Source organism: Archocentrus centrarchus, unplaced genomic scaffold, assembly GCF_007364275.1.
Source record: "Archocentrus centrarchus isolate MPI-CPG fArcCen1 unplaced genomic scaffold, fArcCen1 scaffold_24_ctg1, whole genome shotgun sequence".
NCBI lineage: Eukaryota > Metazoa > Chordata > Actinopteri > Cichliformes > Cichlidae > Archocentrus > Archocentrus centrarchus.
Window position 1 is genome coordinate 7,000,157 of NW_022060254.1, and position 55,957 is coordinate 7,056,113.

At 42.0% G+C, this 55,957-nt stretch overlaps 1 protein-coding gene across 2 annotated transcripts; it reads left to right on the forward strand.

The window, feature by feature from the left end:
- Positions 1 to 11,684: 11,684 nt before the first annotated feature.
- Positions 11,685 to 33,914, forward strand: LOC115775671 (butyrophilin-like protein 2). Of its 2 annotated transcripts, XM_030723143.1 has the most exons (10): positions 11,685 to 11,813; positions 15,979 to 16,329; positions 18,565 to 18,669; positions 19,780 to 20,118; positions 23,229 to 23,570; positions 25,663 to 26,004; positions 26,079 to 26,417; positions 32,258 to 32,596; positions 32,809 to 32,890; positions 33,214 to 33,914. In XM_030723143.1, the coding sequence occupies exons 1-10, from the start codon at positions 11,747 to 11,749 to the stop codon at positions 33,251 to 33,253; spliced, it is 2,346 nt and encodes a 781-aa protein (XP_030579003.1). In that variant the 5' UTR covers positions 11,685 to 11,746; the 3' UTR covers positions 33,254 to 33,914. The 2 variants fall into 2 exon arrangements, with proteins under 2 accessions (XP_030579003.1, XP_030579004.1); XM_030723144.1 differs by lacking the exon at positions 15,979 to 16,329 and having other exon boundaries at positions 11,752 to 11,813; positions 33,214 to 33,911.
- Positions 33,915 to 55,957: the final 22,043 nt, after the last annotated feature.

The window sequence follows — 55,957 nt, forward strand, 5'->3', positions numbered from 1 at the left end:
CGCTCTCACTGTGAATCACAGACTGTCAGAGTGCGCCCCCTGCTGGGGACATCTTTTATTTTCACAGCTGTCTCATATTTCATCAAAGTGTGTAACAGCTGTAATAACTTTATGGAGAGCCTGAACAGCTGCTCTGTGTTCTGCTGTGCTGTGTTTCTCTCTTGTTCTAGTCCTTCAATCAGCAAAGTGACCTTTGACCTAACTGCTGCTTCTCCTGACCCACTCTCCCAATCCCCACCTCAGTGACCATGCTGGGGTTTGACCAACTGGTCTGACTCAACAGTCAAAGCTGGTGTTTGGAGGGTATGTACAGTATGAGTCAGGTATTAATGTGTATCAACTATAAACAGCTGTGCACTCTTCAGGTGCAGTGGTTCATCAGTGAGCCAATCACAGTGTGTGAGGTCATCTGTAACCAACTAGCCACAGAAGAAGCTGAGCTTCTCTCTCTCCTCAGGTATGAGACGACTAAATCAAACTGAAAGTCAAAGTAATGTTTCTGTCACAGCTTTTCCTGCTGCTCTTGTCTCCAGTGCAATGCATGCTGGGCCATAATGCTTGGTTAGAGACCAACTTTTGATATTGCATCATGGGAAAGGTTCCACTGTCGGAGCTCAGCTCTCGACTATCAAATGGAGTACTCTGGAGAAAATATGAAGTCTGCAGAGACACTGTGGCATGAAATAAAGCCCCGCCTTTCTCTGCATCCCACAGACTGGCTGTTGATTCACTACCATAACTATAACCAGCATCCAGAGGTGGTCAAAGTACTGACATTCTGTACTTAAGTAGAAGTACAAGTACTTGTCTTAAAAACTACTCTGTAAATGTTGAAGTACTGTTTGAACATCTGTACTCAAGTAAAAGTAAAAGTACAGGCTCTGAAATGTACTCAAAGAAAGTAAAAGTAGCTCCTTGGAGGACGTTTCTTCCTCTTTCTTACATCTTTCTCCATCTGAGTGAAGTTATCCTCATTCTTTGCTCTGCCTGCAAATACAGCAGCTGTTCTTTTAGCTAGCAGACGCTTTAGTAGTAATTATGATCGTTGCACAGGCCTGTCTCCTCTTATAGGATTTCCATCAAACATGTCTGTGTTTTAGAGCAAACTCACATATTTATTTCACCAAAATCAGCAGATAGTGCTGTCGTGTGATACCATTTGTTGAGTCTACATTTGTTTTAAGAGATGCGTCCTAAGACTCACACAGCACCCAAACACAGACTTGTGTGAAAAGTATACTGTTTTAATTTTGCTATATTTCCCATATGAAGATCCAAGCTTGATATATGTAAATATTTCTTGTAACTTTTGCATGTGTGAGACTCACAATTAGAGCTTTACAAAACTATGCATTGCTTTACAGATGGCCCACCACATCCTACTAGAGGAGACTGTGTCTCTTCAATATATATTTAATTACCTTTTCATTCAAAACAACACTTACATACTATGTCCAAGCAAAACTGTGGTTAAAGCAGTAGGCGTGTATTTTCTTATCTAGCTGTCAGCACTAAATATTTACAGCAACAATCCAGCAAAGAATAACCACCAGCAGCCAGCTTAAGTAGGAGAAAAGATGAGCCAGAAACAGGTGTGTCCTCTTACTCCCAGGTGAGTCAGATAACGAGGGTGATGACCTGGATCTAGCTCCACCCCTCAGTTTGAGACCAGAGAACATAAACACAGGAGAGGAGAGAGAGAGTTAGGAGGGTGTAGGGACCATGACAGAAAGAGTCTAAAGCCAGAACAGAAAGATGCAGTGGAAACATCACAACTTAAAAAACTGTTTTTCTGCTCCACACTAAAACTGAGTCTGATCTTCATCTTGTTCTCAGTCTTGATGTGTTTGCTTTAATAAAAAAAAAAATCCTTTTGTTGATGACACAGTGAGCACAAAGCATACTTGCTGCCACGGCTCTTATGTTGAACCACAAGAAGTTTGTGTCTTGTACTGTTTATCTTTGATGAGACCCATACCGAACACATTGTAATGAATGTTCATATTTTGACAGTTCAATCTGGAATATTTCCACATGTTTTGCTGTAGATTGGATCCAATAAAACCTCTATCCCTGTTCTCACAGTGTGAGTTGTTTAAAGAGCTGAAAAGAACAGAGTGAGGACCTGAGTCTGTGGAAACTACTTTATGTGACCCAAATAGATGAAGAACATCTCTGTCAATGTAAAACCGCCAAACTGATTACAGATTTGATCTTTGTAACAACAGCCTGAGTGTTTGAGTCTACACTCATTTATAAGAGAAGATGCGGCCTAAGCCTCACGCAGCACCCACGCACAGTTATAACATCATACACCCACGACCGTGTTTTGAAAACACAGCATATAGTTAGAGGTGAAATTACAATGCATGTGTATTTTTTATTCACGTTTCCTAAGTATAACACTCTTAGGAGGACATATGTGGATAGCGCTTAACAGAAAAACTTATCACACGCACACACGAGTGTCATAAAACCTGTAAGACCTTTTGGTGGGACCCTGCACTAAACTCACAACCACCCCAAGTCTGTCCTAAAATGTGACAGCTCAGACGGTCGTAATCAAAGCAGTCGTTGAATCAGCTTTTAGAACATCGCTGCAGCCGTTTCCCTGCCTCACCCCAAAATCTTGTTGTCCATACACAGATTAACTAATGCCAAACAATATATGACACGATCATATTGTGTTATTGTATCTGTCTCTTTAACCTTTGTTCACAAAATAGCACACAGAGAGTGTGTTGCGTGCTACAGCGACACTTTTTCCACCCACACATGCAGGTTGTCTATATTTAATCAGACTAAACACACCTAGTTTGATTTCACTAGAGTGGACTTAAGTATTTTTCATAGTATCATATCACTGTTTGTTGTTGTTGTTGTTCAAAGTCTGCAACAAAATGTTTTTTTTAAATAAAAGTTTGTAATGCAGTACTGGTGAGACAGCTGCGGTTTTATACACAAAACTGCACACTATCATGTGTCAAAGTATTGATCAGACATTCAACGGTTCATTCAGTTATGATCCATGCCACAAAGATACACAAAGTACTTTGTTTATGTCCACAGTTTGTATGTCACTACTATTGAGAAGAAGAAGAAGAAGAAACAGCCTTTATTGTCCCACAGAGGGGAAATTTGGGTGTAACAGCAGCCGCAGTTATTATAAATATAAGTAAAAATATAATAATTCACACTAAGAAAAGAATATAAATATATATAAAATCAACAAACAATATTGACCTTAATACTACTAATAATAACACTATATACAATGTACATGATGTGCCTGTGTGTTGAACCTTAACAGGCCGGACTATTTACAGTATATTATATATTATCCTACATTGTGTAGGCTATTGTGGTTTTTGTTGGGAGCAGTGATGATTATAAAGTCTTACAGCTGCTGGGAGGAAGGATCTACGGTAATGCTCCTTTGTGCATTTAGGATGCAGCAGTCTGTCACTGAAGGAGCTCTCCAGCTCAGCAACAGTTTCATGCATGGGATGGGAGACCTTGTCCATCAGTGATGTTATTTTGGTCAGAGTCCTTCTGTCTCCCACCACCTGCACTGAGTCGAGAGGACATCCTAGGACAGAGCTGGCTTTCCTGATGAGCTTGTCTATCTTCTTCCTCTCAGCTGTAGATAAGCTGCTGCTCCAACATACTGCTGCATAGAAGATGGCTGATGCCACCACAGAGTCATAGAAGGTCTTCAGGAGTGTCCCCTGCACTCCAAAAGACCTCAGCCTTCTCAGCAGGTGGTTTGTGGTTTTAAAGCAGCTGTATAAGAGAGAGAAAAGCATCAACTATATTCTAACAGCTTTGAAAGAAAGCTCAGTTTTACTCAAACCAGTGCTGACTATGAAATGGGTGAATAACAGGATCAGCTGCCAGACTTTGTTTTATGAGTAAAATCATTGTACTGAATTATATTACTTAAAACTATGAGGTGACATTAACACCATCACACAAGGTTGTGATGTTTATGTATCCAAAAATCAAAAACATTCAGCGCTCTGAAAGCATTGTTGCTGCAGGTTCCTTTATACACACTTTACAAGTTTGTCCCAATAAAGTTTCACACATTAAGCAAAAATGGACTCTAAGCAAATGCAAAATCCCACAGACTGAAGGAGAAAACTCAGAAAACCTCATCCACACAGTTCAACAACAACTACCCCCACATCCACAAACCCTACCAGCACCTGCAGTAGTCCACCTGTTGTAACACCCCCCCCCCATTATGTAATTGCAGACACCAGACCAACAACAACACTTCTCCCCCATCAGGCCAGTACTACCCCCACAACACCCCATACCAGCAGTCCTGCGCTTGATTTAAACCTACAGCCTGATGTTTAATTTTCATTTTGTTATGGATAAACTAATGTTTTAACTCATACAGTATAACCACACAGTTTAATTTTGCTAATGAATGGATGTATAGCAGCCTTTCATCAGTACAGACTATACCCAAAGAAACATGTTTCTTCCCACTAAAAGTTTCATAGGAATGAAAGACCTTTGAATTTACCGCTGTTTTAATTGTTTTTATTCCTTTCACGGTAACCATCAAGAGCCATGATTGATTGAGTAAATTATCCATCTATTTTCAGATCCTGCAGCAGTTGTAAGTGCATTCAGAAATTAAGTTAAATAAAAAATATTGCAGTTGCACATGAGGTCACAGGCTTCATAGTTCTGCTGAAGTAGAAGAATAGCAGGATCGTGTAGTTGAAGAAAGAATTTTAAAACATTTATTTAACAAGATACATTAAACAGCAAGCCATATTTTGCTGTAATAAAACAGGTCTAGTACACTTAGTTTGTAACCACAGCTTTATTCACAGTGAACATCATGGATTTTATCTGTGTAACAGTTTTTTTAATTATCAGATACACCTGAACAAATCAGAGGTATTTAATGTCTCTGACATGAGGGTGAAATAATCATTACATTGGATGTTTTAGGTGGAAAAAAGTATCAGATATATAGTTTTTTTTTTTTTGAAGACAGTCGCTATGTTTTCAGAAACAGTAATCACAGAAAAGTCCTTTTCTTTTGGAACAAAAACGAGCTTTTATCCTGTACACAAACGGTGTATCCATCTTTATGAACGTTTATTCCATCACATTCTCTCTTTTTAATAACATGTCACAAAAAAAAATGTGAGACATCAAATGTTTTATAAAAACAAGCGATCATTATCAGTATCGGTCAATCAAATTTTTCTTTTTTGAAAAGCCTTCAGCTGACACATAAATGCTGCAGCTAGAGTAATGACAGGGATACTTTAGGATAATATTGAATTGTAATAGTCTGTCCTAGAAGTAAAAAAGGCATTAATTAGTTTTACAACACCACACAGAGACAGGATGTTTCTAATTTTTTGGGTATCATAATTACTTTTTGTTCTTTATGTTTTCTGTCACGTATTTTCCTCACCGTTCCAGCGTGGAGCCTCGCGAGCTTTACAGGAGCCTCTGCCTCTATTGTGTCTGTGCCCCCCCCCCCCCCCCTGCTGTTGCCGCTTCCAAAAAAAAAAAAAACGCTCACAATCAGGCGCTGGCCCCCGCACTGACGGCAAACGCGTTAAACCTCAAGCAGTGAAGGAAGCAGTGTAAATAAGCTGCGCAGTAGACATGCCATAAATATAACAACGTAAATAGAACTATACACTGATAAAAATATCCTGCCCTATCTAATAAAATTAAGGCAACTATTTGCATAATTTATTTATGTTGATCAAGCAAGACTGTTCTGTGTTTAAAGTACTTAATTATTTCTTTACATGAAATATAAAATCCTAGTAAAGTGAACTTAATTTTGTCAAGTAGATTAAGCAAAACTAAACTTTGTATAAATCACTCAACTTTTTCAATATAGTAAATTAAATTAGCAAGTAAAAGCAACCTCATTTCATTATGTAGATCAAACAAAAAACCTTTGTATAAATTACTTAATTTTGTGAAATGTATTTAATGATTTTAGTTAAGTAGAATTAACCTGATTTTTGCATGCAAAGCATAACTATTTGGTAAATGGACTAGTTCTTATATAGTGCTTTTCTACTCTGTCTGAGCACTTACACAACATTACATTTACCCATTCACACAAGCACTTCCATGAGTTATTGTCTAACATTCACACTCCAATGCTTGTGTTGGGGAGCAACTTGGGGTTCAGTATCTTGCCCAAGGATACAGTGGCATGCAGCCTGGAATCAAACCTCTGACCTTCCGATAGGTGACCACTTCATAGGCAAAGGAGTAGGTGACCTGCTCTACCTCCTGAGCTACAGCCACCCTGTTTGTATTCGCATATTTTTTTTTAGATATCTACAATTATTTCTGAAAGTGAAATTTATTGAATAACAGATTGCGCGCAAATACAGATTCTATTCACTATTCTAGTATTCCTAACATGAAATGAGAGTTGTTATTTTAAAGTAGCATTTCATATTGAACATGTATTCATTCTTATCTGAATTGCATGCCTGATAATGACAAAAACTTCATAAGCAAAGGAGTGATATTAGGGGAAAAAAATAATTTCTCATGTCAGAAAGTATCACTTTTTTGTGCCACTTGTTTTATTTTGAATGTGCAAATATCATGTGAACAACACACCAAAAAAACAGAAATTTTGTTTCCCCTAGAAGTGCCAGAACAACTGACAAAGATGATTTAGTATGAAAGCAAAAAGAGGAAAGTCTTCCAAGCTATCAGGATCTTTTTTCCATATCAGATTAGAAACACATACTACAGCAAATCAAAACAGCACGTTTAAAAAAAAAAGATGCTTTCCCCCCAAACTTTCTCCTATCAAAGGAGAACGAATCATTTGAATCTTCTAGAAACATTTGACAAGTAAAACAAGAGGCAGCAGGGTAAAGAACTGCTGACTCGTGTGTTCAGTTCTGCTCCCTGGCTTCAACATGAGCTCCATGAATCAAATAGCTCAAACTATTATACAAAATGCAAGCTAAATAAAAGCACTGAGATTAAAGTGGTTTCCACGGGCAGAACAGAGGAAACATATAATACAACCAATCAGGCTCAAAAACAACTGTGAGCAGAAACAAGGATTCTATTAAACACTGTACATGGAGCAATGATGGTTAAAAAATATGTGTGTGTGTGTGTGTGTGTGTGTGTGTGTGTGTGTGTATATATATATATATATATATATATATATATATATATATATATATATATATATATATATATATATATATATATTATATATAAAATGTTGCAACCATGTTGCAACCCTAGTTTATACTACAAGGACCTGATCAAGATTAGAACCTAAAGACGTTCTATTTGCAAAGCAGAAAGGTCATGTAATGTTAGCTAGCTAACAAATTGACTAATGCTATCCTAGTATATTAATATTAATGGGTAGAAAAAGACAAAAACATGTACGTCCATGACGTTCAATGAAGAATTTGTAGCCTTTGTCCAGCTTTGAACGTGTTGTCTGCATGTCATAGTATATCCTAAAACCATATTTGTGGCAAATGTATTAGACTGTGTAAACTCCACCCACCGGAAGTAAAGATCCCAGCATCGAGGCCGAACGGAAGTTGCGTGACGTCACGTGAAAAGGGTCTAAATGAACAACGCAGATGAAACGCAGTAAAGATAACAAGATTATTGTTTGTTGTGTAGATGAACTTAAAAAGATTGGCTTCTAGTACTTGAACAATTTATTGTCTGAAAAAACTTACAAGGTCTTGTATCTTGAACAAATGTTTTTGACCTCATTACTATGTATATTTGTGTAAAGATACTAACTTGATTTTTTAGATTCAGTTATGTTAGATTTACTTCACCACAGAATCATTTTCATCAGTGTAGCATCAAGCAGCATCACAGCATTAATCGTCACAACAAGGTGAAGGTGTTGAAATAACTGCACAGGAGACAGAACTAAGGCTGCATAGCAGAGGAACAACAAAGCCACAGGCTAGAGGGGTTACTGGAAAAGAATGTGTGTTTTGGTCTGATGTTTTGTGTCTACAGGATCCAGATGAGGCCGTTAACAGTGAAGAGCACAGAAGAAGGAACTGATAAGCTGCTACATGTGCAAGTCAACATCTTGCATATTTCAATATGCAAGATGAGCGAATGGAGGAAGCTCAGTTCTATCCTTTAGAAGTATTTTTATCTTCAGGTACAAAGAGATGTGGGTACAGCTGGAGCATCCAAACCATGAGTGTTTCTTTTCATTCACCTTATTTACTCTGTTTATACTCCACTCTGTATTTAATCATTAATTATTATTAATCTCTGGCTCTCTCCCCTCTCAGCAGATGACCCCCGCCCCCCGGTTCTGGTTCTGATGGAGGTTTCTTCCTGTTAAAGGGAGTTTTTCCTTCCCACTGTCACCAAGTGCTGCTCATAGGGGGTCGTTTTGACTGCTGGGTCTTTACCTACAGTATAAAGTGACTGTTGTGGTTTTGCACTATATAAATAAAATTGAACTGAATGTCCATGTTAGCTTATTGTTCTTTGTTACTCTTCTGACCTCAGTGTGGATCTTGCCAGCTTTTTATAGACAGCCTCAGGTTTCTCTTGATCTTTGCTGTAGTTTCTGTTTTGTCCCCTTCAGTCAGCTAACAGTGGTTGTGTTGTAACTCAGGGATGTGTTTCTGACCTTGGTGCTTCCTGAAGTCATTTTATACTTTCGCTTTTAAAAAATTTTGATTTCTTAAATGACTTCAGACTGACTCCAACTGTCTGCAGGTGTTGTCCAGCTGATGCTGTTTCTTCTGATATCCCAGCGTGGAGAATGTAAAGGATGCTAATGAAACAGTGTGCACAGTGTTGCCATCATACAGCCGACTGCACGCTAAAATGATTCATCATTAGAAACTACTTTGATCCGGGTGGCCGGCTTCCTCTGTGGGGGCCGGGGTGCGGGGGTCGGGGCCCTGGTGCCCGGGGTTGCCCGTTTCCTGGCTGGCCCCTCCCTGCGCTGGAGGGGTCTGTGCCCCCTTGGGCGCGCCGCCGTGTGGGGTGGGTTGGCTGTGTCGGGGTGTCTGGCTGGCATTCCGGGATTCTGGGTGCCCTCCCCCATGGGGTGGTGGGGCGCTCAGGTGAGGGAGCAGCAGTTGCCCCACACGGGGCCGGTTGGTTCTGACTCAGGACCACTGTGTGCGTGTGTGTGTATGTGTGAGTATGTATGTGGGGGTGTGTGTCTGTGTGTGTGTGCGTGTGTGTACGTGCGTGTGTATGTGTGCGTACGTGCGTGTGTGTGTGTGTGCGATATTTGTTGTCCTTTGTATGCATGTGGGGTGTGTGTTGTGTCCTGTTTGCAGTGGGGGCAGTGGGTGCCGGCCTGGAGTACGGTGGCGTCCTGGGGGTGCGGTCACTTCAGGCCCTGGACCTGCCTTCCCTGGGCTGCGGGGGGGTGTAGGGAACTGGGGTGCCTAGTGAGCCAGTAGCTAGCTGGCTCTCTTCCTCCGGGGGTAGTCCTCTGCCTCCCGGTCATATTTATCCTGGCCCCTCCCCTCCTCCCACTCAGTTTAACATCACATTATGCACACATAGGTTCTCGGGGGTGGGGGGCTCGTGCTGCAGTGAGTAGGGCCATCACCTCGGCTCTGCTCGCTGTGCTGCGTGATGTCCCACTCCTCCTTTTTTAATTGCATTATACAGCTCACAACACATCATAGTACATATAGGGCCTTGGGGGGCAGGTGTGTCACACAGTGGTTAGTGGGTGGCACTGCTGAGGTGGCCCCACTTGTCTGTTCACTGCTGCCTGCACCTCAATTTTATTTACATTTTAGACATTGAGGGCCTTGGGGGGACGGTGTGGATGGGCGCTGTTATTCAGTGCTCATATTACATCTGTCCCTCCAATTTTAAAAGCACTGTAGTTTTCACACAGCCATACACATTCTTCTCAGTACATACATTCACATCACCCCCCCAACATGCTGAGTGGGAGGAGGGGGCGGGCGGGCCTTCTCACACCCCGGTTCCATGCACCCCGCCTGGGATGGGGACTGGCTCATTGTTCGGGGCTGGGTTGGCTGCTTCCCTGGGTTGCCGCTGGCTTGGTGCTGGTACCCGCTCTCCCACATTAGGTGTCCATGTATGTTACATGTGCGTATGCATGAGTGTGTGACTGGTGCATGCGAATGTGCGTGCGTGTGTATGTGCGTGTGTGTACATGAGGGAATGACTGGTACGTGTGTGTGTGTGTGTACGTGCGTGCTTGTGAGAGTGTGTGTGTGTGGACAGCTGGGCCTGGGTTGGTGGCTTGCCAAGCCTTGGCACCGGTGGGACACGGAGGGTGGGAGTTACCCCTCCCTACCGCTCCACGCTGCTCCCCACTGGTCGTCACTGCCGCCCCTGGGGTGTGGGTGCCCGTGGGTCCCGGGATGTGTGGCCGGATGTCTCGGCATGGTTTTTGGCCTGCTCCCTTGGCGGCCGTGACCTGGGGGTGGCTTGGGCCTCTTTGGCGCGTGGGGGGGCTCTGCCGGGTGTCGGGCTGCTCTCGGGCGCTTGGGGCCTTGGGGGCCGCATGCCTGGCTCGTGCTGGGGGTGCCGGCCTGCTGGGGGGGGTGGGCTGCCCGTCGTCTCTGGCTCTCTGGACTCTAGCCCCTGGATTGTGGGGGTTCCGTCTGTAGCCTCCCTCCTTCCTCTTCTGGGGAGTGTACGCGGTTGCCATCGGGATGTGTGGCCCCAAGTCTTCTGAGCTCCTGTGCTGTGGATGGCCTGGGTCCCCTGGGTCCTTCCCTATCTACCTCTGGATCGCGGGGGGCATGGTTGCAGTTTCTCGCCCTCATTATCGAATACATTGCATGACAAAGGCGCATACACACACATTACTACAAACAATAAACTTGTGTGTGTGTGTGTTTGTGTGTGTGTGTATATGTAGGTGCATATGGGTGTGTGTATGGATGTGTGTGTGTGTGTGTGTGTGTGTGTGTGTGTGAGTATATCAACCCCTTTTATTTTTTTTTATTTTTTTATTTTTTTTCTATCTCCTTTCTTCCTTTTCTCTCCCCCCCCCCCTTTTCTCCCCCCCACCTCTTGTTCTTGCCCCTTCCTTGTTGCCTGTCAGACTTGGCATGAATAACTAAATAAAAGATAAATAAATAAAAATAAAATTGCAAACATTAACAAGAAGAGCCTATAGGAAACATATAGAGCTGTTCTTGTCAAAGCAAATATGTTTGGTACATCAGTGCATTCGGATCATCATTCCGATTGTGAAAGATGCCAGACATGACAGGCTAAAAAAAAAAAAAAAAAAAAAAAAAACTACTTTGATCACTTTTTCATGTAAGGATAGAAACACTTGATGGTTTTTCAGTGTGAGGATCATCATAAATCCGACCATTTAATCTGTTATTCAGGAGAATGATTCCCTTTAGTGTGTTTACAAACCAGCCAGTGAATGGGGAAAACAATCAGCAGATTGATCCCAAATATTAATCTCAGCTTATTATACTGCTGTAATATTACTGTACTGGAATAATGATGGGAAGATAAAAGCAGGGACAATTTCCTGCACTTCACTCCCGCTGCCAGTGGAGCATTTCCAGTCTGGTTACTGCTTCCCTCCCTTTAAACGTCACTTTGTGTTCAGCAGTCTTGAGGAGCTTTTATTTTGAAGACTCTGGTCGGAACATGAAACTGTAGGTTATTCCCGGCAGCTGGGAATTAGGGTGTGTGTGTGTGCGATGATGAGTTTCAGTGAGCGGCAGCTTTAACCGAAATGGAGCCGGCTCGGGTCTCTGGCAGGAGGATGAGGAGCTGGCTGCCTGTCCTGCTCCTCGCCCACGGTAAGAGCCTCTGTCTGTCCCACCTTTCCGCTCCGGTTCGGTCTGGAGAAGGAAGAGCAGCGGAGCTGGATCTCAGCTGTCAGAGCAGGCTCGGTGTGTTCCTCTGCTGTGAGTAGGACTTTCCTCAGGAGTGCGACACTCCAGAGCTGCAGGTGTTTTCGAGAGTTTCCTTTCCACAGAGTTTATATCCTCCGTTTATCCTCCGTGGACAGCTACACGCACCGTTAGTTCTCCGGGGACAGCTACACGCACCGTTAGTTCTCCGGGGACAGCTACACGCACCGTTAGTTCTCCGTGGAACCGCGGTGAAGTTAGTTTCAAGTTGGATATTGGATATTCAAGCTCCGCGGAGTTAGGGGCATCTAGCTCACAGTTGATCCGATTCAGGGACTCAGATTGCGGCCAGCCGCTCTCTGTCGCTCCCTGTTCTCTCGCGCGGAGGTTCACTTAGGGACCATCAATAAATTTCCGAACCAAACACTCTTGAGAAACAAAAATAAATATATTCCTTATCTTGTGACCACCTGTGACGAAACTAATATCAAATCATGCCAATAAATTACATCGGTGAGGTACACAAATTGTTATCCCATTTTAAGCCTTTTTATATTTTTTAGGATTTTTTTATAGCCAAAAATTTTTCCTCAATAGCTTCCAGGTCATGTGACCCAGTGACTCAAAATCTGTGTGACGTTATTCTGATATACTAGGCAGATGAGGCACAGCCTTAATGCTATTGAAACGAAGTACAGTTTTATTTTCTACATATAAATTCAAATTCTTTCTTTTGAACTACATTGAAGAGGGTAGAAAGTGTTTTTATTAGTTGCATAATGGACATTTCCAGCTGCCTCTCTTTGCCTTTTCATATTCTCAGCTCTTTAGACACAGGGCCAGGAACCATCTGTCACAGCTGTCACACTGGATCTGTTAAAATATAACAGAAAACCTATATGTTTAGCAGTATAGTAATACAGTAAATACTCCTCTCCTGTCAGTAGGGTGTGTACTTGCTTGTCATATGTTATTTACAACTTTATCAGTACCTAGAGTTACTCTTTATTTATGCTTCAGATTTACACATTGACAACTCTCACCCAGTCTGTCATTTGAGGTCCCAAAACTGGAGGCTTGTAGGCAGCAACTTGCACAGCAACTCTGGTCACTGAACACTGTAATCAAATTAGGAAAGCAACCAAATACAAACCGGATTCCAAAAAAGTTAAGACACTAAACAAATTGTGAATAAAAACTGAATGCAATGATGTGGAGGTGCCAAACATCTAATATTTTATTCAGAATAGAACACAAATCACAGATCAAAAGTTTAAACTGAGAGAATGTATCATTTTAAGGGAAAAATATGTTGTTTCAAAATTACATGGCGTCAACAAATCCCAAAAAAGTTGTGACAAGTCCATTTTTATCACTGTGTGGCATCCCCCCTTCTTCTTACAACACTCAGACGTCTGGGGACAGAGGAGACCAGTTTCTCAAGTTTAGAAATAGGAACGCTCTCCCATTCATGTCTAATACAGGCCTCTAACTGTTCAGTCGTCTTCGGCCTTCTTTGTCGCACCTTCCTCTTCATGATGCGCCAAATGTTCTCTATAGGTGAAAGATCTGGACTGCAGGCTGGCCATTTCAGTACTCGGATCCTTCTCCTACGTAGCCATGATGTTGTGATTGCTGTGAGCTGTGAGCTAGATCCCGCTAACCCTGCGGAGCTTGAATATCCAACTTGAAACTGACTTCGCCGCAGTTTCCGACCACAGCTACGCGCACCGTAGTTCTGCTTCCTCAAATCAGGAGTCTGGAAAGTCGTAAATTTGGCAACACTGTTCAAATGGTCAGTGACGTCAGAGCGATATTTTGTCTTGAGTTATGTTTTGGTTTCACGCTGATTGTCATGGTGACGGATGGGTGTTTGGGTAAACACCACGAAACGCATGTGATCGATAAATGTATTGATCTGCAGAAGTTTTTATACCGCAGTGACGGGTATGAAGCTGAGTTTTGTCTTTTTTCATGGCACCATGCGGCATTGTAACGCTTTGTGTTGTGGTGCAGCAGGTTGTAGTGTCGTTGTTCTCCGCTGATGCGGGTCAGAGAAGTGTGTGTCTGAGAGGGTGTCAGTGAGGGTCGCAGGTGTCAGAAGCTGTTTTGCCTGAAACAAAAGCAGCCAAGATAGCAGCTACATCTAAGGTGTGTAACCCAGCAGCAGCCCTACAACACTTTAATATGCTGTAATTGTAACTCAGCAGTATGAAAGTGCTGTGATCACAAACATATTACATTCTGAATGCATAATTTCAACATATAAGTGGTAACAATGTTTCAGTCCTTTACAAACACACAAACTGATGGAACTCATAATGTGTCAGCTGTAAACTGTGAGTCTGCATGCTGTGTGCCTTGCGGACCTCCAACAGATATCAGTCACGTCTTCCAGCTAAAGATATGAACCTGTTTACCCAGAATGCACTTTGTTACTTTTTCCCCAGTGAAACAGACCAAGCATCCAGTTTGGTTTCGTCAAATTGATGCACTTCATTCAAACTATGATGGATCATCACTCTGAGGCTCACAGCTGGCTGGAGAAGTAAAGCCAGATGTTGCATTTAGATTGTGAGTGAGTGCAACATTGATTTAGTTTTCCTTTCTAGAGGAACTTAAAGTTGTTTTCATGTGGCTGTCTCCTGGAGTTATGAAGTAGTGATGGGAATTCCGGCTCTTTTCAGAGAGCCGGCTCTTTAGGCTCGGCTCCCAAAGAAGAGCCGGCTCTTTCGGCTCCCAAATGGCTCCTTAGATTTTAATTTTTTAAAAAGTGTAAAATGAATTACTAATGTAAAAACATACATTAGGCCTATATCAAACATTTCTTTATATACTCAACATATAAGAGAGTGCTCTAAATACAAATTATAAAACAAAAGATTGGAAATCAGAAAAAAATCAAGGGCCTTTGAGGAGTTGATCCTGTTTCTCCTGCCTGATGACCTGCTCTGTTTTGTTCTTCTAATTACACTGAGGGATGAACAATTCGTATATGTTGTGCAGGTTGTTTGTGCAGCCTGCTCGATATTAAATTTTAAATTTGCAGTCTACACTCTCTGTCTATCACATTAATCCTTTAGCGCCAGGCGATTGCTGCTGAATCGCGGGTTTCCTGACCTTACTAGCCGCAAACAGCTGATTAAGCGTCTCACTGCAGAGTCAGCTGGTCAAAGGAACTTGGCCATTCGTGCTATCGAAAAAATCAAACGGTTCCTGAAAGCTCAGAAATTACACTTCACAGTCATGTAGTGATATTACAGTATTTGTTGCCGGAAGTCCGCAAACGCCAGCACTTTTGAAGTATGCCGTGTTTCCTTCGACATGTTTGGAGATATAAGGTTAAAATGTGTCCAGTCTTTACTACATTTTCTGTCACTCATTTTTCTCACCGTTCTGAGAGTAGCCTCTAGCAACTTCCTTTAGCTCCTGTCTCCGAGCGCATTTTCCAGGAGCCCCTCCCTCTCTGGTGTTTGATTACTCACTGTGCAGTGTGTCCGTGGACCCTCCCACTCAGTGTAGACAATCATATGCTACCATTCATCTTAACCAATCACGTGCGGCTTCCACAAAAAAAAAAAAAAAATCAAACGAACGAAAAGAAATGGCTCACTACCAGGAGCCGGCTCCCGTCGTTCACTTCAAAGAGCCGGATCGTTCGCGACCGACCCATCACTATTATGAAGCTAAAATAGCTAAAAATGCTAATGGGAATGAACACTGAACATTTCTACCCACCACCATGTATTTTGAAGGCCTGCAGCTCAGAAAATATTCATAGTATTGAATAAAATGTGCGTTTGTGTTTTTGTCATTCATAGTTTGGGTGTTTTGATCCCTGGTGGCTCCACACTGCATGGCAGAATATCACTGGACAAGATACAGAGTTGCTCCTGATGTGTGACTTGGATGGTGTGACTGAAAACATGTTGTATAAACTGCTTTGAGCGCTCTAATAGAGCAGCAAAGGGCTATATAAGAGCTGGTCCATTTATCATAGTTTTGCAAGATATGATTACAGTTTATTACCAGAACCATCTCTACATGTAATTCACTCACATACAGCCAGCCTGAATCACAGCAGCCATCTCTTTCATGTTTCTCTCCTCAGTTTCCCAGCATGCCTCAGGTGTGAAGACGGAAGTGTATGAAGGGGAGGAGTTTGCCCTGCTGCCCTGTCAGGTACCAGTTAATGTTTCCAGTAGTGCCACAGCAGTGGTCTGGGACCGTGATGAGTTCAAGATCCCAACAGTCCACATGCGTCTGCAGAGCAGAGATGATCTCAATGACCAAAACCAGCGTTACAAAGATCGAACATCAATGAGAGCCGACGCTCTGCAGACTGGAGAGCTCAGCCTGACTCTGAGGAACCCTACAGTCACTGACAGTGGAACCTACACCTGCATCCCCCGCAGGTTTGGACAAGATCAGAGCCGGACTGATGTAGAGCTGAAGGTGAAAGGTCAGTGCTGTAGGTACACGACAGAAGTCAGAGTTCTGAAAAGTGTCTGAAATCACTCACTATCCACTTTTTGGTCAGTTTGCCATATCGTGGTGCTCTCTGAGATTGGCTCACTGATGAACCGCTGCACCTGAAGAGTGGACAGCAGGCAGGCTGCTGGCATTTCACAGCTGATACACATTAATACCTGCCTCATACTGTGCATACCTTCCAAACACCACTACAGTCAAACCTGTAGGTCATGACCCCAGCATGGTTCTCAGTAGAACACGCAGACCCAAAAATAAAAGGCTGCAGGAAAACGAAGAATCAATGAGACACAAAGAATTCCGCACCCCAGAGCGCTCCTGGAAAATTTTAATCCAAACAGACCTTTAAAACATGACGTTTGAGCCAGCCTCATTCTTCACGCTGAATGAGGTAATGCGATGCACATATTTATATATTTATCTTGCCTTAAAATGTTCTAAAATGTCTGATTGCAGTTGAAAATCCTCATTAGACCTTCAGATGCGTCGGATGCAGGTAAATTGGGAAAAGGGGCAGGTTCTTTAAGAGCAGGAGGATGGAACGACAGTCCATGAAGAATGGTGTTCCTGTCCGTGCTTTTGTGGAATTAATCGGTTTCAGTCGATTGCCACTCCTATAAAATCTGATGTCTAAAAAATACATGGTATTAGCATCATACTCCATGGTGACTTTAAGAGTGTAATCATTAGTATTAATAAATTTGAAGAACTCAGTAAGCTGTGCTCGAGAACCCGACCATATGAAAAATATCATCAATTTACCTTTTCCAGTAGGATATAAAGGGCAGGAAGGGGTTAACTGCTTTATCAAAGATGACTGTTTTCCCAAAAAAAAAAAAAACAATATACAAGGAGGCAAAGCTGGGGGCCGTTTTTGCCACATGACCACCTTAAGAGTGGGCGGGTATATAAAGATGTGCATCACATTACCTCCTTCAGTCTGACGAAGGGCACGCTGGCCCAAACGTCACATTTTAAAGGCCTGTTTGGATTCAGTTTTTCCAGGAGGTGTGTGGACATCTTTGTTTCTCATGACCCCAGCATGGTCACTGAGGTGGGATTGGGGGAGTGGGTCAGGAGAAGCAGCAGTTAGGTCAAAGGTCACTTTGCTGATTGAAGAACTAAAACAAGAGAGGAACACGGCACAGCAGAACACAGAGCAGCTGTTCAGGCTCTCCATAAAGTAATTATAACTGTGACACAATTTGATGAACTATGAGACAACTGTGAAAATAAAAGATGTCCCCAGCAGGGGGCGCACTCTGACAGTCTGTGATTCACAGTGAGAGTGCAGCAGTGACAGATTTCACTTTCACAGTGTTGACATGTTGCTGATGTGAGAACAGCAGTTCTCAGGAGGCTCTGTGTCTTCAGTCTGCTTCTAATCTCTAATATCTGACACGTTACAGCCACACAGCTCTGACAGGAGGCTGCTGCAGAGCAGGGCTCCATTTCTGAGACAGACTGCAGAGTCGTTAGTTTGACCAAACTCACTATAATATGTGTTTATTTTCTGTGGTCCAGCAGCTGATGGAGAGCCATCACATTGAAGGAGAAATATCTTTCTTAGCCCTTAAATACATTTTGTTGTGTACTTTGAGTGTGTAGCAGTGCAGGAGATTTAAATGTGTTCTCTCCCGGTGCTGCGTAGATATTTTTATATTCTTTCTGGGTCATATTTTTCAGGCTGTTCACTTTTCTCTATTCCATGTTACATTTTCTTGTCTATTACGTCACAGTATTTGCAGTGGAAATGCTTAACAGGGTCGTGGATGTCGGGCTAACCAGTTTTGTGGATCCTCCATTTTTTTCCTCGCAGTGATTCATCGTCTTTATTCTCCAGCTCTGGTCACACTCTGGCTCAGACATGTAAGGCTGGATGGACGAGTCTTCCATTGTTGGCATCTTTAATATACTTGGGAAATAAGTTTCTCTGTCAGTAGCTAATCGTATCGCTGCTATCAGACTACAAAAATGGCTGAACAAGGAACTCAGACCAAAGCATTGCAGTTCTTCTTTATATAGAATATTTACATCTGAAAAGGAAGGATTAAATGTGCCCTTCAAATAAAAGAGACCTGAGTGGGGTCTGAAATGGTTTTATGGTGCAGACACAGAAGTGAATGAGTGACAGATTTCAGACCCGACCTCCTCCTGCTGTCAAGTCATCGTGTTTGGATGATGGTCATGTTTCTGTTCTCCACAGAACGTTCTCCAAGCTGGCCCTGGGTTATCCTGCTTCCCCTGGTGCTCCTGTCGGCCTTGGGGGTCTTCATGTTTTATAAATATAAATGGATGAAGCACTCAGCAGGTAAGAGGAGTGTCTTACTGTTAGCAGCACTAACACGCTTTAATAACCTACTGATTTACCAGCTGCTGATGAACACATTTCATTTTTTTACATTACAAAATAAAACTTGTGTTTAATGAAGAACAGCAGACAGAGAGAAAGAAGCCAGAGTTCTTCTATTTCCCACCTCCACAGAAATGAACTCAGTGGTTTCCAGTTGATGGAGCCAGAAAGTACTGTGCAAAAGTCATGAGCCACCCCTCATTTCAGTTCATTTCAATTTTAATTATATAGCGCAAAATCACAACAAACAGTCACCACAAGGCGCTTTGTATTGTGGGTAAAGAACCTACAATAATACAGAGAAAACCCAACAGTCAAAACGACCCCCTATGAGCAGCACTTGGTGACAGTGGGAAGGAAAAACTCCCTTTTAACAGGAAGAAACCTCCAGCAGAACCAGGCTCAGGGAGGGGGGGTCATCTGCTGCTAATAACAATTAATGATTAATGCAGAGTGAAGTATAAACAGAGCAAATAAGGTGAATGAAAAGAAACAGTGTTGATGGCAGGAGGAGAGAAGCTGCAGAGAGGAGTGTAAGACTGCATGTTTGTGTGTTAGAGCTCTGACTTCAGTTCAGGAGATGAGGAGGAAGAGGATGCCTTTTTATCCTGATGCCGGTTATGCTTCCTTTTTCCTTCATGTATTCGCCTCTTTGGTGGCCAGTCTCTATCCATATATATAAAATGTGATTAGGCTAAATGGCGATGTCCATCTCGGCCACTGTACTCAAGATGTAACATGGTGGCTTCCACAATCCGGTGCACACTCCTGTGCATTTTTCTAATCAGTGTATATTAATGAGTACAATATTTTATCTATCAAATAACATCAAAAAGATGACTGACTGTACCTTTAAGGAAGGGAAGCAGGAAGCAAAGGCTGAGGTATGTCAGATTATACAAGAAGTGGATTAAACTCTACACCTCTAAAGATGAAGATCTTTTACAGGACTCAGAACAGCAATTGTGATTCTCCTTTTCCTTTCCTCCTTGATGTGCTTCATCTGTTGACTGAGATGTGTCTGCTGTCTGTGTCTACACCAAATGTTCTGCTCTGTTCTCCTCTCAGACTGCCAGGAGTTGATGGTGGATGCCTCACAGGGAGATAAGGCTGTCCTGCTGCCCTTTAAAACAACAGAAGATTTTCCTCACGATGTCACGGTGGAGTGGAAACTCACTGAACCCAAACACATGAGGGTGCACGTGTATCAGAACAGCCAAAGCCAGCCAGAGCGGGACCAGGTTTACGAGGGCCGCACAAAAATGAATGAAGAGCCACTGAGAAATAAAGACCTCAGTCTGAAACTAAAGGACCCCCGCCTTACTGACAGTGGAGTCTACACCTGCACCATCACGAGCAAAAATGGAAATATCCTGCTTCGGAAAGTGGTGTCCCTCACTGTCAGAGGTTTGTGTAACATCTCTTTGTTCACAGTCTGAATCCTCCATGAATCAGTTTGACATCAAACAACTGCTGCTCACACACGTTCACTTGAATTACTACATTCAAGCATTTTGCCCTGAGTTCCTGAAGGCTCTGGATGTTGTACGGCTGTCTTGGTTGACCTGCATCTGCAACATTGCGTGGAGATCTAGGGCGGTGCCACTGGATTGGTACACCGGGGTGGTGGTCCCTATCTTTAAGAAGGAAGACCGGAGGGTGTGCTCTATCAGGGGATCACACTCCTCAGCCTCCTCGGTAAGGTGTATTCCAGAGTGCTGGAAATGAGGGTCTGTATCTTAGTCGAACCTCAGATTTACGAGGAACAATGCGGTTTTCATCTTGGTTGCAGAACCCTGGACCAGCTCTTCATCCTCTTTAGGATGTTTGAGTGTGTGTGAGAGTTTGTTCATCCAGTCTACAGGTGCTTTTTCAACTTGGAGAAGGCACTCGACCGCATCCTTCAGGGCATCCTTTGGGAGGGGCTGCGGGAGTGTGGGGTGTCTGACCCATAGTTGCGGGCCATACGGTCTCTGTACAACCACAGCAACAGCTTGGTTCATTTTGCAGGCAATAATTCGGACTCGTTTCCTGTGGATGTTGGACTTGGCCAGGGCTGCTCTTTGTCACTGATTCTGTTCATAATTTTTATGGGGGGCGAAGACACTGCAACACCTGATGAAGCGCCTGATGAAGTGGTGCCTTCAGAAAAGCTGTAATGCTACATAATTCATCATATTATCATTCAAGTTGTAGTAAGAGAGTGGGAAACGTTTATAGGAGTGTGGGAAGGGTTTTTAAAGCCTTAAAATATATATAAATAATAAAATAAATATAATGCCACTACTTCACAGATTTTCACCTATGGCGGGGGTCTCTGGAATGTAACCCCCATGACAGATGAGGGATCACTATATATTGTCCTCACATTTGATGCGCATTTTGTGCAGGAAGAAAATGTGAGTTTTGCTAGCACAAAGTCCTTGCTGATATAAAAAAAAATAAAAAATTCCTGTCCCCGTTCCTGTCGCTGGAAAAATGCACCATATCAGCCAATCAGAAAATTATGCGGTAACATGTTGCATTTGATTGCTGAGGAACAGGTGAAAAGGTGTTAAAAGAGACAGTATTGTATATTGTCTCTTATATGGGCCCCTCAGTCTGGTGGATGATAGGAGCTGTTCTTAGGGTGGCATAAATAATTTGTGTGGCATCTTAATGTGAGTCCTGTTTGCTCTGCAGATAGTTGTACAGAAAAATGTCCGAGGCCTTTACTGCAGTTTAATATAAATAGTTGTATATAACTTTAATTGCTGTATTTTTACATAAGTTCTGAAAATGTACAACTTTTGTATTTGAAGTTGTAAAGATAGTTTGTTAAGCATGTTTGTGGTTTTCACAGTAAAAAAAATCTTATTTCTAATCGAATGTTTTTATCTGATTTTAGGTTCAATGTGTTAATACATATGTCAAAATGAAAGAATCATTGTACAGACACATACACGAGGTTGTGCTGAACAAAATGATGCCAAACAAGGCAAGGTCAACAGTTTCTAAGGTGAAGCATAAAGGTAAAAACAAAAGTACTCAAAACTGGCCCAATATACCCCTGACCCCAGAGGGTTGAAAAAAACAAACAAAACATTAGGTAATTGGAAAATGCATTAGTTATAATAATTTATAGATGTTCCCCAATTAATAAATTAGAGAACAAACTTGAATCATAAATACATAAACTCCATATACTATATATGACAAAAACAATTGATATAAAACAAGGGAAAGGTAAGGGTGATTAACACTATGGTAGGGGTTGAGTGGCTGGTGGGCTGGTTTGGTTCGGGGGGAATCTTGCAGGGGTGTATAATGCCTTCGGACCTCTGCATCACTTCTTCCACCCCCCACTGTGTCTTTCCTCTCCCTGGTACTGGTGGGGTCTGGTCCACTGTGGCTCTCAGGGGTGGGGATTAGCCTGGTGGGCTTGTCCGTGTCTCTCCAGAGGGGGCGGCTTGACGTGGTGGGGGGGTGTCATGTGGCGGTGCGGGGGCTCTGTTTTTGCATCTGTGGGCAGGGCTTTGTGGCTCTCCCTTTCTCCTGTCCTTCCCTTTATCTGCCCCCACGCTGTGCTGGCCTGTGTGGTGCAGGTTCGTGGTCCACCCTGCGGGCCCAGTGCTGTGCCCCCGCACCTGGCTCTCTGGGGTGGGTGCCTTTTGCTCTGTTGGGGGGTGGTGGGGGTGGTCCCATGAGTTTCATCGTCCTGTGCCACTGGAGCTGTGCCTGGGTGTCCTGGTTGTGCTAGCTGGCTCATGCAGTGCTATGGGTTCCTCTTTCCAGGTGCCCATGCTGCCTGGGTTGTCCTCCTGGTCTGGCACAGAGGTCTTCACTACTTTTTGGGTTCTTATCACCATCCTATGTGGTGATGTTTGGACTGATGACTGTGTTGACAGTGGGGGAACACACACACAAACAAAGGGGGCTAATGATGTATCAAAAGAATACGAGGTGACAGGTATCTCAACCTGATTGCACACAGTATTTTCAGTTTCCTACCTGTTCCAGCTACATGACCAGGGTGCCTGTCAATTTTTTTTCTGAAGCCCGTAGCCCCTTAACTGGCAAGGGCCCGGTGACGGGCCGTTTGTAGTCCCTTTTATATGGCAGGCTAGACCCTCCCATTTTTATTGACACGTCATTCGGCCAATCATGTAACTGGCTGCACCAAATCACCTGACAAAGCTACGTGACGCCCTCTGAGTATTATTGGCTCTGGGAAACCCATTTCTTAACATGATTGGCCGAATGAGGTGTCAGTCAAAATGGGCGGGTCTAGCCTGCCATATAAATGCACTTCATTCGGCCCGCGGACCAGACGCAGCCGATTAATAGGCTATGAAATGGGTTGTTCAGAGCCAATAATAACCAGAGGGTGTTATGTAGTTTTTGTCAGGTGATTTGGTGCAGCCAGTTAAGGGGTTAATAATCATCTACTCTGCTGGTTCCACAGCAGAGTAGATGATGGAGGATCACACTCACTAACATCTGTCTGTACACCTCATTTTCTTTTTTTCTCCTCTCAGAGAGCCAGATGGAAATGGTGGAGGTGAAAAAATGGGAAGAGTCTGTCCTGTTGCCCTTTAAAACCAGAGCTGACCTTCCTCAGGATGTCACAGTGGAGTGGAAACGCTCAGACTTGAAGCCAACAAACGTCTTCAGGTATCAGAGTAACCGACACCTTGTAGATGAACAGGACCAGGTATACAGAGGTCGCACAGAGATGAATGAAGAGCCGCTGAAAACTGGAGACCTCAGTCTGAAACTGAAACAGCCCCGCATCACTGACAGTGGCATCTACACCTGTACTGTCTACAAGAATGAAGCAGAAATCCTGAAAAAGAAAGTGGTGGTGCTCAGTGTTAAAGGTCAGTAAACATTTTACATTGTGTCCCTATTAGTAAATGATTTAATAATTGATCAACATATTGATTTATTCTGCCTTACAGAAACCTGGTTACAGCAGGATGAATATGTTAGTTTAAATGAATCAACACCCCCGAGTCACAGTAACTGTCAAAATGCTTGAAGCACAGGTCGAGGAGGAGGAGTAGCTGCAATCTTCAATTCCAGCTTATTAATTAATTACAGACCCAGACAAAGTTTTAATTCTTTTGAAAGCCTGACTCTTAGTCTTGTCCATCCTAATTGGGAAACTCTAAAACCTGTTTTATTTGTTATTATCCATCATCCACCTGGTGGGGAATACGTTTTATCACAGTAGACATCTTTCTGAAAGTGCTGTAACTAAGTTTTTTTAAGCCTGTCTTGTCTAGTAAATTTGCAAGAATAATTATGATCTTAATGCACTGTTGTACCAAACATATTTGCTCTTCCAAGATAATCTCTTTAGATTCTCTACAAGATCCTCTTCTTTGTTTTATTTTTCATGTATACACGTATGTACACATACTGTATGTGTACATATACTGTACATACATATTCCTCCCACTGGGAGGAAGAAATCTAGTGAGGAACCTATCTATTGAACAGTATGACTGGGGCATACCACTGCCAGCATCCAAACAGGAACAGTGGAATCTCTGGAGAGACTCTATCAGTAGAACCGATAGGCAGAATCATTAGGCAAGCAGACTAACGATTCCAAGTAATTGAATTACTTGGAACCGGTTCTTGATTCCCATCCCTACCTACAAGGCACACCGAGATATGAGACCACACCCAACTGCCCCCACCAAGTAATGGAGCTGATCAGTGGGAACCAGAGAGAATCAAATTCATCTAATTGGTTTTCTGTCCAAAGTAATGTGATCTACTAATACATTTCTATATGTATATTGAGTAATACACAGTTTATTTTTTGATTTCCAATTCATGAGGCTAGTTTTCTTAGCTATACACAAGGCGGCGAGATTATGTGTGATGTATTTGCGTCTATAACTAATTCACTTATGTCACCTAAAATGTGCAGTCTGGGGGAAGTTGAGACACGACAGCTAAACCATGTGCACAGGTTTTCACATACCCTCTGCCAGAACCTCTGAACAGCCATGCAAGACCACAGAGCGTGCATATCATTCTGTGAATTGCTTGTACAGTGGGTGCATATGTTTGAGTATGTAAGGCCCATTTGGAACATCCTTTGTCCAGTACAGTGCGTTCTGTGGAGAATTTTATATTGTGTAAGTTGTAATTTGGTAACAGAGAAAACGGGTACACACACCGGCAAAGCTCCTGAATAATGTTTAATCTGAACAAACCTTAACAACAAGTGACGTTTCGGACCACAGATTGCCCTTCTTCAGACTTAACCAAACAAAGCAGGACTAATTGTATATATACACACAATACTATGTCATGTGATGGAGGCTGCCTTCCAATCAGAGAAGAGGAAGGCAAAAGGCAAACGTGTACACAATCAACCATCAACGTGAAAGAAATTATATAAATATGCAAATATAATTAAACAAATATACAATAAATATTAAACAAACCAATCCAGCTAATCGTGCATATAAAAATACACACACACATATATAAAAAATACTGATAATATGAAAAAGTCCTAGATGTCCTGCAATTCTGAAAAGGTTGTAAATATAAAGGGATTAAAATATATATAATCAAAAATGCACAGGAAAAAAACAGTGCTAAATAACACAGTCAAAAAAATTATAAATACTGAATAGGATATAGACATCTAAATATAGGAATGGCAAAATGGGGAACCAATAAATAAAGTTTATAAAAAGGTCTCAGATCAAATTCCTCATTAAGACCATAAGGAGCTAATGTGTTCAGAGTAAAGATCCAAAAAGCCTCTCTTCTTAATAGAGAGGAATTGATGTCACCGCCACAACAATGGGGTTTAACAACTTTAGTCCCACAATAGGTGAGAGTAGATACATTTTGTCCGGCTTGTGTGAAATGAACATATTTTCAAGCACAGCACATATTTTCGGCCTGTCTATAAACCCAATGTCTTTTGTTTCTTCTTAGTCTACCAGTTCCAAATGATAGAGGTGACACAGGGAGAGAAGCATGTGCTGCTGCCATTTATAACCACAGCTGACCTGCTGGAGGACGTCACAGTGGAGTGGAAACGCTCTGACGTTAAACACATGAAGATCCACGTGTATCCAAACAGCCAAAATATGCCAGATGAACAGGACCAGAATTATCAAGGTCGCACTGAGATGAATGAAGAGCCACTGAGAACTGGAGACCTCAGTCTGAAACTGACTGACCCTCGCATTACTGACAGTGGCGTCTACACCTGCACTGCTTATAACAAGGATGGAGACATCCTAAGACAGAAAGTAGTGATACTCAGTGTCAGAGGTCAGTAAACATGTCAGAGGGCAGTAAATGCATCACTTGTGCCAGTCTATACAGCTCATGTTATATGTTATCAGTTTATCAGGTGGAGATGGTGAAAGTAACACAAGGAAACACGTCTGTGCTGCTGCCCTTTAAAACCACTGCTGACTTTCCCAACGATGTCACGGTGGAGTGGAGATGTGCTGATTGCAAAGTCCTAGTTTACACGTATCAGAACATCCAAAACCAGCTAGAAGAACAGGGCCAGGATTACAGAGGTCGCACTGACATGAGTGAAGAGCCACTGAGAACCGGAGACCTCAGTCTGACCCTGAAAAAACCCAGACTTACTGACAGTGGTGTCTACACCTGCACCATCTACAATAAAGATGGAGACATCGTAAGACAGAAAGTAGTGCCACTCAGTGTCAGAGGTTAGTAAACAAATCTGAGGTCAGTAAATGCGTAACTTGTCTGTCTATTGTTAGGGATTATTTTTTACTCAGTGAATAAAAGACAAATGTTTAAAGGTAAACTCCAATAAATTAATTAATAAACAGGGGATCAACCAAATAATAAACAATTAAATAATACATTAGACAGAGAGCAACTGATCAGAAAGTTCTAGACTAACTTCTCTGTTTCAGTGCATCTTATCTTGAGGTCCGGCCACCGAACGTACAATTAAAACATCACCCATGTCACCATGTTCTGTTATTAATCTGGACAAGATTTCTTTGTATTGATCAAATTAGAACATCAGGAAGAAGATGTGCCTATGACTGAGAGGAATCTGGGTCATGAAAAACCAATTCAGTTCAATTCAATTCAATTTTATTTATATAGTGCCAAATCACAACAAACAGTCGCCTCAAGGCGCTTTGTATTGTGGGTAAAGACCCTACAATAATACAGAGAAAACCCAACAGTCAAAACGACCCCCTATGAGCAGCACTTGGTGACAGTGGGAAGGAAAAACTCCCTTTTAACAGGAAGAAACCTCCAGCAGAACCAGGCTCAGGGAGGGGCAGTCATCTGCTGAGGGGGGACAGACAGAGATTAATAACAACTAATGATTAAATGCAGAGTGGAGTATAAACAAAGTAAATAAGGTGAATGAAAAGAAACAGTCTATTATGGGAACCCCTCCAGCAGCCTAGGCCTATAGCAGCATAACTAAGGGAGGGTTCAGGGTCACCTGATCCAGCTCTAACTATAAGCTTGATCATAAAGGAAAGTTTTAAGCCTAATCTTAAAAATAGAGAGGGTGTCTGTCTCCTGAATCCAAGCTGGAAGCTGGTTCCACAGAAGAGGGGCCTGAAAGCTGAAGGCTCTGCCTCCCATTCTACTCTTAAGTATCCTAGGAACCACAAGTAAGCCAGCAGTCTGAGAGAGAAGTGCTCTGTTGGGGTGATATGGGACTATGAGGTCTTTGAGATAAGATGGGGCCTGATTATTCAAGATCTTCAGAGGTGGGAAGTAACGAAGTACAAATACTTCGTTACTGTACTTAAGTAGATTTTTCAGGTATCTGTACTTTACTTAAGTATTTATTTTTCTGACTACTTTTTACTTTTACTCCCTACATTTTTACACAAGTATCGGTACTTTCTACTTCTTACATTTTCAAACAGACTCGTTACTTTTTAACATGTCAGAGAGAAGTTTGCATTTCCGGTCAGTGCGCCTTCAAACATAAAACGATCTGAGCCTAAACGGAGGAATAATAACACATAAGAGACAATCGTACTGGCGTATCCTCCATCATCGGGGCTTATCTCGTACAAAGGGATTAAATACGCAAACCCATATAATTAATGTCTCATTTATAGCGCTATAATCGGGCCGGACCGAGTCCGTAAGTTGCGCTGCGGCACATAAACAGCTTAGCTAGCGCTACTGAAGAGGAGCGAGCACGAAGGGAGTAACGTGTGGCAGGTAAATGCAACGTTTCTAAATGCTCAACAAATATCAGCAAACACACAAAGTGTGTGCAGTTTGTCACACAGTGTGTCTGCTAGCTAAAAGAAGAGCTGCTGTATTTCAGGGAGAGCAAAGAGAGAGAAGTTCACTCAGAGATGGAGAAAGAGGACAGGAGAGGAAGAAGAGAGGTTAGAATTAAAGGTAAGGACTGGAAAACAAACTGAAGTATGCTGACTTTGTGTAATTCAAAGATTCTATGAAAATACTGCAGTTTAGGTTAGCTTGTTGTACTGTATTTACAGTAAAGCTCTGTGTTGGACTGGAGCACAGTGTTTGTGTTCATGGTCAGAGTTACAGGTTACATCAGTGCAGCAGAGATGAGTTTGAATCAAAGCTGCTGATGCTGAGATCACTGAATCCAACATTTCTACAGCCTGTATGCTGTCAGTGTAGGGGATGGAGATCAGCTCAGATAGCTGTGAAATACTGGGTTACATCTTTGTGAGTTCACTTCATCCACACAGAGCAGTAAACCTCAGAGCAGCAGCAGCAGGTCAGCTGATCACAGCCTGCACACCAACATCATTTACTGCAGCTCACAATAGAAAGCTGTGATTCTTCTCCCCATGCAGAGCCACTACAGCTGATCTTAGGGTTCCTCCACCTTCTGAATCCCACTGTAACCCCTGAGTATCCTCATGTTGGTGTTTAGGTGGAGGCACAGTCACCCTCTACTATGGAGGACACAGAGAATAGAGCTGTGTTTAAATTCCCTTTCACAGTTTGTGTCCTACATAACAGTTTCAAGCTGAGTGCATTCATTAGGATTAAAATTTAGATTGGAATAACATTTGTATTCTCATGTAATATTATTTTATATTATTACAATAATATATAATGAGGTTCGGTTAGTTTTACACAAAAATAGCTTGTAGAAACATCCTCCAAAGAACTACTTTTACTTTCTTACTTTGAGTACATTTCAGAGCCTGTACTTTTTTACTTTTACTTAAGTAGAGAAGTTGAACCAGTACTTCGACTTTTACTAAAGTATTTTTTAAAATAAGTACTTGTACTTCTACTTACAGTAAGTACAGAATGTCAGTACTTTTGCCACCTCTGAAGATCTTGTAGGTGAGGAGAAGGATTTTAAATTCTATTCTAGATTTAACAGGGAGCCAATGAAGAGAAGCCAATATGGGAGAAATCTGCTCTCTCTTTCTAGTCCCTGTCAGTACTCTAGCTGCAGCATTTTGGATCAGCTGAAGGCTTTTCAGGGAGCTTTTAGGACAGCCTGATAATAACGAATTACAATAGTCCAGCCTAGAAGTAATAAATGCATGAATGAGCTTTTCAGCATCACTCTGAGAAAGGATGTTTCTAATTTTAGAAATATTGCGCAAATGCAAAAAAGCGGTCCTACATATTTGTTTAATATGTGCATTGAAGGACATATCCTGGTAAAAAATGACTCCAAGATTTCTCACAGTGTTACTGGAGGCCAAAGTAACGCCATCCAGAGTAAGTATCTGGTTTGACACCATGTTTCTAAGATTTGTGGGGCCGAGTACAAGAACTTCCGTTTGATCTGAATTTAGAAGCAGGAAATTAGAGGTCATCCAGGCCTTAATGTCTTTAAGACATTCCTGCAGTTTAACTAATTGATGTGTGTCATCTGGCTTCATTGATAGGTAAAGCTGAGTATCATCTGCATAACAATGAAAATTGATGCAATGCTTTCTAATAATACTGCCTAAGGGAAGCATGTATAATGTAAATAGAATTGGTCCTAGCACAGAACCCTGTGGAACTCCATAATTAACCTTACTGTCTGAAGAAGACTCCCCATTTACATGAACAAATTGGAGTCTCTTAGTTAAATATGATTCAAACCACTGCAGTGCAGTACCTTTAATACCTATAGCAAGCTCTAATCTCTGTAATAAAATGTTATGGTCAGCAGTATCAAAAGCTGCACTGAGGTCCAACAGGACAAGAACAGAGATGAGTCCACTGTCAGAGGCTGTAAGAAGATCATTGGTAACCTTCACTAATGCTGTTTCTGTACTGTGATGAATTCTGAAACCTGACTGAAACTCTTCAAATAAACCGTTCCTCTGCAGATGATCAGTTAGCTGTTTTACAACTACTCTTTCAAGAATCTTTGAGAGAAAAGGAAGGTTGGAGATTGGCCTATAATTAGCTAAGACAGCTGGGTCAGTGATGGCTTTTTAAGCAGAGGTTTAATTATAGCCACCCTGAAGGCCTGTGGTACATAGCCAACTAATAAAGACTGATTGATCATTTTTAAGATTGAAGCATCAATAATTGGAAAGACTTCTTTGAACAGTCTAGTAGGAATGGGATCTAACAAACATGTTGCTGGTTTGGAGGAAGTAACTATTGAAGTTAACTCTGAAAGATCAACTGGAGCAAAAGAGTCTAAACCTCGCTGCAGTATCTTACCGGCTACAAATGTATATAATATTTTGATATCTTTATATAGTGTTTGACGTGTGTGTATATGTGTGTATATGTAAATGTGGGTATTGACACTGATATATATATTTATGTATATAGTGCTTATGTATATGTGTATAATTTTTGGCTATTTTATTTTATTCTATTGAATTTTAGTTTTAGTTTTTAGTTTAGTTATTTGTTCTTACTCATCCTTTTCATTTTTTCTCTGTATTGAGCTGCTGTAATGCACAAATTTCCCCGTCGTGGGATCATTAAAGTTTTATCTTATCTTATCTTATCTTATCTTATCTTATCTTATCTTAAACAAATACCAGCAGTGCTGAAAGCAGCCGAACATGAAGATAAATCTTTGAGATGGTTATGAATAATTTTTTCTCTAATGTCTAAAATTTTATTTGTAAAGAAATCCATGAAGTCACTACTAGTTAAAGTGAAAGGAATACTCGGCTCTACAGAGCTCTGACTCTTTGTCAGCCTGGCTACAGTGCTGAAAACAAACCTGGGGTTGTTCTTATTTTCTTCAATTAATGATGAATAGTAAGATGTCCTAGCAGACCCGTCGCTATGGGCGGGCCCTAGGGGGCCGTGCCCGCCCACTGATACGCTTGGGCCCGCCCTGGCCCGCTCACCCAAGCCAGATCACTAATCAAGCTAATAATAGTGGTGCCCCCCTGTTGGATTTCATAAGCCCCCCTTAAGACTGAGATCTGGCGACGGGACTGTGTCCTAGCTTTACGGAGGGCTTTTTTATAGAGCAACAAACTCTTTTTCCAGGCTAAATGAGCATCTTCTAATTTAGTGAGACGCCATTCCCTCTCCAGCTTTCGGGTTATCTGCTTTAAGCTGTGTGTTTGTGAATTATACCAGGGAGTCAGGCACTTCTGATTTGAAGCTTTCCTTTTCAGAGGAGCCACAGTATCCAAAGTCGTACGCAGTGAGGATGTAAAACTACTGAGGAGATAATCGACCTCACTGGGAGCAGAGTTTAGGTAGCTGCTCTGCACTGTGTTGGCACTGAAGAGCATAACAATGAAGGAATTAGATCCTTAAACTTAGTTACAGCACTTTCAGAACGACTTCTACTGTAATAAAACGTATTCCCCACTGCTGTGTAATCCATTAAAGTAAATGTAAATGTTACTAAGAAATGATCAGACAGGAGGGGGCTTTCAGGGAATACTGTTAAGTCTTCAGTTTCTATGCCATATGTTAGGACAAGATCCAGAGTATGATTAAAGTGGTGGGTGGGCTCCTTTACATTTTGAGAGAAGCCAATTGAATCTAACAATAGATTAAATGCAGTGTTGAGGCTGTCATTCTCAGCATCTACATGGATGTTAAAATCACCCACTATAATGATTTTATCTGAACTGAGCACTAAATCAGATAAAAAGTCTGAGAAACCAGACAGAAACTCTGAGTAAGGACCAGGTGGACGATAGATAATAACAAATAAAACAGGTTTTTGAGTTTCACAATTAGGATGGACAAGACTAAGAGTCAGGCTTTCAAAAGAATGAAAACTTTCTCTGGGTCTTTGATTAATTAATAAGCTGGAATTGAAGATTGCAGCTAATCCTCCTCCAGCCAGAACAAGACTGAATGACGAAGGTCAATTATAGCGCCCAGAGATTGTTTATGCTTAGATAACAGGAGTATAAAAATGTTTTGGTTAGACAGGAACACGGCTCAGAGAGAGAGAGAGCACACTCTCTCAGTTCCCACATGGCCATGTGTGTATTTTTCTGATTTCTTTAATATATTAAATGTTTTACTTTTTTAATTAAAGTGTTTCAGGTGTCTTCCTTCATTAAAAAAAAACCTGTTTACCTGACACTATACAGCTCATGTTGTATTTTTTTTTTAGTTTACCGGGAGGTGGAGTTGGTGGAAGTAACAAAGGGGAAAAAGTCTGTCCTGCTGCCCTTTAAAACCACTGCTGACCTGCCCGTGGATGTCACAGTTGAGTGGAGACGTGCTGATACCAAAGACATAGTCCACATGTATCAGAACGGCCAAAACCAGCTAGAAGAACAGGGCCAGGATTACAGAGGTCGCACTGAGATGAGTGAAGAGCCACTGAGAACTGGAGACCTCAGTCTGACCCTGAAAAAACCCCAACATAACCACAGTGGTTTCTACACCTGCACCGTCTTCAAGGGTGAAGACATTCTGAGACAGAAACGACTGACACTCACTGTCAGAGGTCAGTAAATGCATCACAGAGGTCATTCAGAGGCAGTGACTGTTTGACAAATGGGTTAGACTACTCAATGTACAGCATTAAATAAGTAAATCTGTAGGCAGTATTGCATACACACAGGATAAGAATGTTTCCACACACATATTAGCAAATGAGGCCCAACGTGATGTGTTTAAGTTCATCAGGATTCTGAATCACTCTGGTCTCCTCTGCAGAAAGGCACAGTGCAAGCTTCGCAGGGCATCTTCAAGTCTTCAGAAAGAAGAGAACCATCACTAATGGACTCCCCCCTCCTGAGTAAAGTCCTCTTCCTCTTTGTCCTCTTTGCTACAGTTGGTGTGAAATGTTCTGAGTTGGATGTTAATGGAATTCTTTGTAATTTCTTCTGACATCAGCGCACAATAATAAAATCTGAAACACTGATTTACCAAAAGTATTGATCATATATCAATCAGTCTCCTAAGGACACAGTCCCAGAGTATTTTGATTTGATTTGGTAATCAATAAATGCTCAAAGCTTTGCTGTCTTCTCTGTGTGAAGCTGGAACAGGTGATGTTACATGTGTGTTGTTATCAGAGCAGACTGACTGTCTCTGACTGTCTGTCCTCTGTCTCCTCAGGAACAATGAAGCTGATCGTCTGATGGAACAATCAGTTTGATGGTTTTTGGTTCCTTGTGAAGTACTGATGGATCTCTGTGATGTTCTAGAACCATTTGTTCCTGTCCACTGTAGAAATGCTGGTGCTGCTCAGTGTTTGGGAACATCATGGACCACAAGAATGTGGACAAACCCTCATGTCTTTATCCACACACAATCCTTTCTCCAGAGCTATTAAGCTGTGAATATCCTCAGTATGCCTTTATAAAACTCTTTGAAGTTGTATGCAGGGGGCCATTTGCTGGGAACCCCCCCCCCCCACACACACACACACACACACACTCCCCCTGCCCATCTATATGTCCTTGCCTCTGTTATTATTTTTATCCCTAGCAATGATAAAAAAGTGTCCCCTCTGTGAGGTGTTGACAGGGTCTACAACACAGAATAAAATCAGACACTGACTGTGGAGTGCTCACAGTCCCGTCACAGTAGAGATGACACTGCATGTGGGACGGTCCCGATCCCATCCCAGCTTTTCACTAAACCACCAAACACTACTGTTTCACTGTGAAATAATGCTAAGTAAAAGATAAATGAAACACACCCAGAGCATCAAACCTTTTCTTCCTTTTGTACAGTTGATTTTGTTTGATTGCATTTGCAAAGGAAAACATGACACTGATAATGTCGTGCATGTTAATTAAAATAATTTTATCATAAAACCTGAGGTTATACGTTTGTTTTAGACGTGTTTATTTGAAGTTGATAATCATCATATACACATATGCACATAAATGTGACATTGACAGCAATAATAAATACTCTGCTTTCATCATGAGCCATGTCACTGATGGTGAAGCAAAGAAGAAGTGCACACTGACTGACTGTGAAACTGAGACTGAGCAGAGAAGTGGATTAAAGGAAATGTGCTGATCTCAGTTCAGCATTCTGCTCAAACACACAGATCAGCTCCTCTGAATTACTTTTATTTACAAAGCAGTTTGAAAATAGTGAGTTGTGTGTATTATATAACTGTGTGATTGCAAATTGAAACGTGTGTATGCATTAAATATAAAATAAGTGTACAGATGGTTTGTGTGTGAGCCTTCAGTCTGACTGCTATATCCCACTGTTATATTTTCATGTTGCTTTCTCCTCATGATGGAAAAACAAACTGTGTGCAGAGCTGCAGCTCCTGATACACAATTCACTGTCAGCCTCACAGCAGAGCTGAGCTGCATTAATGCAACATGTGACTAAAATCCCCATCAGTTCATTTTTATGGTTATTAAAGCTTTTATTATCATCTTAATTCTTATTGTAGTTTTGATTTCTGCATTTTAGTTTCATATAGAGTGGATTTGTTTGATTTTATTGAGTTTTATTGTTTAGAAATGTTTAATTTGACCTTGTTTTATTCTAACATTGAGGTAGACTCACAATCACATACACATCAAATCTCAATAACCACATGAACTAAAGCCTCGTCAGCCCGACTCTGTTAAATAAACTGAACAAAAGCACTAAAACGTTTTCAATCACATTTTATTATTTGTGTTTCTGTTTTCAGAGCGAGCTGCTGATCTTTCAGTCATTGAGTTAAAATCCCATCATAACTGATGTGACAGCGACAGATCTCAGATCAGTGCAGCAGATTCAGGCAGACGTCACTGAAACTGCTTCATTCGGAGTACTCAGAGAAGTCGTGCTCAGTGGTGACATCAACAGCAACGTCATCATTCTGTTCCACCTGCCGGGTCATCTCCATGGAGACGGCAGGTCTGTTTCCTGTGGACAGAGTTAACACATCAGAGCGATGCACCATGGGTATCTTTGTGCTATCTGGATACACTTATGCTAACACCAGCCATCAGGATCTGCAGTCATTATGCCTTTTTCCGCTCTCCCTGACCCTTCCTCATCTACCCTGCTTTGCTGCTTCGCTGCTTTAGAGCCTCTCTTCACACATCTTCCAAACTGGAAATTAAAATTATAGATCTGGTCAGCTGGTCTCTCAAAGGTATTGATCATGAAGTTTTCACCATGAGGAGATTGGAGAACCCTCTCTCATGTTGTCCGACTGACATACCCGGCTGGCTACGTTATGGATTCCTGTGGAGAGTGGAAGATGACGTGCCTGGCTATATGTCGAATGAGGACGTGGCATATATATTTGGCTTATTGATACTAGGATTTCTCCTGATTGGACTTGGGGATACCTGGCTTATCATGACATTCGGGGAGTCTGGGCAGCCGTTCAGGCCTTGGAAAGGCTGCTTGTGACGTGAATGCAGATCAGTACAGACAAACTCAGACTCAGTTTATCTGGAGCTGAATCTGAAGGGATTAGATCTTGGAGACATATCTGTATCTGTTTCTGCACAGCAAAGGAACGAACCAAGAAATTTGGATGATTGGATTGCATTGACAGGTGCCAGAAAGACTAAAGGCTGTCAAACAAATTAATCAGTGCAGCCTGTACCAAAACAATTGTAGAATCTGAAATTTGGCTCCCTGACAGCCTTGCATTGCCAGTTATCTCAGTTTTCTCCTGGATGTTGTGTAAACAGATGCTCTACACCCCCGCTGTCCCTTCTTCTGACCCACTCACCTCCACTGGCTTCCTTCCACCCCCACCCCTCTCCACCCTAGTGTTCCCATGCTATATGCTATATGTGCTTACCAGTGACGGATGCTGGTCTTTCAAGGAGGGGATGCTCAATTTCGGCTTACATAATAAAATGTGTCGGTTTATTTATACATAAATTCTACCCTCCTTTCCTTTTCAAGAAAATGATCTGTGACCCTGTCGTACCAACAAGGCATCTTTTCCAGGGACTTGACTAGTGTCCTCTCAATGGCCAGCAGAGCTAGGCTGCTTAAATGTTAAAATGTTTACACCAAAAGATCGCTGATTCGCTCATTTCGCTGTCAATCAAAAAGGGATTCAGCCTCAGACAGATCATCCAATCATCACGCAGAAGCTGAGCGTCCGGGCCAGCCGAGGTCAGCCCACTGCCCCATAGACCCCCAGAGACGCTGAGCGTCCAATGGGCGGTACAAAGCCCAGCATTTATCCAATGACTCGTCTCATTTCGCTGCACTCTTTGCTTCGCTATTGAGATTAAAGCACAGAGATTAAAGCACTGTGAAGCTGCGGGAATGAGTGAGAGGAAAGCCGCGTCGTTACCAGTGATAAGAAGCTGATTCTGAACAAAAGTTGAGCGCGTTGTAGCGCACATTTAGTCAATGACATGTACACACAACAGTATATATTTGATCACTTATTTTTTGACATTTTAGGGGAAGCTGAGCTTCCCTTGCAGTCTTAGAGCAATCACCTCTGGTGCTTACTATGCAGAGGTTTTTCAGCCTCATACTGTGCACCCATTATGGGGCAAAATATGAGAAGATTTTTCTCCTCACCTATCCTGTTGTTTAGCTTTGTTTCCCTCTTCTTAAACATGATGGCAGCAAGGCTACAGAACACTGATCTCTTTTGTCTTTGGATGGGTGTTCTGAAACCCTTGTTAGATGTTTGACATGTAACAACAATAATTTGGTCCTAAATTGATTCTAAATTCTAAATTTATGTACAGCACTTTGGTCAACTGTTGTTGTGTTAAATGTGCTATATAAATAAATGTGACTTGACAAACATAAAATCAGTGACTGTGTTTCATGACAGCGCTGTCAATCAGCAGTCTGTTAACAGACACTCTGGGAGAGTGGAAACACCTGGAAACACAAGAGCAGCTGAAACTAATCAAGAACAATGAGAGAAGGGAAGTTCAACTAAATACAAGGCACAAAAAAAAGAAGATATGAAGGAACCTGTGCAGACGTCTGTGTTTGTATCTACCTGAGCTCATGGCTGAGGTCCTGTCCAAGCAGATGGACAGCAGCAGACCAGTCGTGATGAAGTATGGACAGAAGACCAGCAGGTGGAAGACAAGTCTGAACGAAGACACGCAGGAAGAAGGAGGAGGAGGAGGATGAGTTGAGGAAGAGTTGGTGGGACTAGGAGTAGGGGCAAGAGTGGAGGGGGAGGGAATGGTGTCCAAATGAGGAGGAGCCACAGAAGATCTGACAGAGGTTGTAGGAGGACCTGCAGGAGAGATGAGAAAGCTGGTTTATTAAGTCAGTTCATTCATTTGGTAGTTTGTCACTCAGGAAGGTTTAATCTGAAATGTCTGTCCAAACTTAGCACTGCATTTACTCAGCACCCAGAAACACAGGTCAGGATTTGAAATTGATTAGATAAATGTTGTAGAGACAGGAAAATCGATTAAATTATTATTCAACTGTTCCACCGTTCTTTGTGATGCTGTCGTATTATTAATTGCACACTTTCACACCTTTCCTCCACCTATGATATTTCCATTGAAGTCGAGGAAATGCCAACAACAATATTCTGTCAGTTTTCTGACCTCTGACCCTCAGGAAGCTCTGAGGAGATGAACCAGTCAGATCAGTAGCACACCAGTAGAGATCCTCGTCCACCTGCTGCACGTTGGAGATGATGTGCTCCTTATATCCAGATCCAAGGAGACGTCCATTCATGAAGAAATAAGCTGCCACTGTATCACCATTGATCTGTCTGCAACGCAGAGTGACATCACTTCCTGTCATCACAGGAAGTGCAGGGATCTCCAGGATCACACCCTTTTCTGTTTAAAAGAGACAAAAATGAGTGACAAAGAGAGAGAGGGGGTTACATCACCAGGGCAGCCAGAAGCCTACGGCTTCACTCAGGTCATCAGGAACCTGTGATTTGGTGGTCAGTCAGACATGACTGCTTAAAGCCTGGATTATAGATGGATGTGGCCACTGCAATGTCTCTCTCACACACACACACACACACACACACACACACACACACACACACACACACACACACACACACACACACACACACAGCTGCTAATCAATGCTCACGCACAGCAGCCATTTTATTAGTCAGATAATTTCATTAAAAATGCTTCAATAGCACAAACTCAGTAAAGGGTTCAGTTCAGGGACTCTCCTGAGGTGTAGTCAGTCGTATTAGTGTATCTGCCATCATGGGGCCTTAATGCATACCAAAGGATGAAAGAGGCAAAACCTTATAATATAAGTATCCTTTTTTACTCGGGGGTTAAAGTGGACCGAGGGCAGATATGTTCTAAGGTTAATATTGTTTGTTGATTTTATATATATTCTTTTCTTAATAGTGTGAATTATTATATCTTTATTTATATTTATAATAACTGCGGCTGCTGTTACACCCAAATTTCCCCTCTGTGGGACAATAAAGGCTGTTTCTTCTTCTTCTTCTGTACGTTGTGGTCCTGGTACTTCAGCTTCTAGCTAGCCCTAAAGAAGAGGAACAAGCATAAGGAGAGTAATGTGTGGAAGGTAATTTCAAATGCAACGTTTTTATCAGCTCAACAAATATCAGCGAGCACACAAACTGTTTGTGTGCAGTTTGTCACACAGTGTGTGTGCGAGCTGAAAGTCCAGCTGCTGTGTTTCCAGGGAGAGAAGTTCAGTCAGAGATGGAGAAAGATGAAAGGAAGAGGAAGCAGAAGGTTAGATTTAATGTACTGCTCAGGGACATCTGATAAGCTGGACGTTTACAGCCTGCATGTAATGTCCAAATTTTTAGGTCAGATGTTGGATCTGTAAATGATGTGAAGTTATGTTTTCATATTGAGAAACATCCTGCAAAACAAACTGGATTATACTAACTTTGTGTTATCCAAAGGTTGCATGAAAATACTGCAGTTTAGTGCCTGATAAATGGGTTAGTTTGCTGTACTGTGGTGAGTTTACAGTAAAGCCTGGTTAGGATGAGGGGAAAACAGAAGATAGTCATAAGTAGTAATAAGGTGGTGGCCCTTTCACACCTAGGTGTGATTTTTCACACCTAGGTGATAAAAAAGCCTTGCGCGTGCGTGTGAGGTGCGTGTGCGCGTGCGTGTGTCCGTGCGTGTTTGCGCTGACGTGTGATAATGACGTATACGGTATCCGTTCAAATCAGCTGATCTCATTGTCTCTCCTTACAAGGGGGCTTTTTCCCAGACGGACATCAAAGAGGTTCAAACTCACAAGACAGTGGCTAAATAAAAATACAAAGGTGAATAATCTAATATCCGAGCCCACCTGTGGTGCATAACGCACACAACACAGTGCCTAAATTAAAATACTATGGCTAAATAATAGCCGTATATCCTCCTCAACAGTAGGGTTGTTCATTTACATACAGTAGGTCTGAGGATCCCGGTCTACAGATCAAAGGGTTATGGGGTGTTACCAGACTCTGACTGAAGCCTATGTTTTTATTTACAGTGTTTCAATCCAGCAACAATTCACACGTGGTGGAGTGCACCAATCAACCGTGGTAGACAACGGCTTTCGTGAAATAACAATCGGAGGGGTAATTTCAAAACAGTGGGTCGTTCACCCATACAAAAGGTTTGTGCTTTTATAAAACAGGGAACAGGAGAGAAGGCCGTCTCAAACTCTCGCTTGGCAAGACGTGTCGCTTGATTTCTTTTTTCCCCGAGTTTTTTTCTTTTTAAACGGACTCCGGAGCATCGCTACACACGGACTTTTAAATGGATTCAGGTAAGCGTGTTATTTTACACAAAATTATGTGAAAACAAAATGTATTCTGTATAGTATCTCATTTCTTTTTTAAAAACACACAGTTTGGTTTTAGACAACAGTGGGCAGAATAGAGACTTCAGGAGAAGTGTACGTGATGTAAGAGGTGACTGATTTCACTGATATATATATATATATATATAATCACTTTTTTTTTCTTAAAAATAAAAAAAATCTTTCTATCTAATGTTCCTTTGTATACCAGATTATTTCATCCATCCATACAAGAATGCACGCGGTCAGATAATACGAAGACCATTGGGGGAGTTACGGATCGTTACAAACCGTAAGTCTTTTTTTTCTTTAACAAGTTATGTCTGAATTAAATCCAACACAACTTTCTCAAACCCGTGTTGTTTTTTCATAGCATTAGCTGAATCGTCAAGAAGGGAATCTGAAAATCGTGGGTGAGTAAAACCAATTTGGTTTTTTTGTTTTTTGTTTGGAGGGGTTTTTTTGGATTTATATTTGATTTTTATTATGTGATATTCATTCAGCTATTTATACCACCGCAGATCAGTTCATCACGCTGGAACAGGAGGACGTCACGGGCCCACGAGTGGATTCTATCGCTCGGCGCGCGGAAGTTTGCGTGAGGACATTACAGCGTCTACGAGAGACACAGCGATCGCAGGACCATCTTCACATCCTACACTACATCAATCGTGTGTAAAAAAGGATAGCCTCGCTCTTTTGAACGATTACTTACGTAGGCTGAACAAGAGCGAACTTTGCTGCGAAGACGAGTTGGTCGAGCAGGTTCCAGCAGGACAACAAACCATCTCATCTGAACCAGGACAACAAACCATCTCATCTGAACCAGTACAACAAACCATCTCATCTGAACCAGGACAACAAACCATCTCATCTGAACCAGTACAACAAACCATCTCATCTGAACCAGGACAACAAACCATCTCATCTGAATCAGGTGACAACAGTCCCTCTTTTTGCTGTGCTACAACTCCACAATGTATGGGAGTTAGGGGTCCCGATAATAATGTGCATGACATAACTGATGACGCAATGATTGAAGCTTACAACGCATGGGTAGCGTCAACCCCGGCTCCTGAAGGCACCAGTCATAATAATCTTTGTAACCCCGAAGTGATATCATCTGTTTTAAACTCTATCAAAACCAGGCATTGTACCAGAGAAACAAGCCTTACTGAATTAAAAGAAACAAGACAATTCGTTGTAGAAATTTTAAACACACAGTTAGCCGTTGTAGATATTTTAAAATCTATTTTAGAGACCGTAAGTATTAGAATACTGCAAGGTCAGGAAGCTTCATCCGCTCCTTGATCTCAGATTATCAATGGAGCCCCAGAAGAAAAAATTTAAATCCTCTGGCAGTTTGAATATCGATAATAACAAACTTCGTGCACAACTACACATTTTAAACATATTGAGTAATCACATGGTTAAAACATGTGATGATTTAAAAAGAAGTGTAATGAACACATCCTCTTTATCAGACAGTGTTGAACCAGTGGCAGAACCATGCAATACACACGCTGTAACTGTTAACACAGACAGCAATAATCATTCTTCACACACCCACACATTTTACATTCCAGATGCTAGAGCTGATGGTAATGTCTGCACAACCATCGGAGCTAATGCTGCTAGTGAGTCCAATGCTCTGGGTGTGTCAAACATCTCATCTCATAGCTATGATATGGATGACATACTATTAGCCCCAGACATGATTGATTTTTGCGATGACGATTGGTTGTTTCAATCGCCGTCTCTGATGAGCGATAGCCTGTCTAATGTTGGTTGTGCTGATAATGTTAGCAATGCTGATAGTGCAGTTGTCACACTCCCTAGAGGTGGGGGCGTGCACTGTGTTCCTGCAAGTCCGTCTGGTTTATCTGATGCTGTTGCTGCTAGTGAGTCCAATGCTCTGGATGTGTCACACATCTCATCTCATAGCTATGATATGGATGACATAGTAGTAGCCCCAGACACGATTGATTTTTGCGATGACGATTGGTTGTTTCAATCGCCGTCTCTGATGAGCGATAGCCTGTCTAATGTTGCTTGTGCTGCTAATGTTAGCAATGCTGATAGTGCAGTTGTCACACTCCCTAGAGGTGGGGGCGTACACTGTGTTCCTGCAAGTCCGTCTGGTTTATCTGCTGCTGTTGCTGCTAGTGAGTCCAATGCTCTGGGCGTGTCAAACATCTCATCTCATAGCTATGATATGGATGACATAGTAGTAGCCCCAGACACGATTGATTTTTGCGATGACGATTGGTTGTTTCAATCGCCGTCTCTGATGAGCGAAAGCCTGTCTAATGTTGGTTGTGCTGATAATGCATACATACAGGCTGGTGATGGTGATCATCTCGTGATACCGTCGTCCTCCAGTCATAGACCGTGTATAGATGTTACCAGTGTGCGGAGTGATGTTACCACAGCCTGTGTGGATTCCATCCATTCTGATGTGAGTGGTATTTTGCAAAGCGGTGGAATGGCTAGGGACATACCTGTTTTTAATGGGCGTGAATTCAGACAGCCCATAGATTTCAGAAACATAAGATTAGATAATCCCAGCCAAGCACCTGCAATATTGCGACAATGTCTAGGTAATGTTATCGATCGTGCGGTGGGCGAGGCTCCCCCATCTAGTGTTTTGAATGTTGTTTTAAGAGGGCCTAGCTTATCTAGCGACGTACAAGCTGTGTTAAGTTCAGATAACGATTATAATGCTGATGTTTTTCTCGATGAGATAGCCGCTGTTGTGCAAAGTAACGATGACACACTTGGCGATGATGAGCTTGAGTTCATTATCAGTGTTGCGCTGAACAGAGGCGGTGGCCGTGGTAAACGTTTAAAACTAAAGAACGTGTTTTACGATGAAATTCTGGCTAAAAAAGGACAGCATCTATACAGCCCAGACAATGACGACAACATGTGTTTCAGCAGGTGTCTCACACACAAAATCCATCCAGAAAAAACCGAGTCAGAAAAAGACGACATAGTTAGACAGACACACATAAATGCAGGTCTAGACATAACAAAACAGGTAATGTTGTCAGATGTCGGTAAATTTGAATCGCTCTTAAACATCAAAATTGTAGTCTTCCACCACTCTTCTGCAGGGCGTAAACGCGTGCAGCCTTTCCACACAGACACAAAAGCAAAACCCGACACAATTTACCTGTATCTCCATGATAACCATTACTATTTGATCGAAAACCTCACAGGATTTTTCGGCTGCTCGTATTTCTGTAAACTTTGTTACAAAACATACGAAACTCCGCTCAGACATAAATGTTCAGAGACATGCAATGTTTGTTATACAGTTACATGTAAACAACAACAACAACAACAACAATCCGGGCCGACCATCAGATGTAAAGACTGTAAACGCATTTGTAAGTCTTCCATCTGTCATCAATACCACAAAACACCTGATCCGATACATAATAAGATACCGTGTGCTTACATGAGATACTGTGACAAATGCTGTAGCGTGTATACACCTAGTAAGAAATCACACCACGTCTGTACGCCCCCGAAGTGTCCACACTGTCACGAAGCGAAAACTCAGGATGAAACACAGCACCTGTGTTTCATTCAACCTGTCGACAAACAAAAGCCTAATGATAAATACATATTTTATGATTTCGAGACCAGATTTGAAAACGGTAAACATGAAGCAAACTTCGTCTGTGCCATGGATATTCAGGGAAACAAGTTCTGCTACAACACGTCAAAGTGTGTGAGCGCATTCATCAGGCATTACAGATGTGAAAAATATCGTGGATACACGTTTATTGCACACAACGCATCTGGTTTTGACAGTTACTTAATTTTAGAACACTTTGTCAGACAAAGAATTGTTCCTTCCGTCACAATGAGAGGTAGCAGGGTAATAATAATGCATGATGATTGTTATGATCAACGCTGGATTGATTCATTCAGTTTCCTCCCCATGAGCCTTGCTAAAACACCAGCTGCACTAGGGTTCGAGGATTTGGAAAAGGGATATTTCCCTCACAAATTTAATATTAAGGCCAACGAGTTTTATATTGGCCCGTATCCTGATCCATCCTTTTATGGGTATGACAACATGACCGCATCTGCTAAAGCTAAATTCATGGAGTGGTACCAGCCCACGCACACAAGCCACTTCGACTTCCAGCATGAAATACGCAAATACTGTGTTAACGATGTGGAAGTCCTGCGAAAGGCCTGTCTGATTTACCGCGAGACTCTGCAGGAGTGTGCGGGGCTCGATCCGTTCAGACATGTGACCATAGCGTCGTATGCAATGGGTGTGTATAAAACAAACTTTCTCCAAAAAAACACACTCGCACTCACCCACGACACCGCTTACATTTACCAACATAAGACGTACTCTAACGTCTCTATTGAGTGGTTGGAGTATTTGGCCCGCAGGCACAATATTGTGATCAAGCATGCCCTTCGGGGAGGAGAGCAGCCTATCGGTCCGTATTATGTGGACGGTTTTCACACAGACACAAGCACATGCTTTGAATTTGCAGGTTGTGTGTTTCACGGATGCCCCAGATGTTATGCGGAGAGTGAGATTAATCCTGTGTGTAAAGTATCGTATGGCAAGCAGTACCACACTTTCTGTCAGAAGGTTGAATCGTTGAGACAACGGCATGGCTTAAACGTGGTGGTGATGTGGGAATGTGATTGGCTGAAGCTGAAACAGACAGATCCCTCTGTGATGGCGTTCATGCGCAGCTACAGAATGCCTGAGAGACTGAATCCTAGGGAAGCGTTGTTTGGAGGGCGTACTAATGCGATGAAGCTGTATCACAAAGTTGGTATTGGTGAAAAAATTCATTATTATGACTTTACAAGCCTCTACCCAACTGTGCAGTCTAAAAAACCGTATCCCCTGGGCCATCCTGTCATCATCTACAAAGATTTTGACACGGTGGATAAATATTTTGGGTTTGTGAAATGCTCTGTATTGCCCCCTAGAGGGCTCTACCATCCCGTCCTCCCATTCAGATGCCACAATAAACTCATGTTCCCGCTGTGTGCAGCGTGCGCTGTAGAGGAGAATCAGGAGACTGTGTGTGGGCACTCTGACGCTGAACGTCAGTTGGATGGTGTCTGGGTATCGTTTGAACTCGAAAAAGCTGTTGAAAAGGGTTATAAAATCATCTCCATCTGCGAGGTCTGGCATTTCCCTAACAGGTCTGCTTCACTTTTTAAAGACTACGTTAAAACTTTCCTGAAATGTAAGCAGGAAGCATCTGGATACCCTGAGAATGTCAAAACTCCTGAAGATCAGGAGGCTTACATTCAACAGTATTATGAGCACGAAGGCATCATGTTAGACCCTTCAAAGATACGTGTGAACAAGGCGGTCAGAAGCTGCAACAAGCTTCTCTTGAACTCACTGTGGGGTCGTTTCAGCATGAGAGCAAACATGCCGACGTGTGAGCTAATCACTGATCCATCTCGTTTCACACAGCTCATGTTCAGTGATCAATATGATGTGCGGCAATTCTGCTTCATCTCTGATGAGGTTGCCATGGTGCAGTGGACGCACGCTGACGCTAGAACAGCTCGAGTGAGAGATGTGAACGTGTTTGTTGGTGCCATGACAACGGCACACGCCAGGCTTATGCTGTACGACTTATTAGACAGTCTGCAACATAGGGTGCTCTACTGTGACACTGATTCTGTCATTTTCACATCAAGAGAGGGTGAATGGAATCCCCCACTGGGACCATTTCTCGGTGACCTCACAAGTGAACTCTCCACCGGTAAGCATGGTGATGACGAATACATTGTCGAGTTTGTTTCTGGGGGTCCAAAATGTTATGGCTATCGCACTAATCAAGACAAAACAGTGGTAAAGTGCAAAGGTGTAACACTGAACGCCGTAAACTCTAAAATCGTAAAGCATGATGCATTGAAAGGCTTAGTCAGTTCATTTGTGGCAAACCAGAACACAGACGGACACGTGACAGCTGTCTCTGACAACATCAAAAGAGACAAAAAGGGATTCCATCTGAAGAATGATGTCACTGTTAAAAAGGTGCGTGTGGTGTATAATAAGCGGAGAGTTCTTAGCGACTACACCACATTACCGTATGGATATTAAACCTGATTTATGCTTTGATACCCGCTTACAACATCCATTTAGCATGGTAATTAGCGGGCCGAGCTGTTGTGGTAAAACACATACGGTCAAGACCATTATTGAAAACGCATCAACAATCATATCCCATAATATTGATAATATTGTGTACATTTACTCATGCTGGCAACCCATATATGATCAACTTCTTCAGATCAGAAGTATTCATTTTGTGAATGGTCTCCCTGATTCATTGTGTGACGACACCCTGCTACCTCCAGACAAGAACAACTTACTTATTATAGATGATTTAATGAATGACGCTGCCAATAACTTGGAAGTACAAAACGTGTTCACCAAGTATGTCCATCACAGGAATTTGAGTTGTATCTATTTAGTTCAGAACTTGTTTATTCAGGGAAAATCAAGCAGAACTATTTCTCTGAACACAAATTATTTAATTTTGTTCAACAATCCTAGGGATAAATGTCAGATCTCAGTTTTAGGTAGACAAATGTTTCCCGGTAACATCAAATATTTTTTAGAAGCTTTTAACGACGCCACTGCCACGCCTTTTGGGTTCATGCTCATTGATTACAAAGGCAAGACCCCTGACCATTTAAGACTCAGAAGTGGTTTGCTACCTGATCGCACAGCTGTTTATATTCCTAAAAAGAGGTTGAAGAAGTGAAAAAATGTCGAGTCGCATACGTAGAAATTTATCTCTGTTGGAATTGTTGCACAAATCCCCTCCGGCTGTACAGCGTGTAATTATTAAGAATGCTAGCTTAGATTTTATCAACGCTCTGTGTGAAATAGCTCTTAATGTAATGAAAGGTAACATACCTCTCAGTGATCGTCAGTACAAACAACTAAAAAAGAAAAAGACTATAATCAGACTAATTGCTGACAAGAAAGTCAAAATAAATAGTAAGAAAAGAAGCATCAACCAATCTGGAGGATTTCTCCTCCCTTTATTAGGGGCTGCAATACCATTCATTACCAGTCTCATAGCTAATAGATGATATGGAGCACGCTCAGAAAATGTATCTGGTTCCCCAGCACCAGATGGAGTTTTTAAAGCAGCAGCAGCAACAGCAAAGTACTTCTTCCATCAGACAATCTGTGCAAAATGAGTTGGACAAAGCTATGTCTGAAGTGTTGCAAATACCTGATATGAATGAATATGAAAAAGCTAAAAAGTATTCTGTTGTTCTTCAAAGATATTTATCGCTTGTGAAACAAGGCCAGAATGAAAAGAATGTGTTGACACTGTCTTTCCCTGATGAATCACCTTTACACATGCATCAGCAGCAGGAACAGCATCAGCAGATGAGTGACGATGTGATTGCTAATGATGTTTTGACATACATACCCAAAAAGAGAAGGAGAAATGCAGAGATTATCCTATCTGCTCTGATGCGTACATCAGATGTATCATGGAACGAACGTGGGGAAATTATTCTTGATAATCAAACTGTCAGAGGATCACACCTTTACGACTTAATTAAAAGTGTCACAGCTGTACATAATGTTTCTGATGATTCAAGACCTCCCGGATGGATTGTATTTTTAAAAACACTTGCAGGGTTAAACGTACCGTCTTCTGTCTTTCCTAACACACACGTGCGCAGGAGTATTGGCTTGTTTAAACATGATCCGCAGATTGGTAGAAAACGGGCGCAGAGTGATCATACACCCATTAGTACGGTTAAAAAGATGAGAAGGTCTGTTGGTATCTGGGAAGGATTTTGATTTTTTTTCTCATTAATTTGATTTTTTTCTCTTTTATTTGATTTTTTCTCTTTTAATGTTTTTAATTAATATTCTACATGCCTGTATATATACATATTGTCTGATAAAACTGTTTTTAACATTCTACATGTCTGTATATTTTGCTTGATAAGGCTGTTTTTATATTTTTTTTTCTGAAAATAAATGAAATGAATCAATCTGTGGTTTTCATCGTCTTTATTGTCTCGTTTTCCATAGCATTAACGTTGTACACAATCAAAGCTATATCCTAAACACTTAGAAACAGGTTGTATTTTGTTAACAAAACGACATACCATAGCATCATTACAGACAAGGTTAGAAGTATACATATTAATCAACTGATTATAGGATACACCTTTTTGCATGTGATACAAGAAAAACACACAATGATGGCCACAAGTTGTGGTAAAGAAGCTCTGAACTTGTCTTCCAGAATATATAATATTATCACAGTTTTTCATTAGAAAGTCTATTATCTCATGTGGGAATTTGTCTGGCGAGTTACCAAAACTGTCAAAAAATAAACCTCGTCTGTCTTTTGTGATATAATAAGCCAGCCAGTGATGTCCGGGTAAGGATGATGGATCTGTGTTTACAATTCCCATGCAGGGAAATGTCGATATTGTCTTTTTAGGTAGCTGATCGCATGCAAATACTCCTAGAAAATAGGTCCCATTAATAATTATTCTTTTAACGACTGAGGTTAATTCCACAGTATTCATGTCTACTTTAGTAGTAGTCCAAAAGTACTTGTCTCATGTTTGATATCTCAATAATTGAGTCAAAAACAGCATAACAAATAAGGTTCATAGTACGCGGCAGAGGATTTCTGAATCTGGTTTCCAGGCGGACATTGCCTGTTTTAATCAGGGATACATTCCCAGAATGGCCTTCGTCAGCTTCCAAGTTGAAACAAAACAGTGTGTATCCGGATCCAAAATCCTCTCTTGATATAGCCAGAGGTCTGTCCTTTAGATGACGACCGGTGGTTTGAATTAATTGATAATACTCTCTGAGGTACTGACCTCTCTGAAAGTGGGGCTGAAATGGTTTGGCTGGGTATGAATGTCCTTCAGCATACAGACACATAAACTCTATAGCACAGTTTTCAAAATTAAATGGGTTCCGTGCATAGCTGCCTGTGTACGCCTCATTATCCACAAATCCTACAATGATAAACTGTGGTATGGCTCCTAGGAATAGATTGTCCTGTGTGTTGAGACGTGTTCCTGCCGGAATGGAGAATGTTTTTAACGTAACCCTATCTATGGGGTATTTAGCGTTTGCATGCAGCAGCGCTTTGCTCTGTGCCAACCTGATCGTGGGGGAAACTGTTACTTTTTTGACAAACAAACTTGCTGAGATAATCTTAACTTTGTACTGTGCATTCTGACCCGTCATGAGACAAAATTCATCTTTAGACCTGGTAAACTTTAGAGACAGATCAACACCGTTCAACAATAATTTATCTTGAAAAAACATGTCCGCGTGAATTGGTGCTATTAATTCCACAATTCTGCTGTTTCCAGTGTGTCTCCCTCTAGCGACCAGACCTTGATTATCACCTTCTATGGACGTCACATTCATATGTGATGCTGTATCCTTACAGAACAATCCAGTACTAAACTGCGTGTCCAATGTATCCTTGCTGTAATTAATTAAACATTCAATTATCCCTCTATACGGATAGGTGTTTGACGATTGAGTTATTAGACGATCTCCCAACGTTATATCTAGTTGAGAGAAGAGCGTGCATCCTGGGTAATTTATAAATCCTACATCTGCTGCTGCATTATCCAACTGCGTGCCGTCAGCATTTGTTATTTTGACTCTTATAAATATATAAGAATCATTCAAATCCAGATAATCTTCACCGCTTGATGAAATAAAAAACTCAAGAGGCCCACTGTCTGTCACTGCCGACAGGGGAGGAATTTCAATAAATGTGCATTTTTCAATTGACGTTTGTGTGAAGGGTACTGTAAAAATGTCCAGCTCAGACTTCAAGCAATCAGCTGATTGTGTATGGATGAGAGACATGATTATCTAATCTTAGAATATGTCTTTCACAGGTCCTCTCCCTTTAAAAACCGAATTTGAAGTGGTGCTTCTTCTTGTTTTGACTGCTTTTCTTCTTTTTTTGGAGGAGGAGTAGGAGGAGCATGTTTTGCGTTTCTTGGCTGTTTTGGTGTGACGACTGTGTGAAGTGGGAGGGGATCTCGACGGTTTAGATGTGTAAACCAATAATCCATTTCCCTCTTGTTTTTCAGACCCCACACGCCTTGCTATGTTTGAAACCACATCTGATACGATCCCCGTGGCTGCAGATTTAAGATGAGGCTTGGCAATATTAAAACCCCTTTTTAACAACGGGACAGCAAACCTGAAGAGTGTGCGAAAGATTCCTCCTAATCCGCTACCGTATTGTACACTGCTTCCTATGAATCCGGGCATATCTCCACCAGCCTGATTGATATAGTAGTTGAGATATTTGGTCTCGTCATGAATGTATGGTGTGCGCAACATTTTTTTTTATTTTTAAAAATAATGTCTCGCAGGTCTGAAGTGTAATTTTACAATTACTTTGCCGTAGATGAAGGGAATGAATTGATTCTGATCGTCTTTCAAAGATAATTCAATATCGTCTATAACAGATTTGCACACCGATGTGTAATGCGGTCTGTCAAATGTGAGAATGGGTATGGAGCTGTCTTCGTTCGCTACATTTATACATCTGAGGAGGGGTACATGGGAGTCGCCTACCAGCTGGTAATCTACAATATCGCTGTATATAAAAATATTATATCTTCCTCCGTGAATGTCAGCAGGATGAGGGGCGGATTTGGATGTCTTAGAGAGTGTAAAAGCTTCTCCAGGATTAAAACCCAGTATTTCGGCTAGCCGACCTTTAAACGTTAAAGTAACTCCTTCCGGTGCTACTGCATGTATTCTATTTGTAATCAGGTTGTGATAAATGCTGAAGTCCGTGGACTGTGTCAGCTTAAGGTATTCAGAATAAAACTCTTTTATTATTTGCGCTATTGAATCATAATATCCCACGGGAAGGTGCACATAGACATTTGATTTTCTTTTAGGGACATACACGACTACCATCGCATCAGATTTTGAAAAGGTGTTCCAGATTCTAGGGTATTGAAATTCGATAATACCAACTTCATACGGCTCATTCAGAATGATAGGTTTAGCCAGTTTAGTTCTGAAACTCCATATCTTATTATTTGGATAAACGTGCTGTGACGCATTTGATGGTAGCGTAACATAAAACCCATTCTTTTTCTCCATCATTCGTCTTCACAATCTTAAAAAAGAGTGCTGTGTTGTCGTCTGTGCTGCGTGTTTTTATTTCACATTTAATATGCTTTTTTCAGGTATCCAGGAATTAAAATGAGACGGCCAACCTAACCATTTCACCAGAGCCATATTCTTCCTACCCACTTTTTTTCTAGCTAGTATTTTTTCAATTTTAAAGATTTTATTCTTATCGATAATAACATGCTGTATTTCCTGTTCATAAAATGTTCCCTCGATCTCTTGCCCACTAAGATCATTTAATATATAGACATGTGGCGATCTTCTCCCCAGTCGCTGTTTTATGGTAAACAACTCGTCCGTATAAGTCTGTTCATAGCCTTTTCTAAATTTACCTCTCAGTTTTGAAATTCTTACATTGTCCCCCACATTAAATTTAAAATCATACACCTCATCAGGCTTTGATTTGTACAATGTTTTAAACACTAATTCCTCATTGTCTGCATTCACTTCTTTTGGTGCCATTTTAATAGATCTATGATATGATCCGTTATATGCTTGTACAAAATCCTGTATGACGTTTATATATCTTCTAGAGTTTGCAGAGGTCAAATATTTCCACATCCGTGTTTTCAGACTTCTGTTAAAACGTTCGACGACACCGGCCTTGATTTCAGTATGTGTTGAGAAGTGTGTAATGTTATATTTGTCTAACACTTTTTGAAAATGTGCGTTATAGAATTCAGTTCCTTTGTCTGTTTGAATTTTAAGAGGGATGCGACCTTCAGTCAAAATATCCTCAAAAGCAGCAGCTACGGCACGTCCGGACTTTGTTTTAACACACCTAACCCACGCATACTTTGAAAATACATCTATACAGGTTAGCAAATAATTCACATCGTCGTTATCACATGCATATTCACGCATGTCAACCAAGTCAGCCTGAAATTGCTTGTCTATGCCGTTCACCAATACTCTGTTTCTGCGAAAGTTTACCCTGACAGGTTTATGGAGAGTATATGTATCATCTGTCATTAAATATTGTTTCACCTCAGTGTATGTTGGTGGTTTATCAAGCAACTCAACTCCACCATTGTATAATTTATTCACACTAGCCAACCCCGCAGGGTGAGCGTGGTTATGATATAATTTGCGCAGAGCGTTTTCCATGATGAATGCAAAGGTAAAATGAACAGTCTGTATGGAATAACACACGTTTTTATTTCAAACATATGGGTGACAACAACAAATATGCACTGATTATGTTACAACATATGTCTTCCAGACCAATAGTGTTCTATCATTCCTAGATGGGCGTATTTAACAGATGCATCCCCATCTTCACTCATCAGAGGTAAGAATATGTCATTCATAGCCTGCTCAATGTTTGCTGAAGCCAACAATTCAGTTAGAATGATATTTACGGGTGTTGTTAGCTCGTTGCGTGACTCCCACAGGCTGCTGGTGGCACAGAGAAAGAGCCTGACCGCCGGGATGAATCTTGGGGTCCACAATATCTTTACTATCTCATCATAATGTGTAGCGAAATAGAACTCTGGGGTTTCCCATATACATTCATGCTGCATTTGGCTCAGATGGTTAACGATACATCCGTAACACACCTCTTCTCTATACTTTCGTATAGCGCACGTCAGTAGACGAATTGTGGCGATTTTGACGTTTTTCAAACTCTCGTCTGACAGCTCCACTACCCACGGGTGGGGTGGGGATGATGGTGCACTAGGTGGTGAATCAGGAGGAGGAGGAGGAATGGTCAACATCTGTGTTGGATGTGAAGCTGTAACAGCTGATGCTGTTTTAATGTCTGGAAAAACAAAAAAAAAAAATCATCATTAGTTATGTATCCATCATTAATGTATTGTAATATATATATATATATATACAAATCACTAAAAACGTACCATTATTTGTTTATTTTTTTATCCCTAGTAGTCTGACAGTCTGATGATTTTCGGCCTACACAAGGCAGAAGGCTCAGCAGTCTTCGTAGTAAGGGTGAAATCATCAAAAACAAGGCGTTTTCTAACGTTCTCATAACCCTTGTTGAGCTTGTCTCTCTTGATAAACGCATCGACTTCCTTAAACATTCGCTGCACAGCTCTCCAATCTGCCCACTGGATAAAAAACAAGTCCTTAAACCAACTCATGTGCTCAGCTTTTGTGGTAGGATACGGGCTTAATCTCCAGCTCTCGACTCCTCTGGATGCAATAACCCTCTCCCTGTCTTCACAAACACTCAAAAAAATAAACTCCTCGGTGGGTCGGTTGTAACGATCAGCCTCCACTCTGTACAACTCAGGCCCTGTTGGTGAATACCACTGGGATGCATACAGCATGTCGGGGAAGCCAGTCTGGTCCAGGTCAGGCCCGACCACGGTGCGAAAAAGTCTCCAGTTTTTAATAGACATATGGTGTGAACCACCAACGCCCCAAATCTCGTCATCCCCACAATTCACACACAGCACCACCTTACCGTCCCTATATTTAGCTGAATACACGTACCCGTTCACACCCTGGTAATCTGTTTTAAATTCAACCTCTTCATCATGCTTCTTTTTGCGAGGACGCCCATCAATCTGCGCATCTGATGACGTACCTCCGAAGTCGGTCCTGATTCCAAAAGGGTCAGACGGATTCACTCCGGCAAGTGGGTTGAAGGACGTCATGGCAGTTTAGATGGGTGGTTGTTTGATCGCTAGCTGTCACAAATTCTCTCCGAAGCTGTATATGCCGGTGGTCAATTGAAGAAGTGAGGTACATACGCTCTTATATACACACCCTATAACTTAAGACACACCCCGCTAGGTGGAGACATACGTCATAACCCTTTGATCTGTAGACCGGGATCCTCAGACCTACTGTATGTAAATGAACAACCCTACTGTTGAGGAGGATATACGGCTATTATTTAGCCATAGTATTTTAATTTAGGCACTGTGTTGTGTGCGTTATGCACCACAGGTGGGCTCGGATATTAGATTATTCACCTTTGTATTTTTATTTAGCCACTGTCTTGTGAGTTTGAACCTCTTTGATGTCCGTCTGGGAAAAAGCCCCCCTTGTAAGGAGAGACAATGAGATCAGCTGATTTGAACGGATACCGTATACGTCATTATCACACGTCAGCGCAAACACGCACGGACACACGCACGCGCACACGCACCTCACACGCACGCGCAAGGCTTTTTTATCACCTAGGTGTGAAAAATCACACCTAGGTGATAAATCACACCTAGGTGTGAAAGGGCCACCACCTTATTACTACTGTCATATAACAGGAAGAAACCTCCAGCAGAACCAGACTCAGGGAGGGGCAGTCATCTGCTGTGACCGGTTGGGGCTGAGGGGAGAGAGACAGGACAAAAGACATGCTGTGGAAGAGAGACAGAGATTAATAATATTAATGATTAAATGCAGAGTGGAGTATAAACAGAGTAAAAAGAGGTGAATGAAAAGAAAGACTGAGTGCATCATGGGAAACACCCTGCAGCCTAGGCCTATAGCAGCATAACTAAGGGATGGTCCAGCATGTTCTGGGTCTACCACAGGGCCTCCTCCTGGTGGGACATGCCCGGAACACCTCACCCAAGAGGCGGCCAGGAGGCATCCTAGCCAGATGCCCGAGCCACCTCAACTGGCTCCTTTCGATGTGGAGGAGCAGCTGCTCTACTCTGAACCCCTCCCAGATGGCTGCACTCCTCACTGTATCTCTAAGAGAAAGGCCAACCATTTTTGACGCTTGTATTCGCAATCTTGTTCTTTTGGTCACTACCCAAAGCTCGTGACCATAGATGAGGGTAGGAACGTAGATCAACCGGTAAATCAACAGATTTGCTTTTACACTAAGCTTCCTCTTCACTACGACAGACCGGTGCAGCGTCCGCATCACTGCAGAAGCAGCCCCGATCCATCTGTCCATCTCCCGTTCCCTTCTCCCGTCACTCGTGAACAAGACCCCGAGATACTTGTACTCCTCCACTTGGGGCAGGAACTCGTCCCTGAGCCTGAGAGGGCATTCCACCCTTTTCCGGCTGAGGACCATGGCCTCAGACTTAGAGGTGCTTATTCTCATGCCAGCCACTTCACACTCGGCTGGGAACCATTCCACTGCGAGCTGGAGGCCACCCCCTGATGAAGCCAACAGGACCGCATCATCTGCAAAGAGCAGAGACGAGATTCTGAGGCCTTCTGCCAGCTGGATACGCCTAGAAATTCTGTCCATAAAAATTATGAAAAGAATCGTTGACAAAGGGCAGCCCTTACAAAGTCCAACACCCACAGGAAATGAGTGCGCCTTACTACCGGCTATATGGACCAAGCTCTCACTGCGGTTGTACAGAGACTGAATGGCCCGCAACAACGGGCCAGACACCCCATACTCCCGCAGAACCTCCCACAGGATACCCCGAGGGACATGGTCAAATGCCTTCTCCAAGTCCACAAAGCACATGTAGATTGGGCAAACTCCCATACACACTCAAATATCCTTGACAGGATAAAGAGCTTGTCCACCATTCCACGACCAGGACGACGACCGCATTGTTCCTCTAGGACAGGGGTATTCAACTACATTTTTCTATGGGCCAAATTGTCATGAGGCTATTTGCCAGTGGGCCACATATTTCTCAGGACACTGTGCATACTTATCGGTCCAGGTGTCGTTAAATTTTCTATTTTCGCTGTCCACATTATGTCTCTTCTCTTTTGAATGCGACATTTTCATCAGAAACTGCTGTCTGGCCTCCCGCCATCTCCTCAGCAAGGAAAGTAGCTATTGGATGTCCCAAAAGTCGCTATATGACATCATCACCTAATTTGCATAATTGGTTATTTGCATGTAGTTGCAATCGAGGCTGTAGGAGAGAGGAATAACACCTTTGGAGAGACAAAAAGTGAAGAAAAAATATGTTTAGAACTACTAGGGCTGGGGAATATGGACCAAAATAATATCTCAGTATTTTTTAC

Bases quoted from the DNA above. Each gene is read 5' to 3' on its own strand.
- LOC115775671 (XM_030723143.1), top strand. From the start codon at position 11,747: ATGGAGCCGGCTCGGGTCTCTGGCAGGAGGATGAGGAGCTGGCTGCCT. The intron at 20,119-23,228 runs GTTTGTGTAACA...TTCTCCTCTCAG, and splicing joins GGTGTCCCTCACTGTCAGAG to AGAGCCAGATGGAAATGGTG. The intron at 32,597-32,808 runs GTCAGTAAATGC...TCTCCTCTGCAG, and splicing joins ACTGACACTCACTGTCAGAG to AAAGGCACAGTGCAAGCTTC.